General features: G+C 38.3%; 1 protein-coding gene across 3 annotated transcripts; it reads right to left on the bottom strand.

Annotated features, from left to right (window-relative positions):
- Positions 1-456: 456 nt before the first annotated feature.
- On the bottom strand, positions 457-33,877 carry ccbe1 (collagen and calcium binding EGF domains 1). 3 transcript variants are annotated; one of them, XM_035991486.1, is made up of 12 exons: positions 33,812-33,877; positions 33,416-33,543; positions 33,237-33,317; positions 10,367-10,419; positions 9,966-10,100; positions 9,355-9,492; positions 8,100-8,209; positions 6,619-6,727; positions 5,654-5,793; positions 4,201-4,236; positions 1,638-1,673; positions 457-1,205 (listed from the first exon to the last, which is right to left on the bottom strand). In XM_035991486.1, exons 2-12 carry the CDS (start codon positions 33,517-33,519, stop codon positions 930-932), a joined length of 1,218 nt encoding a protein of 405 aa, XP_035847379.1. In that variant the 5' UTR covers positions 33,520-33,543; positions 33,812-33,877; the 3' UTR covers positions 457-929. The 3 variants fall into 3 exon arrangements, with proteins under 3 accessions (XP_035847379.1, XP_031173677.1, XP_035847378.1); XM_031317817.2 differs by lacking the exon at positions 33,812-33,877 and having other exon boundaries at positions 8,100-8,206; positions 33,416-33,789; XM_035991485.1 differs by lacking the exon at positions 33,812-33,877 and having other exon boundaries at positions 33,416-33,787.
- Between the last annotated feature and the right edge of the window lie 27,071 nt (positions 33,878-60,948).

Genomic DNA, 60,948 nt, shown 5'->3' with positions numbered 1-60,948 from the left:
ACTACTACTACTTTACATCCCGTTTTTAGCATTTACAAATATGATATAGTTTATAACACACTATAATGTTGTGTACAGTGATTATGTACAGTAAAAGTTTGCTCATCTAAGTAAATACCCTGACTTACCTTAAGATGAACTCTTTTGCAAAAGTTCTCTGACTCTTTAGCCTTGGAAGACTGCACACAAAAGCTGGAAGCAGCAGCTGGAAATATTGCCTTTCTTTAGACTAAGTAATCATATTGTAGGATGTTAGAGATTCATTAGCCCTTTATTTCTCAGTATCGCTGAGTAAAGAACTTGATCATGTAAAATGACCCAGAAGTGTCTTTGAGAATGTCTCCCTCTGGTGGATAACTATCAGTCAACTATGATCCACACAGCCATCCAAAACACATCTATTTTTTCACCTACTTGTATGCACATAATGTTTACCCATCTTTGTTCAGCTTTTTTGTCCTTGTTTTTACATTGAAACAACGAAAAACCAATTTGAATATAAAAATGTCCTTGTATGTTTACATACACATGCTTGGCAACGCAAGTATTCTTTTCCATCTTCTTCCAATTCTATTGTCAGTTGGTTCATTATTTAGTGTGTGGCTCCATTTCTAATACAATTTGTGTGAAACAGAATAATATAATGTCAAAGTAAAGAGGTAAAAACTGATTCCATGAGAGACTTGTTTAATGTGCTGTGAAGGAACCATATGTTTAAAAAAAAAAAAAAGAAAAAAAAAAAGAATAGAATAAAAAAACATGCATTTGCACCGTCTACTCATTTTGTTAAAAAATATTCACACAAACTCTCGTATATCTTACAAAAATAAACATCTGATTCACAGGCATACAGTACATTCTGTTTAAATAAAAGAAAGCAAACTACTTCAATATTTACACCTGACATTAAGTATTTAAACCCACTCTCTTTAAATATTCCAGTCAAAGTCTGTTCTCTCGCGCACTGGTTTCCTCTTCCTGTTCCTCTTAGACCCTCCGCCTGTTCGAGCTGGAGGTTCCTTGTAGTCCTCACCTGAGCCTGTATCCAGATTGTCCTGGTTGTCCCACCAGCTGTCAGGGACCGCAGGAAAGTCCTCTCCTGGAGAGTGCATCGGTCGACCATACACCTTGCTCTGCAGGTCAGCGATGTCATTACGGATGTCTGCCATCAGGAGAAGCAGGAAATCAAAGGAGCCTGGAGGGCCCTGGGGGTCAAGAACGACAAAAACTAATTATTTTACAAATAATATACATAAATACGTTTATTATCTTACAAATTATGTGTGGACATATAATTAAGCTTACCCTCCTTTTTAAACGGAAAGATTACATTTCTCTATATTTATCCCAACAGAAATCCAGCTGATCAATGGACTGTCTGCGACAGACCACTGGCTACTGAGCTTTTTCTCATGATTTGTTAACGTTAGCACCATCAGTGTTTATCTAAGAGGATAATGCTTACTCTGTACTGGATACTATTTACTTTGAGTTTGACAGTATCATTAACTGTGTCGTTTAATGTCCACAAAAGTCCACAGTCGTCTGTTTTTCAGACATGCATTCGTTTAACTGTATTGTTCTGGATAATGGTAACAAGTTACAATAGTGTGGCATCAATATAGACAGAATCTTACTGGTGGTCCGACAGGCCCAGGAGCTCCTCGATCCCCCTGGGGCAACAAAAAAATATTTAGCTTACATGAATTACAGCGGGGGGAAAGCACGAGAAGAATTCATATAATTCTAGTTAGTGAACTTCCTTTTAAAAGAGCTAGAGGAAGGGAGAGAAATCTGAGAGAGTAACCAAAAATGCCTGAATAAGCAAGCATATCATTTTAATGAAACATGTTTTGTGGAAGATTAAAATCAGTTTGTAGAACTTTTCCCGAAACTGCATCCTGTGTATGTAAAAGATAAAAAAGTGTGGGCTGTCTGAAGCGCAACTGTGAAGTATAATGGCAGCCAGTTGACATACGGTAGCACACACACACACACACACACACACACACACACACACACACACACACACACACACACACACACACACACACACACACATACACATACACACACACACACACACACCTGACCACTGTGGTTGTTAGCCGGGTTCTGGGTCACACTGGGGCTGTGAGTGTTTTGGCAGATGGTTTGGATTTGTTACTCAGAGAGACAGATTACCATCACCCTCCAATCTATACACACAAACATCTCAGCTGTAGTGAAAGAATACCAAGGTACTATGTCAATAAAGCAGATGCACCTAAGTTGTTCCATACGTGATCCACAAGCTAAGCAAACAGTGATACTGGTATAACAAGACCACACTCTCTTCAGCTTTGATACCTCGTACTTCTCTTAGACAGTGTGACATGGATGACTCGTCATTGTTGAATCATTATTGACCAAAATCACAATAATCCTGACTTTTATTTCCAATAGGCTCTGCATTTGTAGCTCATCTGTGTACCACTAGTGTTGCCATGGTCTCAAATGATGTTCATATTTGCTTTATCATCATTAATGACAATAATAGCTAAACTAACTGCTTTGAAGCACGAAACGACATTATCTGCAAACAGCAAAGATGGCATCATGTTTTCCGAACCACAGCTGCTCTTTGATTTTCCTTTCTAGGATTATTACAAAATGAGAAGGAATGCACGAGCAAATCTGGTTAAATACAAAAAAATGCAAACACAAATCTCACTGTAACCAGAGTGGAATCTGCATTGTGCCTCCTTAATCTAAGACTTAACCATCTGCTGGAGCCTTTTTTTTAACACTATGCCTTAGGCTTCACGGGGAGGCTATGCAGAAAAAAACATTCCAGTTATCCTTTTGAAAGTTGGTTACTACCTTTCGTCAGCTGATCCAAAGGCACTGTTAACCAAATCCATGTGATAATTCCAGACAACCGCACTAGCCCAGAGGTATCCAGAGTCTTGACACTGGTGGTCAGGAGGAAGTTACTTGGTTGCCACTTGAACAGACTTGCTGTGGGCCTCAGCTTCTTGTGATTTGGGTCAATTCTTACTCAGGTTGCCGGAGAAACGTGTTTTGCAAGTGAGAGGTTATACAGGAACTCCTCACCCGCCAGACCTCCTCACGCACCCTCCGGTCTGCATCCACAAACACCCTCCAAGCCCCCAGAACCAAGCTCTGCAGCATGGGTGATAGGGCCTTTTCATCTGCTGCTCCGAGGCTGTGGAACACCCTCCCTGAAAACCTAAGGGCCCCACAATCTACGGATGTTTTTAAACGAAACCTCAAAACATATCTTTTCAAGAAAGCTTTTTACTAAATGGATTTTATAGGTTTTCCTCTTAACCATTTTTAATAACCTTGATATTTATATATATATATATATATATATATATATATATATATATATATATTTTTGTTTTTATTAAATTGCATTATTTATGCTCTGTAGCACTTTGAGATTGCTGAAATGTAAAGTGCAATACAAATAAAATGTATTATTATTATTATTATTATTATTATTATTATTATTATTATTATCACTCTAAACAAACAGTGATCCTCTGATAGAATCTGTAATCTCAAATCCAAGTTTGGGTACAATCATTTGAACCTATACATGGCCGCTCAGACACCAAATAACAATGCTCTGCTTGTGTTCATACAGAGAAGCTATTCCACCAAATCATGCTAATTTTTAATAATTCTTAACAAGAGCATCAAAATAGTGCCTATTGCTGTTTGGCAAACCAGTCTTCCTCTGTAAACTTGTAGCAACTTGCAGTGATCCTATCACCTGCAGGGACAAACTGAGGATTTGTGAAAATCCTGGCACCTGGCTTGTGGTTTTCCCCTTGTATAAATTTGGAGAAGCTGAAAAACATTTTGGCTATTGAGAAATATTTTTGACAGACATGGTGTTGGCAGATGAGCCAAATGTATTTTGTTGGCACTTTTGAACCTCCTGCAACTCTTATCTTTCTTTTGAGAGAGGCCGCGTTCAGTGAGCCAAGAGTCAAATTCTGCTGCCAACATGAATGACTCCTCTGCCTGTGGGGCATCATGCTGGACCCATTCTACAATGTGCAACTAAAAATTTTTTTATTTTATATACTTATATACTTGTTTTAGAATAGTTGCCTCTTACAGAAAAGTTATAGTATGTTACACAGATAGGACAAGATTACGTGACAAAATAGCATCTGACCTCACCTTTAGGCCATCTTTCCCCGGTGCTCCTGGAGGCCCCTGTTAAATGAAAACAAAAACAAATTGTATTTCGTATCTGTTTCAATCGAGTTTGCATGTTTATGTCAGTTTCCTTTCACACTCCAAAGACATAGAACTGGATACTGTAAAACCCGTAAATGTTAATTTGCACGTGACTATCAGATGGCGTTTCCCTACCTTGCACCCAGATGTGTTAATGTTAGATTTAATATTTTTGCAGAAAACTATTTTTTTTTTTTCTAAATCTTTTTAACTTCAAAACTGACATATTCCTTGTGCTCCACCAACAACGATTATATTGTGCCTGCCTCTAGGTCATTTTTGATTGACTTCAGCTCGATAGTACAGAGTGCTTTGATCTCTTTCCTGGGATATTCATCATTAAAGAAGTGTAAAGACATTGTATAGGGAGTAGGGCATATATTCAGATCAGTACCAAGTCTGTGAGTCACACACGAAGTATAATGGCAGCCAGTTGACATACGGTAACACACACACACATACACATACACATACACATACACACACACACACACACACACACACACACACACACACACACACACACACACACACACACACACACACACACACACACACACACACACACACACACACACACACACACACACACTTTGGCATCATGCAGCTTATGATATGACTAATTGTGAGTGTTGATGGTCTGATTTATCAATAAAGAAGATTGCATACATACTCAAGCTTTAAAAACTGGAAACATGTCTCTGTGGCCACATTCTTGATTCAGATCCCACACTTTTAACACTCACTTCACACTCGCAGGCAAAACCGAGCGCTGCACAAGAACACAGCATGCCAAAGAAAACAACTAAAACTGTAAATGGATTCTGCTTTCTTTGTTATTATTGCCCTTACAGTGTGTCATCCTTTTTCCCCTTACAGAAGTGTGGGTTTCTTTGAGAGGGTGAGTGAAGTATTGTAGATACCTGGTTGCTCCCTACATATGCTCTCTTTATTAAGACAAATCAATTACAGCTCTCCTGGGGCCTGTCTCATGATGCAGGATTACTAAATTACTTGGATAAATAAACAAAAAAAACATTGAAGGAAGTTAAAAGAGCTTTTCATGGTTTTACTCAGTGCTGTCATCCATATTAATTGAGTAATTCAGATGTAAGGTGTCAAACTGAACCAACAGATGGCAAAGGTGGACTTAAGAGACTGGTATCCAGGAATAACTCAGAGCAGTGGAGGTCACCATCAGAAGAGCACACACACAGTTCCATACTTGCTGATTCAATTGCCTATGTTGTTAGATCTAAGAAATGTGACAAATTAAATTGTATACAAATACTGAGTAAATGTGTCTATTTTACCTGATGAACCATTGTGTGGCAGATTTAATTAAAACTCAATTATTTATAATAACTGGGAAAAAAAGTATACATTAACTGACCACGGGTCCTCTGGGGCCCCGCTTGATGTGGGACAGGTCTGGTGTGGGTCCAATGGGTCCCATCAAGCCCCTATGACCAGGAGGCCCAGGGGGCCCCAACTGTCCTGCAAGTCCTGGAGGGCCCTCTGGTCCTGGATCTCCTAAAACAATCCAGACTGATATTAGTGAACTAAAGATAACTGATCACAAAAAAGGTCAGAGACAGAATATATGATTTTTGCAAAATAGATTGAATGTTTTTTAGCAATGCTAGTGGTTCTAGAGATGGCAATGTTGGTCAGTTGGTCAGTCCAACTGACATTATATGTTATGAACTATTCCTCTAGTTCCACGTTTTCATTTATTTGGTGAAACATCTCAACATCTACTGGATACATTGGCACAAACTTTGGTCCAGACATGCATGGTTCCCAGATTATGAATCCTAATGACTTTGGCGATCTCCTGACTTTTCCTCTAGCATCACCTTAAGGTTGACATTTGTGGTTCTAAGTGTATTGTATAACCAATGAATGGATTAATTACCATGATACATGAATTACCATTGATACAGATATTCATGTCACCCTAGTGATGACTTGTAATGTTTCATTGAGCCCCATCACCAGGTCAATTTTTTTCTTTTGTCCAGTACTTTAGCTTCTAACCAAATACCTGCACTACAAATTAATGACTTACCCATCAGCCTCAGTTGTACATTGTGTTTAGTGCTAATTAGCAAATATTAGCATGCTTCCACACAAAACTAAGATAGTGAACATGGTAAATGTCGTCTCTGTCAGCATGTTAGCATGCTGATGTAAGCATTTAACTTAAAGCACAGCTGTGCCTAAGTACAGGCTCCCAGAGCCGCTAGCATTGCCATAGGCTCTTAGTCTTGCTTCAGACTATCGCTGCTGGATGCAGGCCAGTTTCCTCAAGCAGAGTCTGACACGGTTTTATTATCTTAAGAATCATGTGTTTACCTGGAGGACCAGGGAGACCTGGAGGCCCTGGTAGAAATATAGGCGACGTCAGGATTTTCTCACTGGTCATCTGCTCAGGGATGTCAGCACTGTTTGACAGCATGGCAATCTTGAATAAAGATGCAGAAAATAATGACTGAATGAACAGGCTAATCAAAATGGCCACCACAAATAAGTGAAGGAGTGATATATCAAATACAGAACTTAGCCAACAAAAATACATATTCTTCCAAGGGTTGAAAGTCTTTTTTCCTTAATGTAGAAGTGATGTCAAACATCCAAATGCGTAACAATCATTTGGTTGTCATTCCTAAAATGGTTTAACATACAATGATAAATAAAGTCCTGTAGTGTCAAACAGGACAGGACAATTACACACTGAAGAGGCCAACTTCAAGTTAAATTATGTTAAAAGTATATTCTCTGCCAAAGATGAAAGGTGATCCTCCATCTGCTACAAGCTGCAACCCAGACAGATGGAGGGCCAGGCAACCCCTCTGCATTATTCAGCAAGACCAGGAGAGTTTTCCTGCTCTGTATGCTAAGAGGCATCCTTGGGAAAAGTTATCTTTGATCTCTGTATAACATCATGTGGATCTGGCAATCCCAGAGGGAAACGCGTGAAAGACCTCGCTATGCTGCAAGGGCCTACAAATCAGAATGCATGCGCATAGACACACAGACACACACAGACACACACACACACACACACACACACACACACACACACACACACACACCGAGGTCGGTGGTTCACCTGCTGATCAGTGAGCATTATGCAAGACTATATCCTGTGACAGTGTGATCCTACATCCATACCTTCCCATGATGCATATGAGTAAATTATAAGATATTCTCATATACCGTAATAATATACAGTATTTTCATTTTGTTTTCTTAATATATTAACATTAAGAAAAAAGGCGTCATATACTGTATAGCTGCATGAGCACCGAGACCACACAGCTGGAAGCGATATATAATGTGTTACAGCCGAGGGTGTTGAGTGCCACTGTTGACAGACTCATGCTCAGATTGCCTGTGATTACACACAGGGAAATGTAACCCCACTGTTGAGTTTCACACCAACAGCCTACCAATTCTCACTTATGGTAGAAATCAGTAAAGGAAGTTGTTTTAGACATTTCCTTATTAGGAAATAAAGTGCTACAATAAATCTAAAGGAAGTTTTAAAATCAGCCTGCGGTTTCTGAAATACTGTCAGGTATGGACTCCTTGGAGATAAAGCGAGATCTTTAGGTGGTGATAAATAAACGGAGCAGTTCTGCAGATATTTACATTCAGCTGAATCAAGAAGGTGTGTTTAATGCCCACTTGGGCCTTTTGCAGTCAACCACAGAATACTAGAAAAAGCTGCAGGATTCTGATTTAAGATATAAATAGGGTAGTGTTACAGTTAAATTGAATATATTCAATTTTGCATCTGTAAAATAGAAAATTGTGTTTTTTATTATTTTTACCTTCTGTTTAAGCTGCAGGACAGACATCCTGATCTGGTGAAAATCGTCACATGTGGCTGAGCAAGTTCCAGCATTCATCACGTTGTCAGACTTCTCAAAGAGATGCACTGCTGGGAATTGGGAGTAAAAAAAGATTCTGTCACAGAGGTTACAAATGTATGAAAATGTTTCTTTCAGGAAAATCGTCAGAAAAAAGAAAAAAAAACACAATATCACCTTGTTTACTAAATATGTGAAAAGATTAAGTGTGATTTGAGCAACCATGTCTTAAAAAATGTTTACTAAAAAAATGTGTTAAAGCAATCCTATTAAAAGAAAATTAATTAATGGTCAATATTCCTACCAGTGGTAGTCTGGTGACAGTTTGATGGGTTGTTGTAAACTGTGTGCGCTAACCAGGGGATGAGTGGCTTATACAGTGCAGGATAACTAACTGCCATTTGTGAGACCCGAGCGTTGGGGATCACTTAAAACCCTCGACTTAGACGAGAAGGTGGTCTAGTAAATGTGTCAGAGTCACGGGGCAGACTAATGCTGAGCCTACGTCTGACTACTGGCTTCGCAGGAGGTAAAATAATACAATATAATTACTTATTTCTATATTTTAACTATTTGACAAAAAGATGGGTTACTTACTGTGGACATTTGTTTCTATGATTAAAGTTTAAGCAATAAACTTTAACCAACTTTAACAACACAAAAAGTACAGAGCTCCTGATTTGTCTCTGGCCTGTAGTAGAATGGGCTGTTCTCTACAAATGCATATGTTTTATGGAAGAGTGAAAGTGTCTGGACACTATTTTCCCCACTACGTTACAAAGCAGCAGGACATAAAGCAGGATCATGACTATATGAACCATCATTTCTCACTCTCCAACTTCTCCTGAAATGTTATAGTAAGTAATGGAAGATAAACTCATGGGAGGAAGTAGCAAATCTGCAGCCCCTGACCGCTTCATTTGCAACTGAATATGGGGCAAAAAAATACTTTATTATCGCCTCAACTGCATCCAGCAAATCAAAAAAGACCAGGAGTCACGGGGGCAGCAGTATATTTGGGAGACAGAAATGTTCTGACATGCACAAGGAGCTGGGATGTGTAATGACTACCAGGTGTCTATGTTTGCCGTACCCCCAGCAACCCCCCTCCCCCATCTCTTTTTCTCCCACCAAATAATGTGTGATGAGCTCCACATCACAGTCAGATGTGCCCTTGAGTAAAGAGAAAATGTGTGAGTAAAAATACTATTCTCACCTCTCTCCCCCTTGGTGCATGTTTTCCCATCTTCTTCCAGGAAATAGCCTTTCTCACACTCACACCTGTAGCTCCCGACAGAATTGACGCAGATCTGAGAGCATGTAGTCGTGTTTTTGTCTGCACATTCGTTGATGTCTATATGTTGTAGTGGCAGACAGATACAGAAGAGAGACAACAAACAAATTAAAGAAAGACAGAGTCAATTAACACACACATCTCCAATGACATATTAAAATACAGAAAAGCTATATTTTATACAATCTTACACTGTTACCACCATCTTGGCTCAAATTTTAGGTTGTAACATCAACTGCAGCATTCAGCAAAAGGATCTGATACAGTCAATATTCTACATATATGCCAAGCTCAGTTTTGAAATTGGGAATCAACCGAACCATCCAATCCAGAGATTGTGTGAAATAGTTAATACTGTAGACTTCCTGTACTTAAGGATTGCTATTAGATGGTGCAGGTCATCTTCTAACTAACAGGCCAAGCTCCACTCCACGTGCCTTCTAACACATTTACTCGTTAAAAAATGAGAATGTAAAGCATATTCTTGTTTTTAAAGAGACATTATATTCATGAGGTGTTGTACAAGGTCTCACCTAGACAGTAGGGCTTCTCTCGGTTTCTGTGGCGCTCACGGTCATAGCGGTAGCCGGGGTAACAGGTGCACACCACTCGACCAAAATGGTCAGTACACTGTTGCTCACAGGGGGCGCCAGCACACACATCATAGTCTGCAGAAATGAATTAGGCATTTCATCAGTGTGAACACAAAAAAAACACAAGGGGGATCTCATATCCATCTACAGTGTCTGTCAGTTTATTTAAGTGTTTTTTTTTCAATTCTGTCATGGGTTATGAAACATTCAGTGAGGTTAAAATATAATAAAGTTAAGTGAGTAAGTCTGGTTAAGGACCAACAACCATATGGAACATGATGGGAGAGAATTCCAAAGTGATCACAAATACACAAGACAGACATCCAAAACATTTCCCCTACCTTCAGGAATGCACTGGCCCAACACAAACTTGAAGCCCTTGCAACATTTCCTTCTGTAAAATATCAAATGGACATAAGAAGACAAATCCAAAATACTTCAAACACACAATAGGTAACCATATTTCCATATAGCGTGCATAATGTTTGACATGTAACTTTTAAGGAAATGCAGAATTTGATGTGATCCAGTCTGTTTTTCCAATTGTGTTTGTTAATGTGGGAAACATACACACACACACACACACACACTTTACGGCACCTGGCCTGCTGTTGCATGTTTGTTTGTCTGAATTACTGTTGAAATCCCCAGTTAGGTTGACTATGTTGACTGTGTGCCATTTCTTATTTCTCTTCAAAACGTCCCTTTTGAATCCCTTATTATTGAGCAAATACTGAACTTTACTCTTCATCCATTCTGCATCACTTTCTTTCCTGCTCACTTACATACTTCTATCCAATTCACTCCAGAATTTTAATTCTAATCCATACATCGGCACTATAGATTTATGTCATTTATTAGAGGCCATGATGAATGAATAGATAAATTATTATCCATCTATCCAAAGAGTTTGTGTTTGTGTGTCAGAGAGAAAACAATTTGATGAAATAATGTGAAGCAACAAATTAATGAGCTTTTCTTGAACATCTTCTCTGTTGCATCATTTTTTCCCTCATCTGTGTTCAGTTTTATAAATACCAACTCTATAACATATTATTGCAATATTTTATCAGGACGAGTCATGTCATTATGGAGGTAATCATACCTCGCTCACACTCTAAGGAAAAGTGCTACCAGGTGTTACTTTCAAACAGGAGGTGAAAAAAAATCCAATTACACCATGAATTCATGGTAATATAGTGCAATGACACTCACTTTGACAGTGGTACTGAAAAATGATTACTCTGTAATGCTTTAAAGCTTTTATTTAGGAGCAGTTATGATGATGGGTCATTCCTATGGGCCTGTCTGATCATTTTACATAATGAAAGCTCTCCCCTCTCTGCTCACCGGCACTGAAAAACAATTGGTGTTATTTATTTAAACATTTATTTTACGTAACATGATTTATCTTTGCTCACATTCACTCTAGGAGAACAATACTCTAGGGCTATGCTAGCAGCTCTGTGAGGCTGAATGCTAACGTCCGCATTCTAACAGCTTGCGGACGTAGCAGGTTCACAGCGACAATGTTAACATGTGATGTTTAGCAAGTGCAATGGTCAACATGTTCACCATCTTAGTTGAGTGTGGTAGCGTGAAAACACTTGCTAATTAGTGCTCAACACATTACCTGCCCACAAGTACTGGACAAAATAAACATTTGACCTGATGAGGTTGATGAAAGGTTTAGGGATCACCAAAGTTATTGATTCATCCTGAAGGGAACATGAATGTATGTACCAATAGTGAAAATCCATCCAAAAGAAATTTCACTTAAATCCACAAATGTCAACTTCACGGTGCTTAAGAAAAGTCAGGAGCTCAACAAAGTGAGTGGGATTGACCATGAATCTCTGTACAAAATATCTTGGCAATCCAGCCAATAGTTGCCGAGATATTTCAGTCTGGGCCAAAGTGGTGGACCTACATTGCCATCCCTAAAGTAAAGCTAATGTGGCTTCAAACTGTCCGAATTCCTGCTCCTCACACTACACCTTAGGAGACATAAAGAGATCCAACACAAGGACATCTTTTGAGGGGAATGTTGTGGAAGAGTAAGAAGAGAAAAATATGTTATATGAAGATTTTTCTGCTTGATTTCTGAGATCTCTCTCTTAATGGCCCATTAGAGACTTGGAACAGAATAAGAGTATATGACAGGATGTCTTAATTTAAGTTTCTCATCTTATTACAGTACGATTTTTCATTTGCATTCATAAATCAAATGACACGTCTAAAAAACAAAAGGTCATGCTTTTTGCAATAACATCCTCACAGAAATATAATCCTGGTAAAACAAAGTAAATCACTTACCGCACCACTGCAATCCCATGCGTCTACCTTCTATAGTCGAGTGCTTTTACTGTAATTTCCATGGGTACAGGATATACAGAGCAGCCGAGTACTTATTCACTCACACGACTTAATGTCTACCTAAAGAGGGACCATAAGAACCCCCCTCACTGCACTTGAGGCTCCCACTGAAGAATATTATCCTGCAACAATCTCATTTCAAATCTTTGATTAAAACACTTACCACTCAGGGGGCCCTCTATGAGGTGGGGGCAGGACACATGTAGTGCATTTGTGCATCTAAATATACTGTGTGTGCAATTTTGTGCACAAGTGTTTCATTGAGGGGATTCTACACATGAAAGAAGGTATGGGGAATTGAAGGTTGTTCAGATATTGAATCTGAATGATCAAACGGACGTCCATTGGTGATTTAGACAACAAGTGACGTACTGACGGAGGCACAGATTCATGCACAGTGCACACACTATACGTACAAGCGTCACTGTATCTGTGTGTATCTGTAACTGTACAGCCTCACAGGGATGCGAGCACTCAAAGTCTTGTTAATAAGTTATTTAGTATGTTTTTTTTTTATGTACTGTATGGTACTGTAGTTTGCTAAACACCTTAAATGTTTTTTTTTTTGTTTTTTTTTTATAAATGTAGGGTATTTATTAAGTATGGAAGTACTATGTCTTATATTTTAGGCTAAGATAACTGCAGTAAAATGCACTAATGCATGCCAAACTGGAAAGTTGTCTGTCTGTCTGTCTTTCAATTTGTGTAAGTGAATTACATCTTAGCATATGTTGCAGTGTTTGTGGGTGGGAGAGTGCTGATCTAAGGATGGTTTCCTGTGTGACCCAATATTTCATGTCACAATAACATCCCCATGAGGACAGAAGGCACTTATAGCAAATAACCAGCTTATCAAAATAACCAGGGTAAGTTGAACAATCATGACAAAACAAACATCTATGTCCGTCTCCAGAAGATCCTGAGACATCCCACGGAAACTAAGTTCATATCTGTGTTGAAGTTCATTTTGTACTGAACTGTATCTTTATTAAATTATCATTCAGGGAAATGCTTATTAGCCCTATAACATTCTACCTTATTGTTCTTTCTCTCATTATATCATTAAATAAACAAGTCTGAAATCTGAGTGATATTTGGTTACTTGGCAGATTAAAGCACTTTTAAAACAAAATGACAGTATTATCTGGCATTTTCCATTTAGACAAATTGTTTTAATTTAAATGTATTGATTTTTATGTTGTCCCTTTGATAACCTTTTGTTTTGACACCAAAACAGGCAGACCAGGAGAAGTAGACATGTAAAACCAAGATGATAATGATATGACCTGTCTACAAGTTAAAACAACATGCATAGTAAAGACACTGGGTGATGGATACTAAGCTGAAGGTCAATGCACTAAAGCAATAAAATAAACTCTAACCAACTACATGATTTATTGTTTGGGGGTGGAACATCAGTCAGGTCTTTGATATGGAGGGTCTCAGAAATAAACTGCTAATACATGGAAATAACATTTCTCATCACAAACCTGATACCAGTATAATATGTTAGCACTGAAATTTGTTTTAAATTTGGGTTTAAGTGTTATTGTCTAGTTAGAAGAACATTCAAATGAATGCACTGCACTGACTGCAGTCATACTATTGCCTACTTTAGAGATATTTTTGTCAAATGACATGTTGTGGCAATGGTTAAGTCTGCAATAAGTGCTTGCAGTTCCAACACAGCTTTCTTAGAATGTTAAGTGTTTGAGTCGCTTGGGGTTAAATTTGAATGTTTTCCTACGATGGAGGGCCAACTTAACTCTTTACAAAAGGAACTATTTTTGTAAATGCAGTGTGTATGAAGAGTGTGAATGAACTCCAGCCTCTGCTACAGCACACAAATGCTTTAATGAAAAAGGATATAATTATTTCCAAACATCTTTGTTTATATTCTAACAACTGTCCGAGTCAATATCTGGTATTAATTGAAGGCTATTTAACAGTCCACCTCAGCTCCTGTCACTGTGTTTGAATAGCAGAAACAGCTCCGATCTAAATCACTCTCCACAGTGACACACTAGGGGACAGTCAATGAGCATGATATGAATGTGCGTTTGTTGTTTCAGCATTTAATAGAATAACTCCTATTCAAAAGATTAAGCATGGGTAATTAGAGATGAAGCGCTTTATAATATTCAGTTCACAAAACAAGACCATGCTGAGTCATTATGCACAGAGCCTTAGCACCTTTCATAACAACAGCTAAGAATACAATGCTGTGCTGTGTTAGTTGCTCAAGTACTTCATGCAAATCAGCAAACAAATTCAAAACACGTGGATTTCATTCATATTAATGAGTGAGAACAACGAGGAAAGATATCCCAAATGCATTAAGGACACTTTTCCACAAGAATATCAATGAGTTTCCAGAGTCACATGCCCACATACATCAATACCAGCTTGTTGACTGACATTTAACTTCAGATGTGTTAGAGTCCTGCACTTGTTCAAATTTGAGCATATCATAGACAATCTGATTGTTTTGCCACCTGTTCCTTTTTTCCTTTCTTCCTAATAGGTTATTTCATTTTGCCAGTGATCCATATCATTTTACAGCCCCCCTCTGAAATCTAGACATAGATTAGTCTGACCTCAGTTACCCGGGGTGAACCATAAGCACTCTAATTACCTTATAAACAGTGGACCTCCCCTGAACCAACATGGTGGAACGGCCTGGCCTGGCTTTGTCTTTTAATGAAACACACTAATTCACACCGACACACGAGTTAAAGTGGAAGCAACTATAGCATGAGCAAAAACTGCACACGGATGATGCATACAGTACATGCACCTTCACGAGAGGCCCTCTTCATCACATCCCAGCATGCTCTTCTCTGTAACAAGGATAACAATTACAAAACTAAAGGGTATCACACACACAAACACACACAGCTGTGAGACAACACATGCAGTCTGCTCAGTGGAGGCTTATTTGTCTAGCAATGATATACAAAAGCATGTCTGCATTCCACTCAAGAGAAAATGTTTGTTGAAGTAGAAAGGACACAACTTCCACACTCAAGCTGATTAGCCTGTCCATACTGAATGGTGTGGATTGAGACACATAAAAGAAATGTTAATCAAATAATAACAGCCTAATTAACAATAATTTAGATAATATAATGATCACCATTAATGGAAACAAAAATGTTGCAGCTTATGTAAGGACTTGCTGCTTTTCTCTGTTTTGTATAATTGTAAATGAATCTCTCTGAGTTTTGGTCGGACAACACAAATAATCTGAAGCCGTCACATTGGGCTCTGGAAAGTTGTGATAGACATGTTTCATTATTTTTGGACAGTTCATAGACTACATGATTCATTTAGTTGCATCCCTAATTATTTTAGTTGCCCACATACTGTAGACTTTTGTTGTAGAAGTGTTGCTTAGCTTGTCGATTTGTTGCAAGGTGCCAAGGGCAGTAGCACAATGAGCAAGCAGGCCTCAAGCTGAATAAAAAAGGAAGATAGATTGAGGTAAATTGGGAAATTACAAAGAAAAAGCAAAGGCTTCTTGTCTTGACTTATGTGTTTATTGACCTTTCACTCACCAGCAACGTTTGCTTGCATTGTGAGCATGAAGTTAATAGCCTTAGAAGTTAAGACACCATTAATCGAGGACGACAAAAAAATGTAGTTTGTTTTACTTTTTTTTACAAAACAAAAGTAGCCTACATAGGAAACAAAGTCACGCATACATGTTGTTAGATAACAGCATATAACTGAAACAAAACAAAAATCACAGCTGAAAAAATTAATGAAATTAAACCAATTTTTCAACAGCTGCTAATCTGCTCCTTATTGGAAATATCAACTTCCCCCCAGAGATCTGACTCCACATTATTTGCCTACTTGTAAACTACACTCTACACTTTAGTCTATCCTTGCGAGTTCCCTACAGCTCAGACTTTGCCCTCTGTTCTTCTTCTTCTCTCCCTTAGCATCACTGTTTGGCCTTGTTATCACATTCCACATTAGTGACTGCTAAGCTCCTGATAATCAACTCTCTTTCCCACTCTCACCATGAATTTTCGTTGCATCTTGCATCATTGTCAGGAATAATTGCCTCGGCCTATCATTCTATCTGAATGAAGAAGCTGCACTTTTTTTCCAAGAAAATCTTACCCTCTACAAGATGTCATTATTGTCAAGACCATGGCGGCTCACTGGCTCCCGTTTACCCTGCCAAGCATTTGGTATGAGTCTTAGTCAACTAACTCTTGTGCAAAACCTGCAACAAAGGCACAACCCATTCAGTTAGTTTGCACAAACCATTTGTTAAATAAGATGTTACCTCATCAACAAATTAATCTTCCGTCTCTTGGACTGCAGCAGTTCCCTCCAGCCTCCAGTTTCTTCAGCTCATCAAGATGTAGACTATATAGTAATTCACAACACAATTCTTCATCATTTCATTTATTCTGCAGATATACTGGCTTTTTAGTATTCTGTACTCTCTCCACTAGCATGGTCAATGCTCCACTCACTCTCAACTCTACACAGATTAAAGTACTCTGTCTCCTCTTCCTACAGTCACGATGGACTCTGCATTTCATGACTTGTATGTACTACTACTTAAACTCCATAAATAACAAAGAGGATAGGATGTTTAATGCTGTGTGTTATGGACAACCATATATTTATAGCAGTTTAAGTTCTGTCACTTTCATATAAACCCATTCAGTTATGCTTCGGAACACTTGCACACACCACACACGACTCCCTCTCTGCAGTTTCAGGGTCACCACAGTTTAATATAAATAAATGAACAAAAAAAAGGTACACTGCACTTTGTTAGGCCTCTTGGTTTGGACGTTTGTTCTGGAGATTCACATTATGTCATTAAGAAATAAAACTCCAGCCGGTTAAACTGTGTCCTATTTCTGTAAGCACACACTGGTCGTCATGACAAACAGGACATAAAGTTAAGCAACACAATAGCAATTCCAGATCTAGACAAAATACAGCATATTAAGAGGGACAGTTTCTTCTGCTGCTGCAGCCAAAAAAACAACCCCCAATTGGAGCAAGTTTATAGGTACACATAAAGAAAAGTATAGAAAGTATGTCTTCAGAATGTCTGGATACCTTTGTGTTTTCCTAACCTCCAAACTGAAAAAACTTCACTCTTGGAAAGATAATTTATTCTGCTAAAAATACTACACTCGGAAAAGCAAGGAATCAGACTTGATTGTTGCCATAATTTTCTCTATAGAGGCACACTTTAAGTCATGATTCCCAATGCACTAACATTCCTCTTTCAAATGGGTTGCTGTTAGAACAGCTATGCTGTATCATGTCTAATTATTGTCAGTAATTATAATGTAATTACAGGCGATTGTTTAGAGATGCCATAAAAGGTAAACGATGTTGGAGAAATATGTTTTTCCACAAGCTGATATACGTCTGTTGGAGACAGGCCATTACAGATAACAGTTGTAGCATTATAAACCCAAAGCACTTAGCAGTATAACTCAGCGTGATGACTAAAGGGACATTTCATAGACTGAGGGGTCCAACAACCCAGCTGCAAAATAAAACTATTTAGTTGGCCTTTTAAATGACAAATATCCTATTAAAATAAAATCCCCTCTCTTTCCACTTAAAAAAAATAAATAATTCTATCTGTATCTAGGGTGAGTGCATATTTATGTCTGCCCAGAGATATAATGGCGCCCCATTTGATCACTAGCATGGTACATTAACATAACCTATTGGTTAATGACTGTTTGAACTCGTCCGTGACAGTCAGACAGCTTTGGTACAATACCCCTTGGTAAGGCCCCATATTTAAAACAAACAAGCAGTCTGGTTAGAAAATTGTGCATGCCTCGCTCAATTAAATGTCACTAATTCAAAACTCTGCTTTTAAGTCTTGCCCTTTTGTTTTCATTGTCTCTCTTGTGACACAATGGTAATGGGAAGGCTTGGTAAATGTAAAAAGACAAAGTAGGAAAATATGCTGTCAAAGCATGTAGAAACACAATAAAGTCACAAGTTGAAGGAAACTGTTGCTGCTAGTTATAGAAAAGTATGTTATTGTGGTTGGTGATGTCTATCAAAAGAATAATTTAACATTTTGAGAAATAAACCTTTTCTTGGTTGCAGAACGTTCGATGGGAAGATTGATTCCACTCTAATATCTGTATGTTCAATATGAAGCTACAGCCAGCAGCCGGTTAGCTTAGCTTAGCATTAAGATTGCAAAACAGGGGGAAACAACTTGTCTGGCTCTGTTCAAAGATAATAAAACCAATCTACCAGCAACTCTAAAGCTTACTAATTAACATGTTATATTTTGTTTATTCGTGTAGTGTAAAAGCAATCACCTGCTCCAGCTTCTTATTCATCATATCCTTAAGAGTGGTATCAATCTCATCATAGGCAATAAGGCAAATAAGTATGCACACTACAGAAAAATGTATTATCTGAATCAGTGTTCTGCCAACAATACTCTACAGTGCCTGCATGTAACCAGCTTGGCTTGGGTGTGAGCTTCACCACAGTGAGCCCACATTAACATCCCAAATCAAAAACAGTAAACAAGCCTGCCTGACCAATATGCAGCCATATAGGGAACAAATTAAGAAGGGTCACTAGAAATAAGGACCTCTCCCCATTTTAGCTCTACAATCCATCTGCTGTTAGCAGCTACTTTGGCCATGTACAGCACTCCTGCTGTGCTGGCATCTGCAACATAATCCAACAAAACCGGCAGTTTTTCAATGAGACTCACTGCAGCAAAGCACTTCAGCTTTGCTCAGTTTTGGCAGACAGCTGGAGCCTAAATACTACCCGTCAGCTATAACAGAGGCAGCCCAGGCCTCTGCCTCTCTTTGTTGGATTTCCTCAGTGGTGTTCCAGGCTCAAACAAATCACATTTGACACTGACCACATGTTATATAATGTTTAGTGTAATCCATAATGAAATCTGTCTGCTTTTATGTCACATTTTTAGTTGAGAAACTCAAACTTTGATTTATATAAACTTTCACTTACAAAGCTGAGGACAAGTGCAGAGGTGTGTGTGATGTCTCTGATACTGACACTTCAGGAAATGATACAGACCACAGCTGTCTGTGGACTGTTACAGTAAACCGTCATCAGCCCTTCCATGTGTTTTTAACTCAAACCATTCTACTGGACACAAGCCAGATATTACCAGTTCCCCTCAAAAACTGAGGTTACTGTGAAAGCGTGCAACCTCCACAATCAGGGAAAAGTTTAAAACAATCATTATTAATAATTTAATTAATGTGTTATCTGTTAACAGATTTAACAGCTCATTACATTAACAGAGGGAAATGGCTGCTAAAAGATAAGCACTGCAATATGAATAGCCATACTATGGAAATGGTGCAAAATGGGTTTTAAGAAAACTTGTTCCTAAAGAACTGGCCACCTGAAAGGTGAACTAAAATCAACAGTAGCTTATAAGAGATTTACTGCCATTAAAATAGATGAAGAAATGTTTCATTTCAATGTAGAAATGGAAGGTTCACTCCAACAATATTTGTAAAGACTTAGATGTAAAAAGCAGATGTTCTTTTTTTTCTCAGCTTAGACCTTTTCGTAGTTGGAGTTGGTTTACTGTCTCATAACCCTCCTGATGATTTAACTAGAAATATCTAAAGTACAATTTAAAAAAGAGCTCTCAATCAATAAATCAATCTACAATCCATTTAAGCACATAACAATGGGGCTTCAAGCCCGTACGTGAGACATAAATCATACAGTTAATTTACAGAGGAAATTGAAACGGCGCAACAGCATTGGGAGCATCAAATGAAGTGTTATAACGCTACGAGAGGTGACTGGTACCTCTTTGTGTTCAGAAGACTGGATGTATTGAATTTTGATATCTACGGCTTACATGTTCTGTTTTTGTCATGTGTGTTTGACCAAGAAATCTAGCTTCTACATCCCTGTTTTTAGCTATGCTGTCAGTACACTTTGGTCTAGGCTATAATATTTAACAACTATAGAATGGATCGCCATGAAATTTTGTACAGACATTTGTGGTCTTCACAGAATTAATCACATACTTTGCTGACTTTTTCTTTGCCACCATGAGGTTGACATTTGTGGATTTAAGTGAAATGGATGGATTGCCATGAAAATTGATATGTGGGATATCTGATATAAGCCTCGTCCTGTACACCAAACCAAGAGAATTGTTAAAGTGCTCATATTATGCTTTTTGGCTTTTTCCCTTTCCTTTATTGTGTTATAACTTTTTTGTGCATGTAATAGGTTTACAAAGTGAAAAAGCCCAAAGTCCACCCTTAAGGGACTTACCATCTTCCAGAGAAAACACTGTTCACAAACTGCTCCAAACAGCTCTATTGTAGTCCAGCCTTTACTTCCGTGACGAACATGCGTCACTTTGTAACACACGTTATAATGCTCGCCTAGCTGCTAGTGTGGCACGCCCTCATACTCTGCTTCTGGCTAGCTAGTAGTGCTGACCTAGGTACTGCGCATGTGCGACTCCCAACAAAGATGGAACAGAAGTGAGATGCCTCACTCTGTAGCTAAAACAGAGAGCTCAACACACAGGGTGAAAAGAGGAGCTGCAGCAATGTGCAGTACAACAAAAATATGGTGATTTTTTTTTTTTTAAATGAAACCATGTAAACTTATTCTGATATAACCTCTTACAATTGTACTCGTACAATTATGAACCTGAAAATGAGCATAATATGAGCAGTTTAACAAACATTTGGTGACACTCAAATAAATTATGTTTTTAACTCAGTTTCAAAGCAACAGTGTTGATCCCACTTGCTAACTTGTTAAAAAAAATTGAGTGTTACCAATTGAAGTAATTATTTTAAGTTGTTTAACAATTCTTTTTTTTCAGTGTAGTTATGTCATGACTGGAGACTATGTCTTCATGTGAGGTAGTTACTGTATTATAGTTCTCCTTTTATCCGTTTCATATGTTTTCATGACATGCAGTGTGTAAGGTAACTGAGATGTGAGGTATGTGACATATGTTAGCCCACTTGAGGCTTTGTGGTTTTCATGTTATTTTAAAAGTTGCATGTAGTGAAATTTGATATTCTGTCCAGGGACTGCACACAGAAATTAGCCATCATTGACCAACTCGGATTATGATTTAAAATAACACTTATTAATGTGCATGCTCCTTTAGCAATGAAACATATCCGGCCTTCGAACAGAGAGAAGAGGGCAAGGTGAGAAGATGAATGTATTATTTAAAACAGCATGTGGTAGCTCTATAACTGTATAACATGGTCTTGGCAGGTGGACAAACACACTGATGGTGGTGGTAGTGGTGAATATCATTACATTAAAATAATACTGACTCACAAATATTGAAATTCAACAGCATACAAGCTAAATTCGCAATGGAGGGGGCAACATCTGTGCTGCCAAAAGCCACCAAACATGAAGCCCCTTTTCTAAAAATGTGATATTAACATTGAATGCTGCAGCTGTTTACAATTTAACCTGACTAGACTGGCGTGCAGCGGTGTGTTCACTGGTGCAGGCGGACATTTCCCTTTGCTAGCTGCGGTCCTTCAGGACTGATAAATTAGCAGTTTTTTTTTTTTACTTATGATGAATAAATTAGGGCAGTGGTGGCCTAAAGGTTAAAGAAGAGAGCTTGTGACCGGGAGGTCGTCGGTTCAATCCCCAGACCGACAGGATAGAATCTGGGTGGGGAAAGTGAAAGAGCAGCACTTTGAGTTCGTGAAAAGTGCTATATAAATTCAATTTTTTATTTATTATTATTGTTGTTGTCCCTCCCTCATTACCACCACTGAGGTGCCCTTGAGCAAGGCCCTTAACCCCAACGGCTCCAGTGGAGTTGCTCAGTGGCCAGCACATGACTGGTTGTACTGGGCAGCTTCCAGGTATGTGTAACTGTGTGAACGTGACAGGTCGTCTTTGCAAATGAGAATTGGTTCTCAATCGACTTACCTGGATAAATAAAGGTTAAAAACAAAAAACCAAAAAAAAAAAACAGCCCCACGATGAATAACAATTAGCTATGAAAAAAATGCTTATTGAATTTAAACACACACCCAATTGCTTATTATAATATATTATTATTATAATTAGCTGATTAATCTGTCAAGAAGTTCCTGTTCCACAGTAGTGGAGCTACTAAATGCTGTTTTTTTATGCAAAGTGCTGCTTTATTATTATTTAATGTATTATTTTTTTCTGAGTGGAATGCAATAACATGTTGATACAGCTAGAGCACAGTCTTGGATATACAGGCAGAGGCATGGAGGAAGAAAAACCACAGCCTGTGGTTTCCGTAGCACCACATCGCTTAACCATCGCAAAACCACAGCGTGACCAAAGTGTGACCACGTTACAGTCCTCCATGGAAAGAAACAGATGAGTGAATGAGCATCAGCCAAAAGAAACAAGAGTGGGATTTAAGAAACCAAAATGTCAGAAAGAAATTGTTGATACATGGATTAGTGAAGATCACCAGCCACCGAAACATCCTGTAATTCATTTAATATTTACTACCATTTAGCATGTGTTTAAAACTGATTTTTAAGGTCAGAACATTTAGAGAATAGTAAAATATCTGAACACTAGCACTCATTCATATATTAACACAGATGCCAGTTTCTTATGTCTGTTTCTATGTTAACATGCACATACTGTACTTGTGCCATATGAAATTACTCCGTTTTAAAATGTAGGTGAAAAGAGGCCAGAACGATGCCCTGTAGTTATTTATTTGACATATGGTAATTTCTTTAGACATGTTAGTCCTTATTTCCAGTAGATATTCAGCTAGTAGCTTACATCTACCCCAGACCATGTACAGTACATGCCTTTAAAGATGCGGAGGCTTTGACAGAGGGGAGAACATCCATCTCCATTTACAGCCTGTCCTCCACATAATGGATAACTACTGTACAGCACTAAAGAATGTGTACTCTGGGAAACAGGTCAAAATCATCCAGACAGCAGTTGTCAAACTACTCTGATAAAAGAACTCCAGGCTTTAGGAGAGATTATAAAGCAAGAACGCTTAAAGTCATGGTCTTTGCAGTAAAGGCATGTTTTGTATTAGGGTATTTTTTTTTCAAATGAAAACAGATGGCAAAATGCAAACAGGCCAAAACAAATTACTTTCTGTTCAGTAATACTGAAAATGTTTGAATGATAAGTCTGAAATGACATGTTTCCAATTATTCAAAAAAAGAAACATGACAGAAAGAAGAAAGAAAGAAGGCAAAGAAAAGTCTTATTTATAGTAATTTAAGAATGTGGGACCATATTTGTTGTTAGACATTTCGGTAAAAGAAATATGAAATAGTGAATCCATTAGGAAAATTATGAACACCTACTGTTATGTATATTTCTAACACATCACTTCATGAAGTGCAGTGCACCAAAGAGAGGAGAGAGACAGGATGTTTGCTGCTGCTTGTGTTCTACATCCGTCACTAAGGAATGCTCCTTAACACTAACATGTCCTCCCCTGCTCTCACTATGATAACTTACACTTCATTGCATCTTCCTCAGTGCTTTTAAGAAACAGGATAGGGATTCATCCTTTACCTAATAGGGCATATTGCCACTTCAGTAGAATTGTTGATAAGACCGCAACTTAACAGCTCTTTGACATCTCATTCAAAATAAAATAATAAAGATATGCTATTAAAATGTTCTGTAAAATATCCCCCCCTACGGGAGCAAAGATGAATGACAAATGTAAATCAGACTTGAAAAACCTGCCTCCACCTCCCACTCACAGTTCAACAGTGACTGTGAGATCTTCCAGCAGCACACTAATATATTAATGGCAGGACCTGCAGAAATGACTTACAACCATTTGGCTCGACTTCTATAACAATATTATTCACAATATGGTGCAAAGTGCCACACCATTAAAGTGACATACATTAAGGGGTGGCTCTAAGGCCATGAGGAAATGAATTATTAACATCAACATCAATAATATTTCTATGGGACAGCAAAACAGACTAAAGGGACCAATAATTGATGTTAGGCTTTTGTGAAAAACAAGTGATAATCATAAATAAAGTTGATGTACAAAACAAAGCGTTCCCCTTCTCTTCTGTTAAGACAGGGACATTTAAAAGTTTTTCTTCTTTCTCTGATGTTCTTAAGCCTTGTGTATTTTTTAGTTTGCATTGTAAAGTACTTTGGGGTGCTTTACAACATCTTTTACAACAGGAACAAACGTTTTTCTCCTTGACGCATGACAGATGAGCATCTAATGTCGATGTCAGTACAAAATATGAACTGCACCAAGTTTGTCTTGTTAACTCGGTTTGAAAAAGGGGGGAAAAAATGTGTGCATTTCAAATGAGATCTATAGGCCCAGAAGTGCACATGCAGGTGCAACTAATCTCACCTGTGCATGGTATCTATTAAAGTGGGACATGCATATGAGCACACAGGCACATAATTAATGAAAGGTGTGAATGAGCAAAAATGGGATGGATGTTACTATTTCACCTGCAGGCAACAACTGGCACAAGTAAAGTTTTTCGTGTGTAGAGCAGAATATTGTAATAATTGAAAACCTTATTAGTGGCTTTAAAGAAAATGTGTTTTATAAGCACAAAACACTGAACTTGGTGGTTAGATGGGGCCTTAGGTGCTCCAACTATAGTGCTTCTATATGGCATGTTGCACTGAGCTGAATTCATAGGCCACGGGATCCATCCATTCATCTATACTGACTTACAGAGAAAATATTATGCTGGAAAAAGGACACAGTCCCCCCCCCACGCCCAAGAAATATGTCAGTATCAGTTGTTATAAAAGCTGTCCCCAAACCAACATATGTTACGTTATCATCAGATGTATTTTTTGTAATGATGATTTTGAAAGGTACAGACGAATGCTGTTGTCCTGCCATTTAAGGCGCCAGATCAGAAATTCTTATGTTTTGTTCTGGAGTGCAATTACAAACATATTTTGTTGTTTCATTTTGGGGACTTGTTTGACTAGTTGATTGACATTTACCCCACTGACACTAAGCTCACTTTTGTTTGGCTCATGATTCATCAAACTGATCCATCTAGGAGATTAGTCCATCACAGACACATAGCACTGTGGGAAGACTTTGCACCTGATCGACACTAAGGGTAAAGTTGCTGACATGTCAACCAAAGAAAAAAAAACAAGTTATTCATAGTATTTCATTGAATTTTTCCATTGTATTTTAAATCAGACAGCCTAGAATCATTAGCTTAATCCAACAGCTGACCTGCTCCATGCCTTTAGATCCTTTTAACATTCAACTGTGTGGGAGCTGTCATTAAAGAGCAAAACCAAATGTTTATGTCACCTCCTTGAATCCACAGTACAGACTGTGTACCTGCCTACTTCAGTTAACAGGCTACATATCCTCTTTCTGACTATTGATAGAAAACAGATGTTGATGTCTTTTCTTTGACAGGACATTATGCATCATTTCAGGGATTTGGTTTAAAATTAATTATGGGATATATTAGACCACAGTTTTATGCTTGTGTCGATAATTTAGCACATGCATTAAGCAGTTATTTGTGTAGTGTAATGGTGTACGTTATACTAGCATCTTTCACTCCTTTTTCTCTGTATCAAAATAGTGGGGAACAGTGCCAGGTACTGTACATAATTTTAGGCATTTTTGATTGGCATGATTTTCAGTGGTGTTATCTCATTCTATATCTACTGAGGTTAATTCCGGTAAACTCTGTTTCACTCAAAGGGCTGTTGAGAAACAGCTTGGACTAATTCCATGCTCCTTCCCCAGACATCTTATTTACTTTATCATGATGCATTTTTGTCTTTTCAAATGTTTAACTGCAATAGCTTATAAAGTTGTCATTCTTAAAAATTATTTGCAGTTTGAACCAAATCTAAAAACCATTTGTTAGTAATCCCAGATATGGTTTGAATAAGTGAAAAATGTGTCTGCTTTGACACTTAGCCTCTGGGTTTTTGGAAACCACTAGAACCCTGTTTACAAAAGAACAACAGACAAGACTTGACAAGTATACGTATCAAGTCTACTAACTGGTTCTCTGACGCATATCCAGTAGCATACATAAGGTGGTTGATAACTGGGTTTGTAAGTAATAAAAAAATACATCTAAAGAGAATGTCTGAGACTCAGAGTAATCATTTTAAATTACCTAATATTTTCCATCTCCCTCCCCTGGAATAATCACTGTGCTTAATGACTAATTATACTGTATCAGTGAGCAGACATCCAAAAATGTTGGAAAATGTAAGTTGTACATCTATTTGAAAAGGAGTCAGACCTATTGAATAACTATGTTACAATAGTGGATGTGTGCCTGTGGCTCAATTGGCATTCATTTAGTAACATAACATGGGGGCTTTCCTGACTAACATGTTTTTCCACCAAGAAATTCTCTTGAAAGATGCTATTCGTATGTTGTCCATAAATCTTATTCTACTTTTCAGTGAAGAACATTTATAGTTGTATCAGAAATGTATTAGCCCAAAAGGACAAAACATAACTAACTGGTGCTTGCTGAACTCCTTAAACTGTGCCACAATTATATCCTTCATGGAGCTATGATCACTGGAGGGATGACAATATGGCAACAGAGAACTCCCAAGTGTATTTCCCGTGTTGAAAGCTATTTGAATTGGGAATAGGAACAGAAGTCCAGCTGAAAGGATCATTCCAAGGCGCAGAATACATTTAAATTTGATGTGAAAACCAGATTTGAAAACTAAGGAAACAAGAGATACTTAAAGCGTTGTAGCCAAGTTGAATAATCAGACTGAAGTAATCATTTCTCTGAAAATGAGCAGTACGAGTAGTGTTTGAGTCACTGTCTGGGAAAGAGTTACTCATTTTGCAGTCAATGGAAAATCAATGTAATTTCTTTTGACAAACCCCTGGATTCACAATACAAGTATATAAACACTAGTACAATGCGGAACAGGAGTAAGTAAAAATGAGAGCTACCAAATACCTCTTAATACATTCCAATGCATTTCATTGGAATGCAATGATGGTACATTTACAGGACACAAACAATGCTGTTTGGATCAGCCAAGTGCATGAGAAGTCTATCATGTTTTACGGGGGGGGGGGGGTTCCCTTACTGCGTAAACCAGTTTCCCCTGAATTCCAGAGCAAAGGAGGATTTGAGCAGAGCAACAAAACGCTTACTACCACCAGAATTATTTGAAAAAATAACAAAGCAACAATTACAAATGCCACACATCAATTATGTATAACTGTTGCAGATGTAGAGTAGAAAGACTCACTCTCAATGTGTTCTGCTTCTTTTCCAAAGAAGCATTTACTTTACAGTGTAGGTAAAACACAATAAATCAAGCCAATGTAATTGTCACCTAAGAGAAGTTATAAACAAAGATTATTAATGTGCCTCGATCGTATGATGGTTAACAGATTGGATCTGGCTCTCATCTTAGATTTCATATGATACTGCATTTGATTTAACAGCATTAAAACAATAAATATTAAGTATATAACCTGTTCATAAATATCTGTTCTGTCACTCTCTACTGTCAAATAAAGTGATTCAACTGGAAGCAGTCAATGTAAGCTCAACAATTTACTGTTGGCTAACAACCACTGTCAGATATGTCTTCACCAGGGGGTCTGTCTCACAACGCAGGATTATGAAGTTAGCTGGATAACTGCTGAGTAAAACCTGGAAGCCCCTCAAATCTGCAACGTGAATGAAAATTAAAAACCTCTTCTGGGTTAAAAACACATTTGTCCAGCTAAGTCAGAAATTGTGCTTTGACAAAGGAAGTGATGGGTTTATTTTCAGCAGCGGCAACTGGGGTTGAAAAACAATTTACTATGAGGATAAAGAGAATGGTTAGCGTGACCAGTGATAACCACAACGACAACACAAAGAAAAGCCACCAACAGCCATACTACTGTCAATACCAAAGGCGTGGGAAGGGGGGCTGCTGAGGGTGCTGCAGCACCCCCTGTTGGCAGGAGCAGGAGTTTATTTTTTTAAAATAATTACTAATTCGCTGTCTGACATTATTTATATTTTTGTATATCAAATAATGAGACAAATAACAAAACAGAGTTATGGATAGGTTTGAATATAGCCCATTAAAAATTAACTGTTATAGAGAAGAATATATATCGCAGAAAAGGATACAAGATTTTTTCTTCCGGCATAGTAACGCGGCTAAAATTAGCAAGATTTTATCTGTAGATGTTACAGTTGATGTTTCCTCGTCCACCGCTGACGCAAACTCTGTTGGGGCAGCTGAAGAGCCTGAGTCTGAAATAACGTTAGCAAGCAACTCAGCTAACGTTAGCAGCACCATCATAGCATCTAACGATAACTTTACAGAAGGATTCGAAAAGCCCTGTCAGCCAAGCAAATTCAGTTATCCTGGAAGGACGTTCGGAACAAACTTTTCAACGGTCTTTTCAGCTGAGATGAGAATGAATGAGAAGCCGTTTCTTGTGTCATTTGTTGTGTTAGAGTGCCATCTACTGGGCACAATTGGTAATTATCCTGAAATACGGGAATATGTTCAGCTTATTTCCTGTTCATGTGTGGAAAAGAACTACGGTTTACACGCTGGTTAAGTGTCTCCTGAAACTTTGGTTATTCTGCAAAAAGAATAAGTTGCTTTAAAGATAATTCCGTTCCCTGTGAGGGCAATGCGTGTAAGTACGAGTGTTTTCATTGCATATGTTTTGTGTAACAGAAACCGCTGTGACGTGGTTAGGACACATTTGCTGTGGAGAAGGCACAAGTTAGGAAATTGTTGGCGAGGTCATTGCAGCCTGATTATTATATTATTATTATATTATAGCATATATTTTCAAGCCAAACATCTCTGGTGTGGTTTTGACGATCAGAAAAGTATACCTTAGCTATATACTGAAACAGGCTAATGATGTCAAGTGTGCTTCTGTGATGTGGGTGCACGCAGTGGAGTCGGAGTGGCGAGTGCTGTCGCATAATTGTGGAACAGTGGAATTCGTGGCTGCCCAGGACTTTTCTAAAACGTCTCACTCTCACCCATACACTGCGCTAAAATTACGTATTTAGCTGTCAAAATCCGAAACATTTCCTGGGGGGAGAAATCGTCAGACATCCATTATTTTGTTATTTTGTTGTACCTGGTCAAAAATAGGTTGCCGCATGCCTGGTCAATACTGATAACAAACTGACCTCTGGGACGTAAATTGAAAAAGGCAACAGCAGTGACTGCTTAACACTTAAGATGCTGCCAAATTGGAACAAAAAGTACACACCTTATCATTTTCATCAAACCTTACTTTGGCCTTTTGGCTTTTAGTAAAGCATTTATGTTGCAATCAGAGGCATTCATGATTTAAGTGCAACTTCTGGAACAAAGACCCTGCACAACCTCTTAGATCTTATTGTGAGCCAAGAATATTTAATCCTACGTAAGACTAAAAATATAAGCGTACATTTTCAAGCCTGAGGATGCTGAATGACAATCTCCATATAAAACAACCCAGAAAGACGGTGAGAGAATAATGTGCCTGCACTGACAGTGAGACGGATATGGTTGGAGTCAGCTGAGGGCCTGGTACTTCTCTTGTCTGTGACATATGCTCTCTGGGTCTCTGGTGTCTCCTCTGATGCTGTTTCACAATATGATAAATGCAATGATGAGTGTTAAACTGTGCACACAGTGGAATGCCATGGTCAAAGGGGGCCTGTTTCAAAATTCCTTTATGTGGTGCTCTCCTCTCCCACTAGACCTACAGAAGACTTGAACTTCAATGCCTCTAAAATCTTTAACATTTTGGAAAATAACATTTGCTTTCTTCCCGAGAGTTAGATGAGAAGATCGATGCCACTCATCTTTGTCTGTTAAATATAAAGCTAGAAACTGCAGCTGATTAGCTTAGCATAAAGACTAGAAACCGGGGGAAACAGCTAGCGTTGCTCAGTCCAAGTGTGACAAAATCAAGCTACCAGCACCAGAAATTAACATTTGTAACGTTAACGTAATAACGTTTGTTTAATCCTTACAAAAACAAAAATGTAAAAAAAAAAATATGCAGTAACGGTGGGTTGTGTGCAAGACTATGGCTCTGTTTAAAATCGCATACTAACATACTATTCATACTAATTATGACGTAAAATTGACGTAAAATTAAGTATGTGGTGTGTTCCAACTGCATAGTATGTGGATTTTGTGTACACGAGAAATGCCAGGATGTATACTAGATTTGCAAGAATTTCTTAGTCTGCTGGTAATAGCATACTTAATTGTTAATTTAGTATGCAGTATGCAGTACAGAGTATATATATTCATTAGTATGTAGTATGCACTAGTTAGCATGCAATTTCAAACAGCCTCTACTTCATTGCTGAGAGCAGTAACTTCCTGGAGTCTCTTCTGGTTGCATGGAAACTGCTCTTACCATACAAATGTAAGAGTGGCATGTTTCTCTCACATTTGTATGGTAACTTACTCCTCGCAAGGAAGCAAATATGCATACTGTATATCCCAAAATGCCGAACTATTCCTTTAAAAAGCAAGACATAAGTGTTCACATTCAGGTATTTCTATTAATGCTCACTGGTAAAAACTGCTTTGTCAAATTCACCAAATTACCAAATAAGAATAACATTTTCAAAAACAAAATCCAGGGTGATAATCGCATTAATGAAGCTGTTCAGTTAGAATTTAAACAGCTATACTAAAAGCTAACCATGATCATGACCACTATAATCACCCCATGAAGGAACTGCTCATGTACATTGTAAGCTTTGGTTGTATGCCAAATAACGTCCATCTAACATCTGCAGTTCTACAGATTATCCAAAAACAAAAGTATAAAAAAGAAAAGAAAAAAGGATGTCCCATGGCCTATTGGGGGCTGTGTTATAATATCAAACTGTTATAGCACACCTGCGTGTAAAAGCAACAACCTTTACACAAATAGTTTTTTTTTGTAAAAACAAACAAACTGTTTATTACAGTAATAAATGTGCTGACGCACTGATACTCTGCAGAGAGGCTAATGAATGCCATAAGCCGATATTTTCTTTTGGCAACTGAGTCTTGCCAACTTAAATCACGCTTGGTTCCCTTTGAACTACATCTCAGTCATGCCAAGGCACAATTGCATTGGTATATGACCGCAATTTGAAAAAGAATGCAGTATGCAAAATCCACATTCATCTTATCAAATTCAGATCATTCATCTGAATTTTTGGCACTATAATAAAACTCTATTAACCATTACAGGGCTGATGGGCAGTCATCAGCTCACATCGTACAGGACACTTGGCTCTAATCTTGGCTCTTAGCTGACACTCTTCTTCTTCTTTAAATAAACATTGTGGGAAACAACTGTGGCCACAGCGAATAACCATAAACCAACATAATTATGTTAAGAATGTGTTTGAGATTTGAAGATCAAACAGGATGTCACTGTGTGCTTGAACCACAGCCAGCAGTTTGTCAAGTGATGCAGAGATGGAACTTTACAAAGTCTACATTTGGAAGACTTCTAAGAGGAGATATTCAACATTCTGGCATTTCTTTAGTTCTTGATATGCTTTCCCAGAAAAAGGACATACACAAATAGATTTACTATGAATGACTGGCAAAATGTTTGAAAATAACTTTCCTAAATAAGTTGCATGATTCCGTTTCCAAACAACAGTACAACCATCTCATCAGCCTGATTCACAATGTGCCTGAAAAAAAGAGCATTACATTCCCGCAAAGTGGTGTTTGAGCATTTAACAGCTGCCCATTTTATAATAAATATATCTTAAAGAAACACCATAAGGAGTGTGGAGGTGTTGGGAGAGTAGCACGTGTCTCGAATCATAAAATGATTCAACTTGCAGCTTGTATCCATCACAAAGACAGCAGACGTTTGTCAAACTCTGTTGCTGTAAACTATATCTTTTCTATATCACAATTAATGAATTGGCCTTAAGGGAAAAACTGTGGATATTTGAATTGATTTTTAACTAAACTACCTCTTTAAAGTCAGTAGTGTCATGTTGTTTCATTATGCCTGTGAAATGGCCCCTTGCAATGAAGACAGATTAGGTTCTAACAACTTAATCCGTAGCCTCTGACGGGGGTTTTGCTGCGAGGAGACGCTGTGTCCACTGTGTCTGTGAACTGTCATAATTAAAGCCAGTGTCAGAGCAAAATAGTACAATCTGGAGGCTTGGAGGATATTTGGATTGCAATGATCCCTTTAAGTCACAAAGGATGATTAAGAGGAAAATCAACCATGTGTCCCCAGAAAATCCCTTTATTTCATTAGATACATTATTATATAAGAACTTTAAAAAGTTCATGGAGTTTTTTTTAAATATCTGTAATGATCAACTGCAGCCTTTTTAGGAAGCAGACATTTTTCATCTCGTAAAAACATCTGACTGACAGTAGTTTTATTAAAAATAGTAATTAAATCACATGCATGGTAAAAAAAGGAACACTGGAGGATTTTTATTTTGCTTATTCATTTTTTTTTTGTTTTAAAGCTATAAGCAGCCTCTGGCAACGTGATTTTGTGATTTTCACTTATCTTTCCGTGATTCATTACGCAGACCTGTGCCCAGTGTTATACAAAAAAATTGTTTTCATCACTAACATTTCAACCAATCACCATTTAAACAACATTATTGCTCTGAATAATAAATGACAAGTCCAATTTGACATCATGTAGAGCTACATTTTGCAATCACTTTTTATGGGCACAAAACACACTGGACTGCAACTTGATAATTTCGCACTATTATAATCCTTTTCAGTCGGACAATAACTCGATCTGAAAAGCATCCAACCACATGAATCACTCTTCTGTACCTGTAACACGTTGTAACTTCTCCAGTCGACTTCACGCAGGGGTACTTTGTTGTAGAAATGTTATTCTCAGAGCACTCTTCACTGTGAAAGAAAACATTTTAAAGTAAGCATTGTCTGTCATCTCATGCAAGGAGTCCTCGTGTCATGTTGGTGTTGAAGCCTACATGTCCTACAATTACCCGTCACTGGCATCCTCTTCTTGGTAAGACCAAAGCAGACCTCCTGAGAAGTACATGCAGGTGACGGCGAGCAGAAGAGGACTCCTGCTGTGTTTTAGTATCATCTCAACGGTCCTGTCACCTGGGTGCTGACAGTAATCCACACGTGTAAAGATTAGGTCCTCACTGCTACAACTTCAGGGAGTAAAGTGGTGAAGCGACAGACAGGCAAACCCTCCCACTCACCGCCAGGCTTCTGAGGCATCTTAACGGTAACTTTCCCTCCTCCATACTTTTGACAGGTCAAGTCAAGTCTCCGGAGGAACCGGAATATATAGCCTATTTAAACTCTTTTTTTATTTTTATCATTAAACATTTTTTCTTATAGCCAAGACGTTTGCTGACACATAAACATACCTTTTGTTTAACCGTTTCTCCTCGGTGAAACTTTGAAAATGGATCGGAACCACTAAAGTTTGCACCATCATTCACCCCACACCGACACGTTGTAGTAGAGAACGCTCTATGTGCGTCATGACGTCTGCATCTTTGCTACCACCGCGTGGCTGTTACTGAAATAACTGCTCAATAATAAATAAATACATGAACAAATAAATAAATACATAAACAAATGCACATCTGTTTTCCAAAGACAAGAATGTGATGAGTTCATCATCAATTAGATACAATTCTATTAATTTCTGTGTTTCAGTTCAATGGAAATCTGACACTTCAGTGGGTGTCATAAACCAACACGTTAAAAATGCATTAGAGAAATATGAGCACATACATTTCAAGTAATAATTTATTGTACCTCTATTTGAAGTTGTAAGCATACATTATTCATAAATTGATTAAACAAGATTTCATAAAATATAAAAAAACGGGCATGTCACACATGAAATTCAGACTACTCAGCCTGCAAAAACAGTTCTTCTGAGGCTTTGATAGAAGCTTCACAAAGTTTTAAAAAAATAACCTTGATTATGTCATCAGGGTTAGTGTTTTTTTTTATGAAAGACTACTAAGTTGCATTATGAGAAGTGAAGGTCAGGATAGCCGGCTTCTGTTGCGTCAATTTTGACCAATTACAAAAAAGTCCAGCAAAGTTTATGGAAGTATGGAAGTCCCCCATTAAGCATTTAGGTAAGATTTACTAAATCAAATCTGATGCATCTGAAATAATATTTCAAAAATAATTTTTAAATGCATCCTTTAACTAATGATGTTTTTGGCATGTGATGTTTGAAGAGACAAGAAGATGCAGGTTTCATCTCAGCTAAACAAACAGCATAAACTCTTTACTAGTTAGCATGTCAACAATGAGAATTCATTAGTCGAATAAGAAAGTGTAGTAGGCTATTTCCTCTGTCACAAACCAAACTCTGTAGATTTATGGTGCAGATACAAGCCAAGTCATGACAAATAAGGCTGATCAGCATTATGAAAGAGAAAAGCAGAGTTTGTAAATTAATTGAGCATCTAGAATAAAATCCACAGGATTGCAGGACAAACAGTATGTATATAGCCTGGGGCCCAGTGGCACAATATGGGCTTCTAAAACATTTGTAATCTTAAAACTTCTTTATCAAACAACACCTCTAAAGAACCTATACAATACAAATATCAGATTATGTTGCTAGATTATGAATTATGAGCTGTTCATTGACATTTTGCTCTCTGCTACATGTTATAATAATTTAAAAGCCTCATTTGTATGAGTATTCAGCTCCTCTACTTAAGTAAAAGTAGTAATAATACAGTATACATTCACTCAATAAAAAGTAGTATTACCAGCAAAGCGTACCTAAAACTTTCAAAAGCAAAAGTACTTGTTGTGTAGACAGAACGGAACCTGTCAGTTATATAATAACTTCTCTGTTATTATTAGCACTGATGCATTAATATGTGAGCAGCATTAAAAGGTTAACATGGAACTATCGTCAGTTAGCTAGTTATCAGAGAAAGGTAGTGGAGTAAAAAATACACAATTTCCCTTTAAAACACGAGTAGAAGTATGAAGTAGCATAAAATTCAAATACTCAAGTAAAGTAAAAGTACTTCAACATTGCACTTAAGCATTTACTGAGTACTAAGTAGTTGCAGTACTTTCCACCACTGGATTCCAATGAGCACATGAAGCATGTCAACCAAGCCATTACATCAGCAGGAAGTTCTAACTTTCATGCTCTGTTAACCCAAACCTACCTCACTATCTTGCTAATTCTTTGGGTCAAGTGGTTTAAAGTTAAAGAGTTGATGAGAAACCTGAGGTGATGAGTGACCCTGACCTCTGTGTGACCTCTACCAGCAGGCCTGATCCGAGCACAAACACTGCTCACTGGCACCTGCAGAACCCAACAGTTCTTCAGTTTCTCAGGAATGCAGTGTGGCATTACAGGGAGTTGGACAGTGGAGCTTCTGAGGAGCCTGTAAAGGATATCCCAGTGAAACAAGAGGACTGTGGTGTCACAGTCACTTTGGTAGCTTTTCAGTCTGTTAGGTCAGTCAGGTATGATTTCACTTTATTCAGAATGTTACATTAGTCAGAAATAATGTCTATTGAGGTGAAACATAATACAATATTTCCTATTACAATCATGTTTTTCTTTTTCATTAAAAGGAAATTGTGCCTTGTGCCTACAGTGTCATTTCACAGAAAATAGCACCTTGAGCCTGCTTCAAAGGGCCTGCTCAAGCATGACCACTTCAGTTCAAGTGAAAGCAGGATTTCACTGGTCTAGCTGCTTCATTACAACAGAGCCTCTATGGCTCAGTAACCGTCTGACGGTGCAGTTCAATTTCCGGCCACTTGATGGCCCTTTCAACCAAGAGATACCACCCCCACCCCTCTTTCGCCACTATCGTCATCATTGCCCACAAAATGGATGACAGCTTTTAGAAATACCAGGGTGCGTCACGACTCTGAGGTGCACATGCTGTGCCATTTATGTTCCACCTGTTATGATGCCTCAGCAGCCCGAGAAGCAGAGAATGATCATGCCTGCAACAGCACAAGTAGCCAATTAATGCTGCAGGCTGATACTGTATCAAAGCTACAGAGCTAATAACCTCACTATAATGTCTAGCAACATCCTCTGCCTCAGAGATATGAAATAATTATCTGTGGCTCTTTTGCCATGTTATCAATTTTAAAGTAAACAATAAAGAACAAAGGAAGCCTTTTTACCCTTTACTCTGTCAATGTACTTTATTGTCTCTTTAAAATAAATGACTTTTACTATGTTTCTCTCCCTCTGTGTTTGTATCCATCTGGTTACCACATTCCAAACTTAAGGATATTTTGACCAAAAACCAAGATCTCACTATATATTTCCTGTTCTCACTGTTTACCCAGCCAGTGTTGTTTATCTCAGCTGGGTGTTTCCTGACCTAGAAGGATTGGTCAGGGCACAGGTGGACCATTGTTTTTCCACTTAACAGTGCCACATCAAGTGAAACTCTTATCCTAGCTTTACTGCCTCGGCAGGGCCAGAAACCGTGAAGATAACAATTAAATCAAATGAAAGAAAAGTTATCCAGGGAGAAAGGAAACACTTTGTAGAGGTTTGTATGTGAACAAACAAAAGAAAAAAACAGGACTAAAACGGTCTGTGGTGGGACTTTCTCTTGATTAAGGAGCTGTCCTTGAGATCTCTGCAAGAGGTGGAAACAGCCTGACTTGAACTGGAGAAAGGTGGAGCAGAAATACACTGCTATTCTAAGATGTGATGGTTTTAGGGGTTGCAGGGCATTGCACCAAATGGACTCGGTTGTAATTTGTTTGGCAAAAGAATATCTGAAAAGAAACAAGTTATATTATACTGATGAGCCGTCCAATGAGAGAATGTGCTGTGAAAACCAATTCAGTGCATTGTAGGTTGCTGACGCTGACATTCACATTATCCTTTCCATGCTTAATGGGCGCTTCATAATGTGGGGCTGCAGCAGTGGACTATACACAAATGTAGCCTTTTATCCTATAAATGCTGTCTCAACACATAGGATGGCAACGAGAATTTTGCAGGGCACAGGCACCCCTCTGTCAACACTCCTCTCTTTCTTGTCTTTCTCCCTTTTGACAGTGCAGCACTGCAGTGCCTCTCTGCACATGCCCAGACAGACTGGTAGAGAGCCACAGCAAGTTTGAGCTCGCTAGAAATATTAACAGGCGGCATCACAGTCACATTCATGTACTCCTGCAAGCAGTGTTTGTCCGTTTGTCATGAACAAAAGTCTTATTTAACAATACTAAAAATGAATTCCTCAATGGCATTTTGAAAGGTTAAAATGCATCGACAGGGACACATTTGCTGTCACAAGAATGAAACCTGTGACTACCTCTTAACAGGGCTTTCTCTATCTCAAGGTCACTCTGCCTCCCACAAGCTTTTTATGCAAACTGTTATATAGTCAGTGCAGCTTACAGTCTCACACTACCTCTCTTAGGTCTATAATGTATGTTTCTTTTATTACAGTAATTAATGTTTACTACGACGCTTTTGCCTAATACTATATTTAACTATCTTTATAGTTCCATTCTCTGTATGCTAATTCTCTCTTTTTTTACCAGTTTTGATCTCAGCATGGTTCCTTTTTATGTACATTTTATTAAATAACTAGTCCACCCCAGTTACAATAATGCCACAGTAAACTACATTAAACCATTACTAATGCAATCTGAGAATAAATGTAGCCAATTGTCTAATTTTCAAACAGTCTGGTGGCTTATTAACCAGGTTTTTTTCCAGTTAGAGGAATCTTGGTGGTTGCATATTTTACTCTATTATGCTTGTTTGCCATGGCAATAGACCATTATTCATTTTGCTTGTTAAAACAGAAATAGACAAATGATGCAATCAAAGTGGATACAAAAATGTGATTCATACAGCAACTCATCAAAACACTAAATAAATGGGAGAATAGCAGGAGAAATGACAATGATCAAAGGAGCTCAAATGGTGACGAGGTAAACAAATAAAGTAGACACATGGGTGTGTTGGTAGGTCTGGAAAATCAAGGGGAAAACAAGTCCAGGGGAGATATATATCTTTTTTTTTTTTTGCATTATTTTAAGGTGCTTTCGATCATCTCTATCTATCGTATCAAACCAAAAGCAGTGGAGGCCAGGTGGAAAGGAAATAGTGCAAATGGTAAAGGATAGGTTCACATTTTTCCAAACTGTGTTTGGTTGCTGTATGTACTGTATTCCTCCCCTCCATACTGACCATAAAGAGATCCCTTCCCAATGCAATTTCAAAAGGAGGGAATACTTTAATTAAAAATCAAATCCAAAGTAAAAGGCATGTAACTCAGCCCATGACACAAGGACAAACTATTATAACAAATAGTCCTTTGTTTGTTTCTTTTGGGGGTTTTCCAATTTATATCATGGGTAGATGATATACAGCCAGCCAATCAGGAAGGCTAAGCAGAGCAGAGAAAATGGAGCACGACCAACTACACTTTAGCTCACTCCCCCACTGTTGTGGCAGCAGCTTAATACAGAGTTTTCTTCCTGTCATCTCAGTGAGAACGATTTCCCCAACCTCATGTCATTATGACGCTCTCTCTCCCTCTCTTTCTTCATATGCACCAGCTGTTCAAAGGTTCACTGGTGAGTCACATAGGTGTAATGTGATGCATGAGGAAGCTTTTCATCTGCTGTAAACATACCCAACTACACACAGAAGTTATCCTGGAAGCGTTACATGGATTTAAGAATGATAATGAATAATGTTCTCCTTAGCCTAAAGAGCATCTTCAATAACACGTCCCAAAATACGTTTGCATAGTAAAAACATTGTACTTATTTATATTTCTTATAATCCTACAAGTTCAATTTTACTGATTCACTGTGGAAACAGTCAAAATCTGGACTAAGCCGATTGAAAGCACTTCCCTTCCGTTGATTACTATGCAAAACAATGGTAACAATTATGGTGAAATTGGAAGTTACTTCTACTACAGTACATGTCACTGCACGTGTCTCCTCAATGGTGCTTCGATCAATAAATCCAACCTCAGTGCAGTGTCCTTGGGATGGCCACATTTCATAGCCCCTCCCGGCCATTATGTCTCTCCCCCTCCTCTGGATCTCCTGGCTCCTTTTTACTGCCACCCACACACACACACACACACACACACACACACACACACACACACACACACACACACACACACGCGTCCTTCCTTGAATTCATCCTTCCTTTTCATCCTCCTACTAGATACTCATTGATAAAGGTATATATCGGCCTGTTTCACAGTGTGTGTGTGTGTGTACAGTAGCATTTGGAGTTCAAAATACAAAAAATAAACAAGTTAGAAAACACGTTAAGAGAGGACATTGCTGATTGGCTTAACCTTTAGTCAAATGCATGCCAGGACAGTTGGCAGTTCCATTTTATGATGGCTGGTTTATTTTTAATTTTTTTTCACATGGAGAATGTGCTGCATATTTCTTGATCTGGATACACAGCCAGCAAACAGATGGTTGGACTGCGGCAAACCATGCAGGAAAAAGGAAATAAAAAGAGAATTATTTTTCTCCAAAAGGCCTTTTGTACAAGTGATATTTCACAGATCTAAAATAACGCATTAGGATTTCACCAAAATATAATATATATGAAGGCAGAGTATTTCTAGGCAAATGTTTCTGTTGCACTTATCCAGTCATAACAACGTTTACTTAAGATGGTGACCAATGAGCTTTTGTCCCCATATCCTCTTCATGTCTTTCCACGCTTTTCTCTACCTCTTCCACTCTTCTCTCCTTGCCTGCTTTTTCTCAACTCTTGCTATCTTAAGATAATAGCTCCTCTGGGCTGTGGTGATCAGGACTAGCACAGGTCAGGTAATATGGCTCATCATCATTTAAATTAGTTCTGAAGCATTAGGCAGAATTGGCCCCCAGTATCAGTGAATTTATAGCCCGGTTGTGATAACATGCACCAGTACACCGAGCCATATTGTTTAGCTCGGAAGCTATTATCATACCCATTCGCTTCCCTTCAATGTCACAAGATAGTTGAGTTTGCAGCAGTGACAGTCAACATCTATTTTCCACTCTAGCAGCTGTTACTTCAAGATTAAATTCAGGTAGTTTTGTCTGAACTGAGCTAACAGTGATTTGTTTCGATTTGTCCAGGAGAGTTTTGGTTAAAGTTGACCTACATGTACAGTTCAGTGTAGACACAATGCAGAGGTGCACCTTTCACTGGTATACTGATCATTCTTGGCAACCTGTAAACACAAAGGTGAAGATATTGCCTTTGGATGGGTTACTTCACTGTCTGTTGTTATGTTACACATACTGCTTTTACTGAACTAGACACCTACTCTAGGAAAACAATGTATCTCCCACTTATCACACTGCCAGTGGGATTGTTTGTATTTTTATATTTCTTTGTATGTATGCATGTAATTACTTCTGGTGTTCACTCTGTATGCGTGATACCTTGTGTGCAATGTGTAATTGTAAAATAAATCTTATTTTCTTCTGGGCTTATTAAAACCCAGCATGTGGACAGTGTTGAAGTGGTAAACCTTCCTTTTACAACAAACTGGGCTTGCACATTTGATGAACCTGACAAAATGCAGGAAAGTATTGTTACTAGGGCTGTCAGCGTTAACGCGTTAATCGCGATGCGATTAAGGGCCGACGCGATGTGATTAATTTTTTTTAATCGCATTAATCGCATGCCGGCATTACTACACCGTTACTTATCATCAAGCTGCCACTTCCTCATAACACATCCTGCTGTTGCAGGCTGCAGGCATGATGGAGAAAGACAGCAGCAATGAAATCCTGAATGGCGCTTTTTATTTTCCAAAACTCCCGGATGGCTCGTAGACAAGTCGAAAGCCATACGCACATTGTGTAAAGCCAAATTAAAATATCACCGAAGCACGTCAAGCTTGAGCTACCACCTACGGAGCAAAGCATAGTAGTACAGTTAACGTGATGCTACCCGCTAGCATGCTACCCACTCAGGCAAAGCACTATTTTGGAGAGTGCTACTTGTCAACCTGTGGATGAAACCAAATCCCAAAAAATTACTACAGCTCTTGCGAAACGGGTGGCAACTAACTGCAGACCTGTCAGCATCGTAGAGGACTCTGGTCTTAAAGACGTACTACGGTTGGCATGTTCTGATCTGTCTCGTTGCCGTTGAGGGGGACAGTAGTTTTCACAGATACACAGCCTGTATGACACGGAGAAAGCAGCCCAACTGGAACAGCTGCAAAGTGCTGCGAACGCTGTCTCATTAACCGGTGATCACTGGACGTCAGTGAGTAATCAACATTATTTAGGAGTTACTAAACACTATATTGACTCTAATAAGGATAGGGATTTTTTGTTTTTTAGTTAGGTACTTGGAGGAATTGTGCAATAATGACAGATTCACACATTTTTCTTTTGTTTACAGTAAATAAATAATTACAAATCTTAAAATCAAGTTCATAAAGTAACTTTCTTTGCATTCATTTGATTCCCAATCAAGATACAATGCTTTCAATTGTTAATATGTACTTAAAAACTGTTCTGAAATGCAAAATAATAGAATTTTAATCATGTGATAAAATATGCGATTAATCGCGATTAACTATAGAAATTCAGCGATTAATCGCGATTAAAAAAAATTAATCGTTTGACAGCCCTAATTGTTACTAAACCAATTATCTTTTATATGTTTTATGGGCTATGCATAAATAAATATATATTCATTTTGTTTGCCAAAACTCATCCACAATTAAAGAAATGTACAGCATGCTATCGTGATGTTACTTATATGTGGGGTCAATTAGACCTCTGTGTACTCCTCATTACAGTTACAACTCCATACTTATTTGGGATTTGGGGAGGGTTCGTGCTGTACAATGTTCTGTCAACTTCAATCACGGATATAGAGCATATCAAAATTCATTATAATTAACCATGTTTTACAGCTGGGGTCTTTAAGACCCCAAAAAGAACATTTGGGTTAAGGAAATTAGTCAGTATCAATCAACAGCTGTTAGTATATCTTGCCTTTCCTGAATGTTGGTGTAGCATGACATAAGTATAGCTACTGTCTGCTGGCCCAGGCCCACTATACTTTGGACAAAAGTGAATGGTTGTATGGATGCTAGCCAACTAATGTGGTTGTTACACGTCTAACAAATATACGAGCATCTTCACATTAGTCCTCATTTCTGAATGCTTAGCTCCATCTGCTTTTAAAATGGCTAGTATACAATCACTAGTATACAGTATAAGTCCATTCTAGCTTTGCGTTTAGGCTTTATTGCTGAGGTGCTTTGCATCTTCTCCTTTTTTCATTAAATGTTTCTGGGAGAGATGTTATTAAAAGCAAAAAGCAGAAGCCATCACTGGACTGCTTGTTTAGAAAGCTTAAAATCTCAGCAGTAACTGGCAGCTTTCGTCAATAACACTTCCAAACACAGATAATATAATTACTGCCAAAACCCTATGACAGGTTTGCACATCTACTGAATCAGATCTTTCCTCTGTTCACCATTATGTATATGCTTTTTCATTTGGCCTAATAAAACACTCTTCAGTCCTTCAGCATAACTTTCTACTATGCGGTCCAACTGACCTGCCTGAGAGGTCATCAGCTGATCATATCAGCTAATAAAGTAATAAAGTATTTTGTGTGAGCTAGCCAAGGTGTCAATTATAGACCACAGCCAGCATAAGCCCTCACAGTTCTCTTATTTGAATTGATTTACCCTTCAGAAATGTCTCTAATCGGTTAGTCATTTTAAATGTCAGTATGGTGGCAACAGTTGGAAGAGAATTTAACAAAGTCAAACTGACTGCGTAGGTTGTGGCCACAGCTTAGAATTACTGTGGATCTGGGGCGACCTCTAGCTCACCCAGTAAGAGCGCGCTCCCCATGTAGGCTGAGTCCTTTGCAGTGGCCCGGGTTTGAGTCCGACCTGCGGCCCTTTGCTGTGTGTCATCCCCCATCTCTTTCCCACCTTTCCTGTCTATCCACTGTCACTATGTAATAAAGGGGGAAAATGCCCCAAAAAATAATCTTAAAAAAAATATTACTGTGGGTCTCATACTGTGGGTTTCTGTCCAGCTGTGTCACAGTAATCTCACAATCAGTACAAATGCTGCTTGGATTCAAGTGAGGAGCATCCTAAAGTGCATTGCCTCCCTTTCTCCATCAAATATAACTGTAAACAGTTTTTTTTATGTGGCAACAAATAGCCCAAATTCAAAAGTGATGATTATTTACCTGCTTTCCTTATACTACCCCAACACACACACCTCCCTGCTACATGCTGATAAGGTTTCCCCATAAGACAGCTGCAGTCACAGCACTCCCACTCCTGTGGACACCTAAACTGTAAATAAGCTCTGGCATCTACATACATACATATATGTGGCCCCAGTGCAGCTTTACAATCTCTGTGTCACAATATATAAGAAACAAAATGAAAACAAAAGGCAAACTTGCTTCCACTCACACTGATTTATCTCATTAAAATCACTTCTTTCCACATTTTCATAACTTGATTTATTCATTATTTTCCTATCACTTGAATCTTACATTATCATTCAATGGTTAAAAGAGAATTACAAGTTATTCTGTTTTGGTACCCATTTAAATGTATCAAAAGATCACCTTAAATTTAAATTCTGATAAACAAGCCTTTTGCACCATTTTGTTGATTCTTCCACAAGGCAGCCAAGAAACAAGCAAGAATACCTTAAGGAGAAAAGCTTTGAACCTGAACACCATTGCACATTATAAAAATAATGGCAAGCAAAGTGCCAGAACATCAAAGGTTACTCATTTCCTGTTGCAATGTCAATAAGGTCCCCTGGCCACAGAGCTTTATAGTCTACTGCATTTACAAGTTTGAATCAATTTGTCTAAAAGTGTTGTGAAGTTTACAGAAAACTCTGGAATCAGCTCTTCTCTGCCTTTGGGGGGAAACAAACTTGGTTGGATTGCTTTGATACAGGATAAAGCAGGAAAACCCAAAAGTTCTGCATGTCACCCTCTTAGATAGCTGAGGTTCCCACACTCTTTTAATTGCGACCCCTTATATAAAGCAGTTTCTACTTGCGACCCTCATCACCATTTGCTAGTTGTAATCAATTTAACCAAAGTGATATGTAATTTCATCGCCCACTCCCTGCCATTACTGCCAGTAATACCAATTTCACATGCATGGAAGCATAAACTCATACAGAGAATATGGCAATGGAATAAAAACAAGGCCTAACACACAGAATGCATGTTATTCTAAATGAGTTTAGTTGAATGAGAGTGGGGGCACACCTCTGGTCAACTAATAGATTGTTGCAACAAATAGAGCATAAGGACGAAAAGCAGTCGTATTACACTTGGAGCAAAGACAACGGGATGCAAAGTGACCTGGATCTACATTTGCTGTATATTGCCAATGTTAAACCCCTTGGAACTGCATACAATTAGTCAATACTTTTTCTTCTGCCATGGACAAACATTGCCATGCAGCGCTTTACACTTCAACTGTTCATGTACAAATGATTGTACTGTACAGGCAACAACAGTAATAATTACCTTGTAACTCTGATGTGTAGTGATGCATTGTGCTCCTGAGGAAACATGAACAACACCATTAGCAAAAGGCACACAGCATGACACATGGTTAACTAAGTGGCTGCTTACTTAATGCGCATATAAACAACATTCTGAAACCATTTTCACACTTCACACATGGTTCTCCATGGATACTTGAATTGTGCAATACATGCTGTTTCATAAGTGTTGGCACTACCGGAATTCTGTCTCTACTGAATGAGGCAAGGCAGCTTTATTTATATAGCACATTTCAGCAACAAGGTAATTCAAAGTGCTTTACATAAAACATTAACGACCAATTCAAAACAATTCAAAACATTCATTAAAGAAAATATAAAAACAGCTCAAATAGAATAAGACATATATAAAATACAAGACTAAAAGTTACAGTGCAGTGTAAGAAATTAACAATTATTTGATTTAATAAAAGGCAGCATCAAACAGAAGTCTTCAGCCTTGATTCAAAGAACTGAACAGTTTTCTGGGAATTTTTTCCAGGTATGTGGTGCATAAAAACTAAATGCTGCTTTTCCACGTTTAGTTCTAACTCTGGGGACAGAAAGCAGACCTGTCCCAGGCGACCTAAGAGCGAGCCCCTTTAAAAAAGTTACCAGTGTTAACTAGGCAGTAGTCTATATCCACGACATTCCACTTCAGGGATTGCTCTGTTGCCGTCGGAAATTCAGCCAGATTTCACTCTTTTCGGCCAGATGTCCGTTACCTTCTGCTTTCTTAGTGTTGTAATTTTAAACTCCAGTGGATTTATGAGGACTATGGTTAACTGCTCCTCAGATCACTGCAGGGTAAATCTAGACAGCTAGTTAAGAACGTACCCATGTTCCACCAAAACAAGTTCCTTCCCGAGGTTATTTTGCAGCGGCACCTTGGCTCTGTCCGGTGCTTAGAGCCAATTGTTGAGCCAATTGCTTGACGATTGTGATTGGTTTAAAGACATGCCAATAAACCAGAGCACGTTTTTCTCCCATCCCGGAATGCTATGTGGACTAGTCAGACCCTCCTTCGCAGCACTGTGGAGGAGGGTCTGGCAAGGCAAGACTAACTAGGCAGTGAATATCTGTGTGAATATATGCATTTACTGTATGCCGTTGAAGCATTACATATTAAACTCTTCTCATTGTTCAACAACACTTGAAGCCCTCAAGCCTCTTCAATAATGCATTAAACAGTAACGTTAAGGTCAATGCAGGGAGGCGGTGGTGGTACCGTAAATAAAGCATCAATATGGATGGTCTCATGCAGCCTCATCAATGGAGTCTTTGCCACTTGGCTGCCTCTCTCTTACCTCAGCTACATGGTCATCTCACTCTCTCTCTATCTCACACACACTACTGGTAGGGCATGATTGCATAACACTGACGCGCACAGCTGCTGGTTTATCATTTATTAATGTTTCTTTCAGTGGCATAATTTGGGGTGTGCAGTATAAAACAGTAATAATTCAGGTGATATGCTGAAAAATGTGAGACTGACCAGGAAATGGACTTAACTGAATGTATGTGCAGGTAGGGCGTTTTCTTTTATTCACTATGCATCAAAAGGCATCAGTATAAAGTGACAAAAGCTATTGAACCAATATAAGAGTAACACAAAAACATATCGAATATATATGCAACTGAAGTACCCACTGTATGCGGATATTACGAAACAGCTTATAAATGAATGATTATCTGACTCTACCGTCTTATCTGTAATGTGATGTTTACTCGCACTGAGAGACAGGAAACAGGACGTGCAACTACAGTACCATCGGCACATAGACACATGTTCTGGGCCCTGTACAAAGTTAATAAGCAAACTGGAGGGCTGATTACTTTGTAAATATATGAATTGGTTTTAGTATCTGTGCAATTATCATGCTAAGTTTATTACCAGGGAGCCAGATTCAAGGATGGTGGTGACAAACTTGAAATTCACAACATGACAGAAGGCAACAGAGAGGGGAGGGGAGCATTCCAATTTAATACAAATTGTTAAAAGGTTAAATAAATAATACAATAATGCAAAACTGCATGCGTACGGCTTGATTTTGATTGAGGCAATGGTACAGAGAGTATTGCAATAAATCAGCCGTTAAGAGATGAATGCATGAATGACTTTCACCAGGTCAGCAAAAAAAAATATTATTTTATTTGGCATCACAAGTTGACTTATGGTGTGGATGGACTAGGGCACATGCTCTCTTCATGGTCTTACGGATGACTGATGTATGAAGTACAGGAGTTTATGGTCCAGAGCACTCAGCCTGAGGGGAGTTTCTCTTAGTGTGGTATTTTCTACATTATTATAGAGATAAATCTTCAGAAATGTAGAAACTGTTCTCTTGAAAGAAATATATAATTTATTGTAAAATGGATTATAAAATGTCTAACTTGGCATTGGATTGGCATTGGATTTGATGACTCAGCACCTGGTTGCCCCCTTTTTTCTTTTTTTTCGTAAATAGATTGGCAGAATATTGCACTTTACATACAGTACAGTAGGCGTATCATTGGCCTGGCATGACATCTGTCTGAATTGCTATTTTGATTTATATAATGGCCAAAAGAACCTGGGTTGGGTCAGTATGACTGAACAGTGCTCAGAATCATCCAAATAGAGCATATAAGTGCTGAAATGAAACAAGCCTGTAGAGAAACTTCAGCCTGACAACTTAAGTGGTGCTGTGTTCTGACCTGCCCATGTCTTGGCTGAAGTTATACAGCGCCATTACCAACTGGAAAGTCTATTTAAGCTGTCAAATAGAGTTTTGCTCAATCTCTGCTGCTGCCACTTCCTGCACACTCACACCGCAACAGCTTGCTGCCATGCACCTGTGGATGAATCCCCAATCAGTTAGTGCTGATTTTCTGCATGCTTTTTTGGCAGGGAGATCTGTAAATCTGTATTTACATGTATTCTAAATAAGACTCAAAAACATTAAACCTACTTATTTGTCATTTTAAATTGGGATTTTAAACTTGCAAACTCAAAAACATCTTAAAAAAGTAAAACCTAATGATGTACTTGCATTTTATTAGGATATTAGTGACTTCATCCAGGAGTCAATAAGGTCTATCAAGTCAAGTGACCCTAAAGGATTACTATGTTAAATAACTGAGGTGGGTTACTGTATATAACGGCTTATTATAAGGATGATTACGGTGGGAAATGATAGATAAGGACCAATTACACTAGTTGTGGTTGTGTGCCTTTCATCTTCACAAGAGAGAATTACCAGATCATCAAGTTACTCAAACCTGTTAGATCAAAATGGATTTAGTGTTGAAATTACATGGATAAGATGCATTATAAAACACTGAACTATACACAGTAACATGGCTGAAACACTGTCAGTTCTATCAGGACCAACAATTAAAATACAAAATTCCTTACTTTCCTGTTCTATAACTATTCTCTCTAATGTTAAGAAGAAAATGGATGTATGTTCTGTGGGATGAGAGAGGATACTTTGCTAAGCAAGCCAATAGCGTGAGATCCAACAGGATCTGAATTATGCTGTGTTGCAGCGGAAAATGTGGCACAGATGACCAGCTGGACTCCGCTTTACGAGACTTTAAGGCCTCACAAGACCTCAAGTTTTTTCAGTTTTACCTGTAATCCAATGTTTTATGATGAAACAACTCAATCCCGGTCAAAATGCTGACTATAAATCACATTTTCTCCATTATGATTGGGCAAATCCCAGTTAACTGTCACAAACGGTTGACTCAAAAAGCTTTTAACAAATAGTATTCATTATTGCTCAGTGCCTTCAGGCGGGTGGCATTTGAGAGACTGGTCAGAACTCAGCTGGTCGGCAGGGCCGAGGGTCTCCTTGCAAAAACAAGAGGGGTGGATGATGCAACCACCAATTCTCTATATCTCTCTCTCTATAAGCACCTTAATGGCACAAAAACACTTTTATTTATTGACCTCCTCTGCTTTGGGCCTACATATTGACTGCTACATCTTTCACATTTCAATTTCAAGATTGTCAGATGGCTTTCAGATTTCCTCACTTGTAGACCTGAGAGGGCCTGACACTTTGAGGTCTACACGGGTAAAGTATATTCTGTCTGCCATAGGCTCCCCAAAGAGTTGTGTCCTGTTCCCACAACTGTTTATTCTTTACACAAGTTAGTACAAGGACAGGCAATTTCTTAAATTCGCAGATGAGTTGGTGTCAGTCTGCTTCATGGAAAAGAGTCAAACCATGGGCCTGTGGTCAGTGATCTTTTAAATTGTTATTGACTGTTATTAACGTTCATAACACAGATATCACTTCCAGCTTCTCAGACAACTGTTACAGTATACAGTATTGACTATTGATTGAAGTGATTGAGCTTTGATGTGACCACTGAGGCAAGGGCAACGAAGACCATCATAGAATCAGTCCCGAACTTCTAGCAGATTTCTTGGTACAGTTATGGGAATTCAAAGGAATCAACTGGACAACATTGTCGAGTTAAATAATTGGTGAGCAGCAGCCTTCTTCCTTAGAGGTTTTTACACAAAATGCTAAATACCATCATAGCAAATCCAGACAATCCCCTCTTTAAGGAATTTGACATTCTTTCCCCTCTGGTTAGAAATAACCGTTGCAGAAAATTAGGAATAATTTATCCCATGTGCAGTAAACACACTCTGATACACCATAACCTGCCTCTTGGTTCCCTGTACAGCTTAGCAATTTGTCTTATCCCTATTTTCACAGTTTTTCTTTGCTTTTATTACCTACACCGTTGTTGTATTCTGATTTGCGTGCATAGCACCAGCACTAATTTATTTTCCTGTCTTTGTGTTTTTTTATTGGGTTTGTGTTTTATACTGCCTTGCTGCAAAAACAATTTCCTCTTGTGGGTCAATGAAGAGCTGAACTGAGCAGAAGAGTTCCACATGTTATAGGCACCTATTTTCGAAAAGAGAGAATCAACAAAGAGAGGAAGAAAGTGATTTTCTGTGATTGAAGTGGTGTGGTTTGAAATGTGCATTATCTACACAGAGGTCAGTCTTCAGTGGTGTTACTAGACAGAACTTTATCTGTATTTTATCTGTACAAAACAAACCACTAACTTAGTGCCGTATGCTGGCTTTAGGTAAGGCAAACATTGATTAGAGATGGTTTATAAAAAGAACGAGACATATGATGAATAATAGAATTTGTTATATTTATCTTATTAAAAAATAAAAAAAATTGCCATCCATGAAAGACTTTTACTTGTCTAATAATAATCATTGATTTTACCTCTGAGGTCATTGTGTTCAACAGTTTCCCTCTTGTCAATAAAACCTCTGGGATGCTACATCGGAGTCAAAAGCAAACACTGATCCAGAAATAGCTTTCTTCCAATGTCAGGAGGATGACAAACAGAAACTTTCCACAGCAACATCTGAGCACATAACACATGCATATACACAAACACATGTACACACATGACGAGAGAGAGAGAGAGAGAGAGAGAGAGAGAGAGAGAGAGAGAGAGAGAGAGAGAGAGAGAGAGTAAGAGCACTCACCTGGCCTCTTTGTTATGTAAATCAATTGAATCAATATGACAAATGTACTGTAAAGGGGAAAAATGCACCGCTTTGTGATCCCCACTAGCATTCATCCTCAACCATCGGTCTTATCACCACTCCCAGCCGCGAGCGAATACCTGATTAATGCCTGCCACGTGTCAGCTACGTAAATCGTCATGGCACGCTTGGCTGCATATGAATAGACAGGGTGTGGATTAGATGGCAACACAAAGAAACGAGAGCTTGGGGTTTCCACTTCGGAATCTAAAGAAGCTCTGAAGCTCAGATTAATCTGCCTTTTTACTTCAAAACGCTTACATTTACAGCATATGTGACGAAATGGTTGATTCATTACAAATAAACCAGATTTTGTATCAATTTATAACCTTAAAAATAGATATTTTGTATTATGTATATTCAGTGTGGCTGAACCAAGCACTTCACAACAAGAGGCAACAGGCATGCTAGCAGCTCTGTGAGACTATACTTATAGTGCTTTGAGCTAAATGCTAATGTTAGCATGCTAAAGTGTTAACATGCTGATGTATAGCTGATGATAGGCTAGATAAAATGTCAGGGAATCACTGAAGTGATTTAATTCATCCTGAGGGGGAACATGAATGTCTGTAACAAATGTATTGGCAATCATTCAATAGGCCCTCTTTAGGTTAGAAATAGTGATCATATTGTACTGTTGCTTTATGTACAGTATTAGTTAATGCACCTTTGGGTTCAAAATTGTGCAACCGTGCGGATGTGGCTTGACTGACTGCGTAACAGCCACATGGCCACTCAGTTTGCCAATTATTACTTCAGGCTGATCATCAGTGTCTGATTTGTTACTGACACCACATCTGTACATGTCCATTCATTCTGTGATGTAATACCACTAATGACACGGGAAATCATTTGATTATTACATAGCTTACGTCAGAACATGTCGGGGGTGGTGGGGGGGTCAGGTCACACAGATGGCTTTTTGTTTTGTTTTTACATTAAAAGGCTCCAATCTTATTTATGCTGTATTCATGATTTTTTACAAAAATGAAATGATATTCTTGACACCACAATTTTCTTTATATTTGTTCTTGTTTGAAAATTGTAGTCTATTTGATTTGGGCAACCATACAGTCAGAAATCTTATGAATACAGTAAATGCTGCTTAGTGGCCGATATACAAGACTGTAGCATTTTCATTTGAAGGAAAGAATATATTATTATTCATACTGTCTCTATAAAAATGTCAAATATAAAACCAATGAAATATGTATAAATAATATAAATGCGTGTAAAATAATTTCACAAAACCATGGAGCTTAAAATAAACAAATAAATACAGTTAGTTGTCTTGAAGAATAGTTCAGCGTACTTCATAGGCCATCTAAGGAGTTAGGGCACAAATCTGCACTACGACAACACTTCTCAGAATCTAGGGCTTGCGTGCAAAACAGGCCACAGATATCTATTACTTAAGAAGTGCCCATATTATGAAAAAATCACTTTTTCTGGGATTTGGGGTGTTATGTTGTGTCTCTGGTGCTTCCACACACATACAAACTTTGAAAAAAATCCATCCATGCTGTTTAGAGTGAGATACAGTTTCTGAATGTGTCCTGCCTTCAGTCTCTGGGTGAGATGTTCAAAACCGGCACGGCTTGTGACGTCACAAGCCGAAACGAGCAGGCTAACCGCAACCATTAGCCTGTAGCGTTAGCATGCTAACGCTAATGCTAACGCTAATGCTAACGCTAATGCTAACGCTAGCATGCTACCTCGTTCTCAATAGCAAAGCACTGCTACAACACACACAAGTTCACCATAATCTACAAAAGAACTACTTACATGTGCGCCCTCATTTAGAAGTCTCCCAGCTAATCCTGCCTTGTAACTGACCGAAGTTGTAGAAACAGCCTTTCTTTTACTGTCTATGGAGCTAGCTAGCTGACATGATCTACATCTGAGCTACTGAGCATGTGCAAGTGTAATCAAAGATAGTACAGAAGAAGAAGAAGAAAAGAGGTCTCACTCTGTAGCTAAAACAGAGACCAGCTGAAAAGAGGATCTGCAGCAGTGAGAGAGAGCGGTGCAGTACAACAACAATATGGTGTTTTTTGAAAATTAAACCATGTAAACCTATTCTGGTACAACCTTAAAATACAATTATGAACCTGAAAATGAGCATAATATGGCTGCTTTAAGACAACTATGATGGCAGAAAGAGAAAGTATTTACAGAGTCTCTATTGGTTCAACCTTAATGCCAGATTATATCAGGATTGCATAAGACATCGGTCATACAAGGAGCTGAGTAAATTGCACAATATGACTTGTGAATGTCACAGATGGGAAAATTAATCTGTTGACCTGGAAGTGGAGAGAGTTTAAGATATGTTGGCATGCTGCAACAGAAATAAAAAAAGACTGGGAGTTATTGTAGGTGGGAACTTGGAAATATAGTAAGTAGATTCCAACTTTTTAGACATTTCTAATTGAAATGATGTTACAATTAAGGATTTGTATATGCCTGTTGATGGTAAACGTAGTATCTTGTGAATATTAAGTTCGGAAAAGGAAACTGTACAATGAACAATGAACAATAGCCCAAAGTCCCTCCCATGTGTGACATTGAACTCTGCAGACCATGTATTAAGGACACAGTGTATGTGGAAATGATGGAGCACCTGCACTCCCAGTGGAGTCTTCCCCTCTGCAGCAGTGCCGTCCTGTATCTCAGCCTGGAGTCTGACCTCCCCGAGGACAGGGGGAAAAGAAAGAAGAATTTAGTATTACACATGTACCAGAACATCCCAATGAAGTCATGGTACAAGTGGTATTTTTAGTACGTTTCATGACATTAGAAGTAGTGGAAGTAATAATAATAGCACTATCAGAGAAACTAGCAGCAGTAGCAATACCATAATAGAATTACATGAGATCTCTTTCATATTTTATTTGGAAAAAAAAAAAAAGAAGAAGCTTATGTCGTCTAACAGACGGTTCAGGATTCCACAGATTAGACTTAACGGGCCGCAGAGGTCATTCACTTTCAATCCATTAAATTACAAATACATGTTTTGTACATCTGAACGTGCTACGTTAACCTGAGTTCCATACACTGTAGTTCCCTATGGTGCAATGGGGCGTATGCCTGACTCTGCTCTGTATGTACCGACCACAACAGTTCTGCAATCTGTTCACATCCTTGTCCGGATGATACACAGAAAAGAAAATGAAAGGGAGAATCATAATATTATTATTAATATTGTTATGAAAACTACAACAACAAAAATCAATTCATAAGGGATTTGTTTTAATCTGGCTGGGTTTAACGATGGCAGGATTATTCACTGTTATGCAGGAGGCATTAGGTGGTGTCACATGTCCATGGAGTCTGGGATAGGGCTCTACATCAGAGGGGAAAACTCTTACATCCTTTTGCCCTCCAACTGACCAGATTACACTTTACTTTAGTGATGACTAACTCATACTGAATGATTACGATTTGAGTCCATCTAGACACAGCGTGAAACAAAATTCATTACCACAAGGTGCTCTTGCAAACCCACAGCACCCATGCCCAGACTATGCATATACAAGCAGGTACAAAATGCGCACATTTTCTAATGTAATATCACTTTGCGAACATAATGACACTGCTATCTGCATAGAAATAACACAGGCTGTTCAGCATACTCTTGTGGAACAAAATGTCCAAAATAAGGTCTGTAGATTATTGTGAGTAACTGTGTCATTATATTTAGGAGACGCTGATGTTGAATGTTTCAAATACAATCTTTCTGCCACTTTGAGTAACAAAAACTCAAACATCTAACCAGGAAAGAGGGGGAAACCACCACATTTTTTTTTTTAAATATCTGACTTTATAAATCAAAATAAATGTGACATTTTGCTGGTATGTGGTGTTAAAATTGAATGCCCTCACATTTGAGATTTGTCAGACCAGATTTAGTTCATGAATGCACGAAAACAACGCAGACGTTATTTCCTTAGATCAAATATAAGCCAACAATATTGCACTGTAGCTGTTTAGTGTTGTAAGCATTTTTCTAAAAGAAAAGATTCATCCACAAAATACTTTAATAACTGGCTGCTCTTTTCCTTTGTAAACTGATGATATAACACAATGTCATAATCTGTGGTTCATTTATGTAATCATATATCATTTACTTTCACTACATTAGAATTCAATACTCTCGTCACATACTGGTAAAATATAAAGATGAGATGTAGCATCAGGCAGAAATAGCATTTTGAGGTTGTGAGAATGCATGTCATCAGTGGTGGAAAATATATTCATTCAAGTACTTAGGGACACCTTTGAGGTATTTCTACTTTACTTGAGCATTTACATTTTAAGCTACTTAAACTTCTGCTACATTTTAGAGGTATATCATACTTTTTTACTATTCTACATTTGCCTGACCAGTACAGTTATGCAGATTAGATATTCTACCTAGAAAAATATATGATAATTTTATAGTATACATTTTTTTATACTTGGCTGATAACACATTTACTTTTTTTGAATAGAGTAAAACTTTGAATGCAGGACTTTTACTTGCAAGTGAGTATTTTCCCATGGTTGCATTGGTATTTTTACTAAAGTAAATGATCTGAACACTTCCACCACTGTCTGTTGCTTGCACAGTTGCATAGCGTTATGTCATTTGAGCTTAGAGGGAAAGTATTTGGTTCATCGTTTAAGTAATTTATCTAGATGAAATAACCACTCTGTATTTCCAAAATATTATTTCTCTGGGAAACGTGTTTTTTTTATTTTTTATTTTCATATATTGCACACCAGTGAAACAGCAGCCACATTTACAATTAGGTGAATTTACAATAAAACTTTCACCTTGATAATAATCAACATCATGTAATCATTTTGCTTTTGATATTAATACATTTAACATTAACGTTTTACATTGTATTTCAGTGAATGGGGGTAATGTTAGGCTACCTAGCTCAAACTAATGCAGTCTAATACAACAGTCCTGCAATAAATCCTAAATTATGAAGCTTATAATTTTGTTCAAATTGAGGTGTTAATTCAACTGTATGTTAATTCTGGAGGATATTGTTTGTGGGGCATTATACAGAGCTCTTATATATCCTGTCCTTATTTATAGAACGTCAAATGGGGGTTGAAAAAATAATAGAAACACAGCACCACAAACTACAGCCTATTTACAGCTAAATCAGCACCTCTCTAAAACAGCTAACTAAGGTAGATAAATCGACTTAACTTACGTTACACTAGCTTCTCCGTTTAGCAGCATTTTCATTAGCAAGCTCACCTGCCAATATAATAATATAATGTGACTCCGGGAATAATACCGGTATGTGTGCTCCACAGCCGGTCTTTCAAGCTCAATTCTTTTGTTTACTGTAGCTACATGTATTGTCATTCCAGCACTTAAGCTAGCTACCGTTAACCATTTCAGCCAGGTGAGCGGTGGCCACGTGGCTCACACCAGCTAGAATTTCTTTTAAGTTAATTGTCTTTCTTTGACTGCTCCTGCATATGAGGTGGGTTCAGATTTAGCATCTGAAGCCACTACATATTATCCTGCATTGGTTGGAAGTACTTTTTTGCAACAGATTTTAATCATGTAGTATTTTATATTTCTTATATTTCCCTAGTGCTCTGAGGTCCCACCACACATCAGTTGGTACCACTGGTCCACTAATAGAAGATTTCATATAATAGCTGATTCTTTGAGGGAGGGACCATACTGAGCGTGGTGTATTATTGCTAGGAGTAACATGGTAAGAGCCTGGCTGGCAGATATCAACTCTACTGACATAATAAATTAATTCTGTGAGCCAGCTGACTGAAATACATTTTATTTCTTCAGACTTTTAAGAGCAGCACAGCTTCAGCCTACTGTGCAGTGCAATCTGCCACCAAAACAAGAAAAACATAATTAACAGGCAAGTGGTCTGTTGAAATGAGATGGATTCAGGAGTCGATCATGATGATAACTACAGTATAGTCGAGAACAAAATTAAGTAGCTCTAGTGTGTTTTCCAAGACTTGCAAAAACTGCAATAGCTGATTTTTGTGGCCACTTGGGGGCAGCGGAAAAAAGTCGTGATCACTGCACTGACATATCAGCAATTCAAAGACTGATATGTTACATATTACTTTTAATGTTTAGAAAGTACTATATCCATACCTGCAAATTCTCAAACCAAACCTCAATGTATTTTATGCCACTTTTAGTATCATCAGCAGCTAACAATTATTTTCATTCATCTGCTGATTATTTTGTCAAAACAACAGAAAATAGTGAAAATAGATCGTTACAATTTCCCAAAACCAAAATTGATGTCCTGTATTTAATTGCTTTTCCAAAATCCAAATATATTCATTTAATGATTACATAAGACAAACACAACAGTATTTGACTGTTAAACTCTTAATAAATAAATAAATATATAACATCCACTTTGAATGTTGCTTATAATAGAGAAGCTATGAAGCCAAACCCTCAGAAGCTTTAAACCTGATTGTAATATCCCGACCTCTTTGGAATGCCCTGTTTTGTTTGACATAAAATCCTGTAGATCAGTTCAGTGTACGGATTCAGTCTCGGTGCACATTAGTCAACAATATCTGTACGAGGCCTTGGCCCTAAGTGGATCAGCAGGAGGATGTCAGGTTTCCCTTTGCCCCTTCACTTGTTCATATTGTAGGCTGGCATTTCTGGGAAGGTATTAATTCTGGCTTGTTTAGACAGATTAACGCTGGAGTGCGGAAGAATGGGTCTGGTAAAGGGATATTGTATGTCGTTCTTGATAAGATAATCTGCTGATCGAGACCTTTTAAGATGACCCCTGCTGCATGTGTGTGGGATCAAAGCCGCGAGTCAGTCAGAGGGAGGGATACAGATGAGAGACTGAAGATATGGAGCCTCTCGTTGGGCGATGTATTCATCCACATGAGTGCGTCGTGTGTTTGATTGAATCTTTGGATGAAATGTATAAATTTATGGTGTTCATCCACAGTGACAAATGAATATTTGCCAAAGACCTGCAGAAAAAGATGTCTAAATCGCATGTGTGCCTGCAAATGAAGATAAATGATTTATAAGAAAGGCCACAAAATTAACTTTTTCAATAACTCACTTACCTGATCTGATCTAATATCCTTTTCCCTGCAGTTAATCAGCAGTTTATACAGCTATTATCTCTAGATTGGGAAACTTAATTGGATTGAGGCAAACCTGTGGTGCTCTGTGCCTTTCTTTTTTTTTTAAGATTATTTTTTGGGGCTTTTCACTTTATTTTTTGATAGTGACAGTGGATAGACAGGAAAGGTGGGAGAGAGATGGGGGATGACATGCAGCAAAGGGCCGCAGGTCGGATTCGAACCTGGGCTGCTGCAAAGGACTCAGCCTACATGGGGCGAATGCTCTAACTGGGTGAGCTAGAGGTCGCCCCCTCTGTGCCTTTATAATCATTCTAGTCCCCTAATGTGTGCGTACTGATACTTTACATTGTGCAGCTGTTGGGGGAATTTTGATCTTGTTGTTTATGTTGTTGTGTATAGAAATGCAAAGGAAAATATTCTAGTGATAAACAAAATAATTATCGTCATTGCACTAGGTAGTCCCATTGAGATTTACATCCAGGTTTTGTCTATAATTATCAAACAGCTCTATGGATTCTCACATTATTTGGTCTCTCTGAAGGAATTTAATCGTTTCTGAATATGCACAGTTGATGTTGTTTGTTATGGACTGTCATCAATAAACTCAGTCCCACGTATAGAAGCTTCTTGACTCCACAGACAAAAGAGGGGGAAAAAAGGAGAATAAAAATGCAGGAAGGGGGAAATCCTCTAGATGTAACTGATGGAGATGTGTGAGATGACAAACACCATTTGCTGACAGTTCATCAATAGATGAGTTGTGAAAGGCTGGTAGATAATATTCACATGTTTGCCCCCCTCTTTCCCGCTCACGTTGTCCTCTCAAAATGCTTTTGGTGATACTCAGGATTCAGCTTATGCTATGGGAAATAGAAAGGCTTTTGCTTAGGGAAAACAGTGTGTGTGTGTGTGTGTGTGTGTGTGTGTGTGTGTGTGTGTGTGTGTGTGTGTGTGTGTGTGTGTGTGAGAGAGAGAGAGAGACACAGAGAGATAGAGAGATAGAGAGAGTAAAAAGATAACAAGAAGCCTCTAACCTCATGAGGTCGGAGAAGTCCAGCAGTCATATCTGAGGTTAACTGCTATGTTAAGGCAAGGTGCTTGGGAAAGGTTAAGTGACTCATAGCACATCTGGGTACCACACGCAAGTAACAAAACAGAAAAAAAGAGAAACATCCTGCTAGACAGAGAAAAATGTCTCTAGTCTTCAGTGTGAACCCTGTGGGAGCAAAGACAGGCTGCTGCATGCAGTCTGCTAACAGTTCATGTGAGGATGCTGCAAGGATCAATTGTTCAATCAACTGAAAATTAATCAATGACATGAAGGTTTAATAATTACCAATCATTTGCTGGTTACTGTATGTTTTCTTAAATGTGCATCTTTTCCCTGTTTCATATTACTACTTCACATTAGTCAAGTTTCCATGTAACTGTAGTGTAAATTGTTACCACATTTCCAGATAATAGGCTAAAGAAACTAAAGGAAATGTTTCCATCTACTACCGTTACAGTAAATTAGAAGTTGGTTCATTGAGATATGCAGTGGCGCTACTTCCCGTTGTATGCCATTAAACCATTGCAGAACAAGAGGGCGCAACGAGATGATGTAATTAAAAGAACACCACTCAAACGGATGATGGAACATGATTGTAATATGGCATTTCAGTTTGTTTCATGTATTCATTTGAAGAATGTTTGTTTTATCGGTCCATGCAGATGTGATATTTTTTTAGTCCGCTGCTTCAGTAGACGTTTAAGTCAAGTATGTTTCCATGGCACTTGAATTTTGCTTGTCTCAATATACCGACGTTTCCACCTCAGCCAGTTTTTGCATTTTTTGAGTTTTTTCAATTTTCTGTATTTCCACTCCACTTGTATATGCAAATTGAACATGTGTATTAAAGCAGGTGGATATGTACTTATTGGTAACATGGTCTAAGGCTAGAGCGTGTCATATCCTGTACAGATTGTAAAGAAATAAAATGTTATATTTGGCTATATAAATCAAATTTTGACTTGTATGTGTATTGTTACATTTAGTAAAATGCATTTAAATGTCATGCATAAGTTAGGTTAAAGTTTGTCCAAAAGCAAACTGAGATAAACACTCTCTCTCTCCAAAAAATGTCCAAAAATGTAATTTCTGTGTGGCTGCACCGAGTTGCTGTCCCACAGTGAAAATGGCCTCCTGTGAAGAGCAGACAGACCTCACAGAGCTCATCTCGATCGACTTTTCTGTTGCTATAGACTTCAATATTGAGCTCAGATCACAGAGGCAGCGCTCCTGCTGTGTCCTCTTTGAAGATGTGTAATGAAATGACTCCATTTCCACTGCATAATAACTTCTGACCTTTTGCCGTCCATATTAGTGTATGTAAATTAACGGAGCCCTATCTAAATCAAGTCCAGTACGCCTTTAGAGAAGATTGTGTGATTGGGCTGTGATGTTCAAAGAAAGTATGTAATGTGTACTACACCTGTACTGTACATCATACCCAGTGTAGTCTAATGTATTGTAGTAGGTATATTGTACTGTATATCTATGGGCCTATATGGGCCAGGATGGGCCTGGGGGGGGCGCGCACACATATCATAGTGGGGGGTCTGGGTGTCCTCCCCCAGGAAAATCAAAGACTTTCCTGGAAAATTTCCTGCATTCTGACACACTTTTATGCAACAATTTACAAAATACCTTTATTTAGCCTATGCAAAGAAAAAAAAACAGATGAAAATTCAAAATATATCAAAATTATAATAGAAAGTATGTTGTTACGTGCCATTGCACATTTTTAAGTGGGTATATGGAAATCCAGGAGCTTTCTTAGTGGGTATACTGCGTATACCTGCGTATTACATAGACTACACCACTGATCATACCTTAGCATAATATTTATTGATATCACAGTTTATGGACATGTGTATTTATTAAGCTACAGACATGGAGCACCTTCTAAAGAAAGCATGTGAAAAGGCCGGCTCTCTATATCAAAGTGAAAAATTATTTTTAATTAAAACATTTTTTTATTCCCACCTAGGTCAACCGGCTGGTGTGTGTGTGTGTGTGTGTGTGTGTGTGTGTGTGTGTGTGTGTGTGTGTGTGCATGCGTGCGTGCGTGCATGCATGCGTGTGTGTGATCTGTAGACAAATAGGGTGTGGGCAGACACAGACAGAGACAAAACAGCAGAGGAAGGCTGCATTGCATTCTAATCAGAGTCCCCTGCCCAACAGGCCTGGACATTGTGCATCTCATCAGTGCTTGCACAGATACAGAG

This window comes from Sander lucioperca, chromosome 14 (assembly GCF_008315115.2).
Source record: "Sander lucioperca isolate FBNREF2018 chromosome 14, SLUC_FBN_1.2, whole genome shotgun sequence".
Taxonomy (NCBI): domain Eukaryota; kingdom Metazoa; phylum Chordata; class Actinopteri; order Perciformes; family Percidae; genus Sander; species Sander lucioperca.
Note: the sequence above shows the minus strand (reverse complement) of the source record. Positions and strands in the feature narration are given on the sequence as shown.

Coding starts and splice junctions, on each gene's coding strand:
- ccbe1 (XM_035991486.1), bottom strand. CDS start 33,519: ATGATACTAAAACACAGCAGGAGTCCTCTTCTGCTCGCCGTCACCTGC. Junction 6,728..8,099: donor TCCTGCAGCTTAAACAGAAG/GTAAAAATAATA, acceptor TCTTTATTCAAG/ATTGCCATGCTGTCAAACAG. Junction 1,206..1,637: donor CTGGGCCTGTCGGACCACCA/GTAAGATTCTGT, acceptor CTTGACCCCCAG/GGCCCTCCAGGCTCCTTTGA.